We start from the raw sequence: 60948 nt of genomic DNA, 5'->3' as shown, positions 1-60948 counted from the left end.
TGCCTGCCTGCTGTGATTCAGGTCACAAGCCCCCTGTCCTCAAGAAACCTGGAGGAGGGAATTAAAGGCCTGTAGCTGGTTATGTGGCAGGTAAGGACATTCTTTTGAGTTGACCCTGGCCCTGGGTCTCTGAGCCTATACAGGACTGGACTTACTGGGTCACAGCCTGTGGAGGCCTGGCCTGACACCTGGTGTCCCCAGCATCCAGCCCCAGGAATATCCAGTGTCTCTCTGATGTATTCCTGTTTAGGTCTTATTCCAAATGCTTTCAGAACTACTCCTTTTCCACCTCAAGCAGGAACCTTTTTGACTTTTTGTTGTTTCAGGGTGCCTATGGATTACAGGCATCTGCCATTACAGATGGGAGTCATCCCGTCAAGTCCTAGACAAGTAAACATGTATTTTCTCTTTGCTGGGCCTGGCCTCCAGCATGCTGGGAAGTGCTCCCCAGAGTCACACCCCCCTGTAGAACAGCCTTGCACGAATGAATATGGATGTAGCACCAACGTGCGCCTGCCTCCCAGTCACACTACAGGTCCAGAACTGAGACCCCTGAGGGCTTGGACTTGCCCAAGGACACATTACTAACCCGAAAAAGATAGAAAGAGCTGGGCGTGGTGACGCACTCCGTGAGTTCGAGGCCAGCCTGGTCAACCTACTGAGTTCCAGTACAGTCCGAGCAACATCGTGAGACCTTGTTTCAAAAAAATCAAAGAAAGGTAGGGAAAGGAAGGAAGGCGGCCACAGCGAGCCTTGGAGTTACTGAGGGACTACTCGCAGCCTCAGGTCGCTGCTGCCAGCCTTTGCCACCCCGCCAAGACCCGGAGGTCAATGTCATACCCTGTGCGCGCCGGCGCACGCAAGGGGGCGGTGCTCGTGCCGGGGGCGGGGTCAGCGGCGGCGCACATTGCTCGCGGGAGGGAAGTGAGAGACATGGGGGGGGGGGGGGGGGCGGAAAGTCAAGAGGCCACGCCCACAACCAGCCGGGCGTCGTCGTCGCTCCGCCCCGCGGCGCGGCTGAGAATCTGCCGCTTGCGGCAGTCGCTTCCTTGCGCTGGTGCGCGAACGGGCGGCCGAGGGCTCGCGGCGGCGGTAGCGGCGCGGCGGCCAATGAGGACGGCCGGAGGGGGCGGGGCGTCGGCTGCGGTTTTGTTCCGAGGTGGCTGAGGCGCGTCGTCCCCATGCGCGGAGCGCAGCCTGCGCGGCTGGCGCCCCGCCTCACTCAGGGAGCCGGGCGCTCGCCGGCCTCGCGGAGAGTGCTCCCGGCCGTCGTCGTCCTGCGCACCGCCACAAAGTCCGGCTGCGGGGACGCCGTGTCCTTGTGCTGTCTATCAGTCCGGAGTCCCCGCACGTCGGCCGGCACCGCGCAGCCGCACGTCGAGAGCCCGGTGCATCGCCGCAGCGCGCGGAACACCACCCCCTCGGGCCGGCAGGCGGCTCAGCGCCTTAAGGTCCCCGCGCGCCCCGGGCCCAGCGCGGTCCTCGTGTCCCGCGGTCGGGACACCCCAAGGTCCCCGGGGACCCAGCTCTCCAAAGTCGTCGCTCGTCTCGGGACCCCTCCGAGCAGGCCAGGCCCCAAGCACTCCTGTTGTGCGCGCTCCTGCACGCCGGGCGGTAAGGCCTGCCCGCTGCGCCTGGGGCGCGCTGCCACTTGTTGAATCACTTCTCGTGTCGATATGGAGACCTGTTGTCGCCATGCTGAGCCTGTGGGCCCTTGGACTCAGTGATTGTTTTTCTGTACTCAGGAAGCAGGAAGTTTGACGAGATAGGATGGTCCCTTAAGGGAATCAATCCTAAGAGCCGATACTTCCCAAGGACCCGTGGAAGGTGACTTGGAAGTGTATTCCGAAGGGAGTGTAAGCCCCTTTCAGACTTCCTTTGAGTGGAGGATCGAATGTGAGGTGTAGACAGTGTATGTTGCCACTCCTTATTGGCTACTAACTTTGTAGGTTGGGTTTTATTTTTCCTTAGTTTTAAGTAGGGATCTGAAATACATCACTTCAACTTAAATTCACGGTTGAATTTTTTTGCACTTAAGAGTATTTCATTATTGGATATATCTTTAAGTATGGACTTAAACTTCCATAATTTTTTTTTTCTTTCTGGCGTTGAGACTTCTATCCCTAGGCCTGGCAAACCTATGCCTCCAGCCCATTACTTAGTGTATAATAATGTCTCGACTCTGAGAATTTTAAAGATGGATTAGTTTGACTTTAGAGGTTTTTTGTTTTGTTTTTGTTTTTTCTCCCGAGACAGGGTTTCTCTGTATCTCTGACTGTCCTGGATCTCACTCTGTAGACCAGGCTGGCCTCTAACTCAGAGATCCGCCTGCCTCTGCCTCCTGAGTGCATGCGCCAGCTTAGTTTTTGCATTAAGAAATGTGACTGATCCTTTTTCAAATACATTTTAGTAACCTTGTGTTTTTCTGATGGAAGTGGGTCTTTAAAGAGAGGTTCAGTATCTCATTCAGAAGCTAGGAGTGAGGATGGTTTTCTTTTGAAATCCTGAATATTACTCAATAGTGGAAATTGAAATTGTCTAGAAATTGGATTTTCTTTCCACGGATTTGGTTAGCAGAGACCTGTATGTGGAAGTCCTTTCAGACTCTTTCCTGGGTCTGGCACCTAGTTCACTCCTTAACTCCTCTGTGACTATTGGACATAGCAAGCCTGGTCCCTTCCCATGGCTTGATTAATGATTCTGCTAACTGTCCCTGGAACTTAGATCCTTCTGGTATAGGAGCTTGTGGCTTGAACTGAAGCCATACTAATTTACATGGCCTTTTAGTTTTTCTTCACTGAGGTTGAATTTGACAATCATTGTAGAGACAGTTTTAGTTGCTACTCTGAAACAGAAAACGTCAAACAATTTTTTTAAAATTAAAACATCGATTTCAGCTGGGCGGTGGTGGCGCACGCCTTTAATCCCAGCACTCAGGAGGCAGAGGCAGGCGGATCTCTGTGAGTTCGAGACCAGCCTGGTCTACAAGAGCTAGTTCCAGGACAGGCTCCAAAACCACAGAGAAACCCTGTCTCAAAAGCAAAAAACAAAAACATCGATTTCATTTGTATAGGTTAGCATTTTGCCTGATTGTGTGTCTGAATCACATACATCCTTGGTGCCCTTGGAGGTGAGAAGAGGGTGTTGGTCCCAAGAAACCGGAGTTACTGGTGGTTGTGGGGACACTGTGTTGTTGTTAGGGATTAACACAGGTCCTCTGCAAGAGCAGCCAGTGCTCTGAACCACTCAGTTATTATTGTCCCTCCAGCCCAAACAATCCCCTGCCCCCCTGACAGGGTTCCTCTGTGTAGCCTAGGCTGTGCTGTCCTGCCTCTGCCTTCTCCAGAATGCTGGGATTAAAGGCCTGCGCTGCCCGACTTTTTTAAGTAGGCGCACTTCTAGCTGCAGAGATTCTGTGAATACACACGTGCACTCAGGGACCAGGAATATCAAGGAGCTCCAGTCCGCGAGAAAGAACATGATGTTACTGGTAGAGACAAGACTCAAGAAATCCTTAGGTATTTTACCTTGGTGCTTTGGAAACAGTGGGGAAATTTTTCTTTTATTTAAGAAAAACTTTATTTTAGCTTTTGAGACAAGCTCTCACTGTGTGACTCAGGCTAGCGGCCAGCTTGTGATCCTCCAGCCTCCATCTTCTGTGTGCTGGAATTACAGGCATGTATCAGTATATTTAGCTCAAAAACATTTTTATGACGTAATGAACACCTTTATTTTGTATGCTTACTTGAAAAATTAGTAATAACGAAGCTCGGTGTGAGCTTAAAATTAGCAATAATGAAAGAAATTATATAAACTCCTATATAGTCTACAATGACATTTCTCAAAGGAAGATTAACTTATATAGTAGAGTTCCAGGTACTTTAACTCCTTTAGGCCTTGCTAATGGGTAGTTAATCTCCCCCCCTCCCCCAAGACAGTGTTTCTCTGTGTCCCTGGCTATCCTGGAACTCACTCTGTAGACCAGGCTGGCCTTAAACTCAGAGATCTGCCTGCCTCTGCCTCCTGAGTGCTGGGTTTAAAGGCGAGTACTGGAGTTAAAGGCCATCTGCCTGGGTGTTGGGCTGAGTAATTCATTCTTATTTTCAAGGGTTGAGGTTGAGGGCTGGAGAGGTGGCTCAGTGGTTAAGAGCATTGCCTACTCTTCCAAAGGTCCTGAGTTCAATTCCCAGCAACCACATGGTGGCTCACAACCATCTGTAATGAGGTCTGGTGCCCTCTTCTGGCCTGCAGGGATACACACAGACAGAACATTGTATACATAATAAATAAATAAATAAATATTTTTAAAAAAAAGGGGTTAGGGTTGAGCTAGTGAGTAGGCTGTCAGGAGTCTCAATCTGCACATTCCACCCAGCTGATCAGAGCTCACCTGATGCCTTTTATCTGCAAGGAAGAGCTCAGGTACTGTCTTCTTCCATGTAGTGCTCTCCAGCCTGGACTCACCAGTAGTGATCATTTCTGATGATTTCCTTTTTTAAATTTATGGTTCTTTTATTGGATTGCAAAGGTGACATTACCCATGAATGGATTCTGTGTGCTTGAAAAAGTAGGTGTGGTTGTGTCTGCCTATAATCTAATACTTGAGAGGTTGAGTCTAGCTAGGGCTATATAAAGAGAATGACTAGAATCAAAAAGTACCTTTATTTCCTGGTGGAGGTGGCACAGGCCTTTAATTCCAGTACTCTGCAGGCAGGAGCTGGTGAATCTTTGTGAGTTCAAGGACAGCCTGGTCTACAGAGTGAGTTCCAGAACAGTCAGGGCTACATCTTTGTTTTTTCAAGACAGGGTTTCTTTGTAGTTTTGGAGCCTGTCCTGGAACTAGCTCTTGTAGACCAGGATGGCCTTGAACTCACAGAGATCGGCCTGCCTCTGCCTCCCACGTCCTGGGAGTAAAGGTTTGCATCATCACTGCCTGGCTCAGCGACGCATCTTTTGATGTCTCATTTTAGAAAAAGATTTATCTATTTTATTTATTTATTTATCTTTTTTTTATCTATTTTATTTTTATATTCATGAGTGTTTTGCCTGCATGTATGTATGTGCACCACATGTGTGCTTGGTGCCTGTGGAAGACAGAAGGGGAGGCTGGGTCCTCTGGAATTGGAGTTGTGGATGGTTGTGAGCCACCATCTGGGTGCTGGAAATTGAACTTCTTTGCAAGAGCAACAGATACTCTTTAAGTGGTGAGCCATATCTCTAGCCCAGATGCCAAGCGTTTTGAGTTTTTTTTTTTTTTAAACAACAACTTTATTTCATGCACATTGGTATAACGATGTCAGATTCTCTTGAACTGGAGCTGCGAGGTGCCATGTGGGTGCTGGGAACTGAACCCGGGTCCTCTGGAGGAGCAGTCAGTGCTCTTAACCACTGAGCCATCTCACCAGCCCCGCGTTTTGAGTTTTGACTAATGTGTAGTGATAGCATTTTTCATTTTAATGCTAAGCAGAGTGTTTCAATACCCTAAGGCTCTTTGCTCCAGTTCATCCCATCCCTCCCTCTCTCAGCCACTGGTCACCGCTTACCCTTTTTACTGTCTCTATAGTTTTGCCTTTTTGTCATACGTTTGGCATTCTTTTCATATTGGCTTCTTTCACTTAGAAATGAGGTGTAAGTTTCTTCCTTGTATTTCCTGGTTTGATACCTCACTTTTAAAAGGCTTATTTTTAATTATGTGTATTGTGTGTGTTTGATTATGTACAAGTGTTGTAAGTCCAAGTGCTGGAGGAGTCCAGAAGAGGGTGTTGGATCACCTGGAGCTGGAATAGAGGTGGGTGTGAGCCATACAATGTGGGTGCTGGCAGCTGAACTTAGGTTATCTGCAAGAAGATGTATACTGCATGCTGACTAGTTCTGTGTCAGCTTGACCCAGTGAAAGCGAGACCCTCACTTGAGAAAATGCCTCTCCTAGATTGCTTATGGGCAATCCTGTTGGGCATTTTCTTGGTTGATGATTAATATGAGCAGTGCCACCCTTGGGCTGGTGGTCCTGGGTGCTATAAAAAAGCTGATTTAAGACTGGATATTGTGGCACACGCCTTTAATCCTAGCACTGGGGAGGCAGAGGCAGGTGGATCTTTGTGAGTTTGAAGCCAGCCTGGTCTACAGAATGAGTTCCAGGACAGCCAAAGATACACAGAGAAACCCTGTCTGGAAAAACCAAAAAGCAAACAAACAAACAAAAAAACCCCCAAAAAACCTCAAGCAAGTTTTGACCATATGAAGAGACAGAAAAAATGGATCTCTACACCAGAAAGGAGGCGAATGGAAGCCCTCGCAGACACCACACCTGTCATTGACATGTTCTTTGATTCCCTAGTCTTTAGAATGTGAGAAATAAGATTCTGTTTTTTTTTTTTTAATAAATACTGTTTTTTTTTATTTATTTATTTATTTAGTATACAATATTTTGTCTGTGTGTATGCCTGCAGGCCAGAAGAGGGCACCAGACCCCATTACAAATGGTTGTGAGCCACCATGTGGTTGCTGGGAATTGAACTCAGGACTAATAAATACTGTTTTATTGATCCGGCCGGTGGTGGCGCACGCCTTTAATCCCAGCACTCAAGGAGGCAGAGGCAGGAGGATCTTTGTGAGTTCGAGACCAGCCTGGTCTACAAGAGCTAGTTCCAGGACAGGCTCCAAAGCCACAGGGAAACCCTGTCTCGAAAAACAAAACAAAAAAAAAAAACAAAACAAGGGCGGTGGTGGCGCACGCCTTTAATCCCAGCACTTGGGAGGCAGAGGCAGGCGGATCTCTGTGAGTTCGAGACCAGCCTGGTCTACAAGAGCTAGTTCCAGGACAGGCTCCAAAACCACAGAGAAACCCTGTCTCGAAAAACCAAAAAAAAAAAAAAAAAAAATTGAAAAAATTGAAAAAACAAAACAAAACAAAACTGTTTTATCTGTGTGAGTATTTTGCTTATGTGTATGTCTGTGAACAACATGTATGTAGTACCCAAGGAAGCAAGAGGAGGGTGTCAGATCTCCTGAGACTAGAATTACAGATGATTGTAAACTGCCATATGGGTGCTGGAAGTCGAACCAGGTCCTCCAGCCGAACAGCCAATGCGCTTCACTGCTGAGTCATTTCCCCAGGCCCCTATGGTCGTCGTCATCTTTATTTCTTCTTTTCCTTCTTCTTAATTAATGACTTTATTTTAAAATTTTTATTAGATTTATTAATATTATTTTATGTGAGTGTTTTGCCTAATTCCATGTGTGTGCCCAGTGCCCATGGAGGTCAGATCTGGAACTGGAGTTAGGGATGGTTGTGAGCCACCATGTTGGTACTGGGAATGGAACCTGAGTCCTTTGCAAGAGCTGCAAGTGCTCCTAACCACTGAGCCATCTCTCCAGTCCCCATCCTGACCCCATGATATTCTTATGGACTAGGAAAATTAGAATTGCCTTGCCTGTATAGATTGAATTAGGACAATTTAGCATTTTGCATGGACGTGGGCTACTTCATTGTTTTGTGTTTCTCTGATTTGTTTCATCAGAGTTTCGAAGTTTTCCTCATAGATGTAAGTCATAGCCTGTTGGATATATTTGTCAGTAATTTGTGGAATGCTTGCATAAATGACATTGGGTTTTTAATTTGCTTCCACTTGTTCATTGCTAGCATATGGGAAAACAAATTTTTTCCCTCTGTTTTTGAAACTGGGTCTCACTGTGTAACCCTGGTGGTCCTGGAACTTGTTTTGTAGACCAGACTCATGTTGAACTTAGTGATCTGCTTGTCTCTGCTGGGATTAAAGATGTGTACCACCATGCTCAGCTGAGATTGCCTTTTCTGTGTTAATTCCAACAGTCTTAACTGTAATGGCTTATCTTTACAGAGTTACTTTGTTAATTCTTTCAGATTTTCTACATAGATGATTGTGTAGTTTTATTCCTCCCTCCCTTTTTTTTTTAAGACAGGCTTTCCCTTTGTAGCCCTGGCTGTCCTGGAACTCCCTCTGTGGACCAGGCTGGCCTAGAACTCACAGAAATCCACCTGCTTCTACCTTCTGAGTATTGGGATTAAAGCATGTGCCACCACCACCTGGCTTTATTTTCCTTTCTTTCTTTTTTTGTTTTTTGGATTTTTTTTTTTGTTTTTTGTTTTTTGAGACAGGGTTTCTCTGTAGCTTTGGAGCCTGTCCTGGAACTAGCCCTGTAGACCAGGCTGGTCTCGAACTCACAGAGATCTGCCTGCCTCTGCCTCCCGAGTGCTGGGATTAAAGGCGTGTGCCACCACCACCTGGCTTTCCTTTATTTCTTTTAAGGACTTGTATTATGTTATTAAGAAATGATTTTGAAGGGGCATTTGCTTTAGTCTCAGTGCTTTGAGTTTCTTGCTGTTAATTAGAAAAGTTAGCTTTTTCTTTCTATTTTTGTTTGGTTGTTTTTTTGTTAGGCAGAGTCTCATTTGTTTCAGGGTCTACTATGTATTCTTGGCTGGTCTAGAAGTCACTTTATACACCAGGATGATCTTTTTCTACCTCCCAAGTGCTGGAATTAAAGGCATGTACCACCATGTCTGTTTTTGAAAATTATTTTTAAGTATTCACGTTTGTGTGCCTGTGCCCCTGCTTGTCTATATGTGCACCATGGGCATACAGGTACTCTCAGAGGCCAGAAGAGGATATTGGATCCCCTGGAACTGAAATTACAAATTATGAGCTGTCTGATGTGAGTACTGGGAACTGAACCCAAGTCTTCTGCAAGAGCAATGTGTGTTCTTAACCACTGAGCTGTCACTTCAGAGCTGGGAGCTGTTTTTCTTTGTTGTTGCTTGTTTGTTTGTTTTCAAGACAGGGTTTCTCTGGCTGTCCTGGATCTCATTCTGTAGATTATGCTGGCCTCGAACTCACAGAGCTCCCACCTGCCTTTGCCTCCCTAGTACTGGAATTAAAGGTGCGTACTACCACTGCTTGACCAGCTCTTGCTGGCCAGCTGTTTTTTTCTTCTTCTTCTCTTTTTTTTTGGAAGATATTTATCAAGTTGAGGAATTTTTTTCTCATGGCGTATTTTGCTATTCTAAAAACATTTGACACTAGTGTTTTATTTATTTATTTATTTATTTTTTGCTTTTTTTCGAGACAGGGTTTCTCTGTGAGTTCAAGACCAGCCTGGTCTACAAGAGCTAGTTCCAGGACAGGCTCCAAAACCACAGAGAAACCCTGTCTTGAAAAACCAAAAAAAAAAAAAAAATCTTTTTAAAATTTTTCTATTCTCATACTATAGCAATTGACATGAAAGTTTTATGTGACCTTTCCACCAGCAAACAAGTCTTCAGTTCTTCAGTAGAAACCAGTTGGTTACTCCCTAATCCAATTAATTTCTGACTCTGTCTACTACGTGGAGGCTGCACCAGCCCCTTCAGGTTGAGGGATCCTTCTGCAGGACTGCCCCTACCTCTCAGACTGTTGTAGTCTGTGTCTGGAGCTTCTCACTGACTAGCTATAAACTGAGATTCTCATACCTTCCTCTTCAAACTTAATTAATCTATTAGAGGTTTTCACAACAGTTGGGACACACTGCACTTACACCCCACAGGGATGCAAAAGAACAGCTAGGTGAAGATATTCAAAGTCAGGTCTGGAAGAGTCCTGAATGCATGACCTTTCACCCCTGTGGAGGGTGTGCCCTACTCATGGCACGTGGACGAAAGAGGGGGCCATGTTTTCACATAGTGCAATGGAGAAAGGAGACTGTGTTCTCATGTGGCAGAAGGAAAAGAGAAAGTCGTGCTCTTAATATGATGGAAGGAGGGAGGGACCCATGCTTTCACATGTGAGAGAGGAGGCCATCTTCTCATATAGTGTGACTGAGGGAGAAGGTATCTTTATCTGGTGTAAGAAAGGGAAGTAGGGGGGCTGGAGAGATGGCTCAGAGGTTAAGAGCATTGTTGCTCTTCCAGAGGTCCTGAGTTTAATTCCCAGCAACCACATGGTGGCTCACAGCCATCTGTAATAAGGTCTGGTGCCCTCTTCTGGCCTGCAGGCATACACACAGACAGAATATTGTATACATAATAAATAAAAAATATTTTTAAAAAAAGAAAGGGAAGTAGGAAGGAAGGACGGAGTCATGTCATCATGTGCTAGAGGGGAAGGACAAGACTTTGTCCTGGTGGAAAGGGGGAAGACTGTTCTTACAGGTTAGGTGGGAGAGGAGGGCTGAAGGAACTGTAGAAGGAGGTTCAGTCCTCACGTGGTAGGAGGGGAAGAAAAGGCTGTGGCTGCAGGAGGTTCGGGATGGCTGTTTCCTCCGGTAGGTACCGGAAAGCTAAAGGGTGAGCTGCAAAAGGAAGCCTCTTTTATTCATCAGGATGTAGTAACATGAAAGGCCTGAGATATGTTACAAACAGTAACAACCTTTCCCTTTTTTTCCTCCTGGTTCTGGGGGGTGGAACCCAAATCCTTGTGCGTGCTAGACAGGTGCCTTGCCACTGAACTATCTCTAGCTCATCTTCTGTTCCTGGAGAGAGAGAGAGAGAGAGAGGGAGGGGGAGGGGGAGGGGGGGGAGAGAGAGAGAGAGAGAGAGAGAGAGGGGAGAGAGATTATCACAAATAGGTTATTTCTTGTATTTTATCAAATGCTTTTTGGAATCTTTTGATCCCAAAATAGAATTTTATTCTTTTTTAGCTTGTCAGTGTGATGGGGTGCATGAATTTACGTTTACATCTGTGCAGTTTTGAACTAAACATCCTACTGTCCAAATCAACTAATTTAAGGTTTTTTTTCTTTTTTTTAATATTTATTTATTTGTTATATATACAATAGTCTATCTGTGTGTATGCCTGCAGGCCAGAAGAGGGCGCCAGACCTCATTACAGATGGTTGTGAGCCACCATGTGGTTGCTGGGAATTGAACTCGGGATCTGGCCTGCAGGCACACACACAGACAGAATATTGTATACATAATAAATTATGTATACAATTTCTGTCTGTATGCCTGAAGGCCAGAGAGGGCGCCAGACCCCTTTACAGATGGTTGTGAGCCACCATGTGGTTGCTGGGAATTGAACTCGGGACCTTTGGAAGAGTAGGCAATGCTCTTAACCTCTGAGCCATCTCTCCAGCCCCTATGTGTGACTTTTTAAAAGAAGGTGATGTCTAAACAAGGCTATATTCTAGTCTCTCTGGGCATCAGTATGATATCTAGATGTAACATTTTAAAAGAGCGACTGAGCCCCAGCTGATCAGTGACTACCAAAGAAAGACAGTCTGCATTGGTAGTCGCACTGGTTTCACTTGCACGACCTCGGTGGCATGTGGGGCGTTAGCCTTTTATTTTCCCTTGTTTCCTGCAGGTGTGGTCACTGCTCCAGGAGGGGAGCAGGGCATTTTGCTCCATTCTTTGTATTAAGTGTCTTTGTTTGGGCTACTATGGCAGCATAACAAATTACCTCCACAGTTGGTGGCGGGAAATGGTAATGATAATTGTTGTCCATGGTTGCTGGGGTATGGAATTCTACATCAGCTCAGTGGGGCAGCCCATGTGTAGAGTCTCAGGCAGGTTGATCAGGTAGGTATGGCTCGCATATACACAAGGACTTCCTAGGCCACTGTCCACATGTCTCCTGACATGCTGCCTTTGATGTATGGTTTTTGGTTTTGGGTTTTTTTTTTTTTTTTTGGTTTTTTGAGATAGAGTTTCTCTGTGTAACAGCTTTGGCCATCCTGAAACTCACTTTGTAGACCAGGCTGGCCTTGAACTCACAGAGATGCCTGTCTCTGCTTCCTGAGTGCTGGGATTAAAAGGTGTGTGTCACCACCACCCTGCTTGTGGTATATTTCTAAAAAGTCTGGCAGATGGAGTACCCTTTCACTTTAGTCTGTACTGCTTAGCTTCTGCCCACTGTGTCCAAGGAGGTAACTAGACATGGCTTTCCCTGAGTGTAGGAATCTTAGGTGTGTTCTAAAGCCTCTGCTCATGACTTGACAGTTACGAATTGATGTGCATCAGATTATTATTTTCCAAGTGCTTTACATTAAAGGGGTGTGTGTGTAGGTGTAGGAGTCAATTCTCTACCATTTCAGTTCTAGGGAATCAAACTCAGGTCATCAGGCTTGGAGGCAAGCCTTTTACTCACTGAACCATCTTGCTGGACTTTTTGCATTTCAGCTTTAAAGATTTATTTTTATATGTGACAGCATTTTTTTTGTTTTGTTTTGTTTTTTTGAAATAGTTTCTCTATGATGCTTTGGAGCCAGTCCTGGAACTAGCTCTTGTAGACCAGGATGACCTCGAACTCACAGAGATGCACCTGCCTCTGCCTCCTGAGTGCTGGGATTAAAGGAGTGCGCCACCACTGCCTGACTTATGTGAAAGCATTTTGTCTGCGTATTTGTACAAGTACCGCCTGCGTGGTTAGTTCCCTGCAGAGACCAGAAGAGGGCATTGGGTCTCCTGAACTGGAGTTGCGGATAGTTATGACTTGCCATGCAGGTGGTGGGACTAGAACCCAGGTCCTTTGGAAGATCAACAATTGCTATTAACTGCTGAGCCACCTCTCCAGTCTCCCCCCTCCCCCCCCCGTGTATAATTTTTTTTGTCTGTTGCTCATACCAGTTTCAGTCATTAGACTTGATACTTTTCCTGTTTCAAACGCTTGAGTAACTAAGGTGTGTGCCATTGTACCTAGCTTTCAGCTGCTTTTTAAAGAAAAAACTAAATAAAAAGGAAACAGAAACCTGGCATTTTATGCCAGTGTCTTAGCTGCCTATTTCTTCTTGACTTTGTGATGACCTTGGTTTAGCAGAACTAACTGGTAGGTTCCTCTGTTCTTTCCAGTTAGCACTACCTTCAGGCTACAGTGCTTTTGTCTGTGTAGTGGGAGCAACGTGGGCTTGGATAATTCTCTGTTGGCCAGGTTTTGTGCTTTAGGCTCCTTTCATTGTACAGCAAGCTCTTTAAGCAGGACTTGGAAGCTTTTCTTCCTGTGAAATATGTTAGGAGCCAGAATGGAGGAGGTGGAGTAGCTTATCAAGCTTAGATTTGAATTTAGTGTCAAGGTCTGTGTTGGCCTGTTACCTACTTTGGGTCTACTGCTCAAAAGTGACTTTCTCCACCTGCCCATGCTATTTCCAGGCTCTTCTGAAGCCTGGGTGTTCACACAAATCCCACTGTGCTGCAAGTCCTTATTAAGTTGTACGTCAGGTGGCCTGGCTGTGGTGGGCACTCCTGGACTGCTTTTGTGTAGTACCTGTTCAGGGTGTGCCACTCTTGGGTTGCTGGCATGACCACAGTGTGGGATGGAGAGGAAGAAGACCTTGGGCTAAGGTGAGGATTTTGCTCTGTGTCCTGGAGCCATGGAAGGGTGACTGAGGAACCTGGAGCATTGGCATCACCTGCTGAGACTGGGTCTGGGGCTGCCACACGGGTCGGAGGACTGCCTTAAGCCTGGAAGGTGTGGCTGAATAGGGAGGAACAGCGGGGAACTAGGTGTTCATCCAAGCTACTAGCTTAATTGCAAAACAGTTCTGGTGCCTGCGTTGTAGAGAGCTGACTCTAGCCCGTCCTTTGTGGCATCTTTACTCCATGTGGGGCTGACTTTCAGGAGGGGGCGATGTGGGAAGATGTGGGAATGGCTATACTTCCCCAAGTGCTTGCTGAGCTTGCAGTCCTTTCTCAGCTCCCATCAAACTACCTGTCCCTGGTGTCCTGGGCAGGGCTGGTCAGTTCTGTCCTTTGAGCCAGGTTTCTCTGATCAGGCTGTGTCTTCCCCTGTGTCCACCTTGATATGAGTCTTGGCCTTCATCCTGCTCTCCTCTTACTTAGCTTAGCTGTTAGTCTTGTTGAGCACCAGTCATCCTTCAGAGAGGCTTCTCTGCCCCTCTGAATAGGCCTTTTGAGCTATGTCTCATTTTGTGCATTCAGGTTTCTGTAAGGGGAGATTCACTTGGCGTTGTGGGTTGAATTGCATCCCTCAAAGCTGTATTCAAGCTGTAACCACAAGATCTGTGAAGTGACCTTGTCTGGAAATTGAGTCTTTGCGGGAAAGACTTTTTTTTTTTTTTTTTAGCACCTGGCTAGTCTGTTCCCCCACTTGGAAACTTTGTTTGTTTTGTAGTGCTAGGGATGGAGCCTCAAGCATCTAGGGACAGGTGTTACCACTGAGCCACACCCTAATCCCATGAGCGGCTTTTGAGTTGCCTATCCTTGTGAATTGTACATACATGCCTCCTTCAGCCCAGTTTCCAGCAGGCTCTTTATACCATGTTCTAAACATCTGTGATTATGACAAGGGTGACAGTTCCATATTTACTTAGCCATTACCCTATTTAGCAGCAATGCAGACCCCCCCAGCATCCACACTTTTCCTCACACAGAATGCTGATAAACTTTGGAAAATAATGCCAGTAATGTGTTGTTATCTAACAGCAATTAATCAAACTTTGGATGTTGTCTCTTTGAGGCTCAGTATCGCATTTGATCCCCTTTTGCTTGGATGGGGACTTGCTCTGCTTTTCCATACCTAGCAGTTATTTTTAAAAAATTTAGATGGGGGCTGGAGAGATGCCTCAGAGGTTGGGAGCAATGGCTGCTCTTCCAGAGGTTCTGAGTTCAATTCCCAGCAACCACATGGTGCCTCACAACCATCTGTAATGAGATCAGGTGCCCTCTTCTGGTGTGCAGGCACACATGCAGGCAAAACTGTATACATAATAAATAGATAGGTCTTGAAAAATTAAATAAAAAGTCACAAGGTGTGTGAGACCCCTGTGGTGGCACATGGGCCAGGAATGACCTCTTGTCATCACGGTCCTTGGTGGAAGACCCTGCAAAGCTCAGGTTGGGGGGAGGCTTTCAGTTTAGATGAGCAGTGAGACCAGGCTGTCTATGGCTCTGTGTCCCTGCTGGCACTGCCAGGTAGGCTGGCCCTACTCTAGCTACTACCCTTCCCTGGTATAAGTTGGAGATGGTGGTCACCCTGCTAGGGCTGAGTATATCAAGTGCTGTGCCTTTAGGCGTGTGGATGGGATTTCAGGCCAGACAAACTAAACAGGGATGGTATGTGAGTGGTGTGGTATATCCATGGCTGAGAACAGCACCCATGTGTTGATGGCACCTTTAGTGAAGTGACCTCACAGATATTCATCCACTAGTGGAAACTCATGCCAGGCTCTAGGCTAGCCAGTGTGTGCTCAGTGTGGAGTTGGTGACGTTGCCGTGTTCCCCATACTGGCTACGTGCTGACCTTTCCCTGTTCAGTTCCATGTTGGCTTTTGAGCCTCGTGTTTCAAAGTCACAGAGGAAGTGTTTGTTGCTTTTGTTGACAGCCTATGTATATATTTTCAAGAATGAAAAGTGGGTGTTTGATCTTATTTGAGGTCTTTCTAGTATCTGTAGAAATGTTGATATGATTTCTCTTTCTTTCTGTCACTTGACAGAGTCCTCTGCTTGGGTGCGTATTGTTTGCTAGCGTGAGCCCTACCTTCCTTGTGGCTCATACCCTCTGCTCTTGAGACAAACACTCTCAAGGGTTGCTCTCCTTTGGAGTGCCTTACTGGGTGGCCTGTGTTGCAGGGTGTTTTGTTGGTTGTGGATACATACTGCAGAGACCCTGATTCAGCTTCTAGCAGCTCTGCTCTGTTTTTCCTTCATTCTTCTTTCGAGTACCATGCTTGACCCCTTCTGTTGCTGGACAGTGTCTTGTCAAGGGCACTGCATGCAAAGCTGATTATCTAGGTGTTTCACCTTCATCTTTTTTTGTTTGTTTGTTTTTTTTTACTCTTTTGAGGGGTAGCTACAACATAGCTCTCAAATAAATACATATAGAGGCTTATTCTTTCTTGTGAATACCTAGCCTTAGCTTGGCTTATTTCTAACCAGCTTTTCTTTCATTTTCTTTTTCTTTTCTTTCTTTTTTTTTTTTTTTTTTGAGACAGGGTTTCTCTGTGGTTTTGGAGCCTGTCCTGGAACTAGCTCTTGTAGACCAGGCTGGTCTCAAACTCACAGAGATCCACCTGCCTCTGCCTCCCAAGTGCTGGGATTAAAGGCGTGCGCCACCACCGCCCGGCTAACCAGCTTTTCTTAAATTATTCCCTCTACCTTTTACCTCTGTTTTTTCACCTTTCTCTATTTCTGTATTTCTTTCTTTCTTGCTCTGTTGCTGATTGTGTAACTGGGTGGCTTGCCCCTCGAGTCCTCCTCCTTTTCTCATTCCTCAATCCCCTTCTAGATTTCTCCTCCTATTTATTCTCCGCTGCCAGCCCTGCCTATTCTTTCTCCTGCCTTGCTATTGGATGTCAGCTTTTTACTACACCAGTGAGATGTTTTAGACAGGCAAAGTAATGCAACTTCACAATGTTAAACAAATACACCATGAAAGAATGCAGCACATCTTTGCATCATTAAACAGGTGTTCCACAGCACAAACAAATGTAACATATCTTAATAGTCCACAACAGTGCTGAGAACCCCAGCTTCAAAGGCTGGAGTTGGGGGCGGTGTGGCTAGCAGGCCCGGGGCTGGAGAGATGGCTCAGAGGTTAAGAGCATTGCCTACTCTTCCAAAGGTCCTGAGTTCAATTCCCAGAAACCACATGGTGGCTCACAGCCATCTGTAATGGGGTCTGGTGCCCTCTTCTGGCCTGCAGGCATACACACAGACAGAATATTGTATACATAATAAATAAATAAATACTAAAAAAAAGAGTTAGCAGGCCTCTGGTATGGGCCCCAGTAGCTTGCTGCTGGTGTTCTCACTGGGTGTGGCTGCCATTGTCTCTTCTCATGCATTAATTGCACTTTGGGGACATAGGCTTTCTTGCTGCTTCAGGAGAAGCCTTGGTCTTCATCTAGATCAATGGTTTTCAACCTTCCTAATGCTGCGACTTTTTAATACAGTTCCTCATGCTGTGGTGAATTATTTTCATTGCTACTTCATAACTGTAGTTTTACTGTTATAAATCATAATGTAAATATCTTTGTTTCCTGATATTCTTAAGCAACCCTGTGAAATGATTGCTCCACCACCCCCTCCAAGTGGTTGTGACCCATAGGTTGAGAACTGCTAGATGATGTTCTAGATGTTACAAGAAAGTTACTGGAGATTAAAGGATGTTACTAGAGGTTCTAGGAAGGAACATGCTTGGTTGTTTTGGAATTAGGAAGGTATTTTCCAGAGGGATATTAGGAACATTTTGTGTACACAGGATGTCGTATGTAACAGAAATATGGATGGAAGCATTCTACATATGGTCATGTGGCAATTTCTCTTTACAGAGACACAGCCCTGATGAGTCCATGGAAATGGGTCAGCAAAGTTAAGTCAGAGCTATAACCCTGAGTTTTAGCTCAGACCTGATGACTTGAGCCTGCTGATGTCCAGTGTTCTGGAAATTCAGTGCCCATAGTGTGGACCAAGGAAGAGCCCCGGCCATGGTCACTCTTATCACAGAGAAGCTGCAGAACCAGAGTTTGGATGACCTTACCCGAAGGGCCCGTGAGGCTGGCCCGGTGAGTCAGCTTGGGGGTTAGAGTGGGCACAGCCCACTGTGTGGAGACATAGACACGGAGATAGTACACTTAGGGTGGAGACAGAGCTGAGTGGGGGCGTTGGACAGAAGCCAGTGTCTGTCTAATTATCACCACAAACAAATCAACTTCCAATGCAAAGCTGACCAACACAGATTTCTGTGGCCTGCTTACCAGATCTGCCAGGGTAAGTGATCCTGTGGTCCTGCTGCCCCTTACCAGGGATGTCTCAGATTTATCAACTCAGATTCGTTCATCTGCTTTAGTTTAGTGGGTGGGTCTCTTTTTATTTTTTTAACCATGAAATCATTTATTTTATTAATTCATAATTAATTTATTGAGGGTTTTTTTTTTTTTTTTCAGAGACAGGTTTTCACTGTGTACCCATAGCTGGCCTGGAACTAGCTGTGTAGACCAGGCTGGCCTCAACTCAGTCCACCTGCCTCTGCCTCCTGAGTGCTGGGACCAGTGGTTACTTATTTTTAATGTTTTATGTTTGTAACTACTTATTGCATGACTCCACATGCACTTTAATGTTTTGTCTTTGGTTTTCAGTGCCATGAAACTTGACACTAACACAGATACATTTTGAATACAGCTAGGGATTCCAGAAACATAAAACAAAGAAAGTACGCAAACAACTCTTGGCGCTCTTTCCTTCAGCTCTCGTATGATGATGATGTCCGTGTTGGGCCATGTTCATGCCCAGACTGTAGGCACGAGTCTTTCTAAACTTGGATGCCTAAAAGATGTTTTTTCTTCCTAGTGAACTTTTCATAAAATTTACACTTGGAAAAGCAGATTCACCGAGTCGAGGCATTCTAAACATAATCAACAATTTTCTTTCCTTTTTTTTTGTTTTTTCAAAACAGGGTAACTTTGTGTAGCCTTGACTTTCCTAGAACTAGCTGTGTAGACCAGGCTGGTCTTGAACTCACAGAGATCCACCTGCCTCTGCCTCTTAAGTGCTGGGATTAAAGGCGTGCGCCATCACCCATTGGCAATTTTCTAATAACAAAACTGAATATCAGTTTTAAAAGTAAAATTTTAAATAATTAAATGTTAATAAAACTCAAAGTCGTTAAGCATTCAGTGCCTCCATTGCTATAATTGTGGTACTAGTCTGGGTTGTTTGTGCTGCTTGCTTGACCCTCCATGTGCTGGGTGGGGACAACTTGTGGTGGCCACAGTTCTGGCTCTTGGGCCACAAGACTGATGTAGCTTTTTGAGCTCAAGGTCAGCAGAACTAGAGGAGAATGCAAGGAACCTCCCCTAGTCTTAGGGCTCTGTTGTTGGGACAGATGCTGATGTTTGCCACTATGGACTCTGTCATTATGGGCTCACAGTGTGTGCCTGATCCTGCACCTTTGGTCCTCCTCTAAAGCCAGAGTCCTTCAGTACTCCTCTGATTCAGCAGGACTGAATCCTCCCATCTCTGCTATCTCTATTCATTTTATTTGATCATATTATGTACCCTCATCCTGAGGCACACCCAGTTTTTCTTACTTTACCTCTCATGCTTGAAGGATAGTGAATAGTCTGGCTGTTGCAGAAAGACCTGGAAAAATGTGTGGTTGTATCTGAATGACTGCTACCTCAAGGGTGGAGAGGCATAGATGATTTGTGACCATAGGTGGAGGGTTGGTGAAGACAGTGGTCTAATGTATTGCTGGGTTGAGTATCTGGGATATGATTTGGGGTGTACATTGAAGATGGGAGTTTTTTGTTGGCTGTGAAAGTAGGTTTGGGGACAACAAGGACAGGGCAATTGACAAGTAGTTGGGGCCAGCTGTCACATGTATTTGGACTTAGAGTATTCTCAGACAGCAGGGGACACTGGAACCTGAATTTCATATATGCATTTCAGTTGTGCATTGAGGCTTCTGATGCAGAGCTGGGAAAGTGTTTACTTAGCTCCTGAGAGGCAGGGAGATAAGGAACCAGTGTAGCTGGAGAAAGTGGGCAATGACCTGGGCAATAAGTGCTTTCTGGGATGAGAGCTTGGTGGCAATGGAGATACTATGCTGGTTGGTTTTTGTCAACTTGGCACAAGCCTGGTCATCTTAATTGAGAAAATAAGGTTAAGCATTTTCTTGACTAATAGTTGATGGTAAGGGTACAGCTCAGTAAGGATAGTACCACCCCGGGTAGTATAAGAAAGCAGGCTGAGCAAGCTGTGCAGAGCAAGCCAGTAAGCAGCATTCCTCCATAACGTCTGCTTTAGTTTCTGCCTTCTGGTTCATATCCTGATTGAATTCTTGCCTTGGCTTCTCTCAGTGGACTGTGACTAGGGATATGTAAGCCAAATAAACCCTTTCCTCCCCAAGTTGCTTTTAGTCATGGCATTTTATCACAACAGTAGAAAACATAACTAAGACATATGCCTTGGTCCTAGGATTTGACTCTTAGGTGCCAAGGGCTTGAAGCAGAAGGGCTGTGATTCAGATCAGAGTAGCAGTCCCCTCTAGCTATGGGAAGAGGGTAATGGGGTCAATGGAAGCAGAGAAGGCCAGCCAAGACCACCAACATTAGCTTGGTCCAGGATAGATGCAGTAGAGCTAGAGTAAAAGGCTAGGAGCTGGCTGTCGGGAAGAGGAGAGAGGAAAGTGTGATGCGACTGAGCTGGAAGCAAGAAGCATGGAAGGTTTATCGTGTCACTGGTTTAGATGGTATAACATGGGCGGTTGGTGCCCCTAGCCATGTCCATCTGGGCAGGGCCAGGCTTGAATTGGCCCAGTGGGAGCCTGCTATTTCAGCAAATCTACCTTCTTGAGTATCTCTCAAGGAGGCCCAGAAGCTGCCATGTCTCAAGGTCCTGGGATGTGGGATGATACAGAGACTGATCTCTACAAATGGGTGTGATCAGTGTTAGATCCACTGTCTTGAGTGTCTGCACTCATGTCATTGGGTTCTTCACCTTCTCCTCCCATCTCTCATAGATCCCCGTAGATGCCTTCTGTGAAGAGTCTGGCTATTCTGCACCAGTCCTTGAATGTTCACTGAAAAAACATTTGGTTAGGTACAGGCCCACAGCTCCTCAATTATCCCAGGAACCATTTCTGTTGCTGAGAAAGGCCTGTCCTTCCTGGAGTGTATTAGGTTATTCTTGTGGGTGCATTCCTGTGCATCCTGGGGATGCAGGCCCAGGGAAGGTGGGCTATGAAAACATATCAGGTACTTGCTCTTAGCAAGTGGTTGGACTGGCTGGCTAGTGGAGTGGCTATCAGCCACCTGGAAGGAAACCATTATGCTGGCCCAAGACTGTGGTCTTTTGCAGCTATTCAAATGTTGTGGGCAGCCCACTAATTATGCACAGTGGCATGAGAGCTTTCATCATTTGCAGTATCCATAAAGCAGCCTTCTCTGTCCATCTTAGTTTGAGGTTGTCCAGTGCCCACAGAGTCCAGGTTGGTCATGTGTTCACCACCCCCATTCAGCTATGCTCGGGGAAACATACTCCACTGCAGAGGAAGACCTGTCTATCTCTAGACAGGCACCTGTTGTTAAAAGGTAACTTTTTGAGTCATAAACCCAACTTTTAACTTCTTTTATTTTTATTTGTTTTTTCCTTTCTTTTTCTTTTTTTGAGAATAGAGTTTTACTTAGCCCACCTGACCTTGAATATGTTATATACCCAAACTCCTGATCCTTCTTTTTCTATCTCTATGAAATTCCCAACTGCTGAATTACAGGCATATATCACTACACTTGTCTTGCTTATTGATTGGTTGATTGACTAGACAAGGGTCTTGCTAAGTAGCTCAAACTAATCTGAAGTTTGGAGTATTCCTCTTGCCTTGACCTTCCTGACTGCTGGGATTATTATAAGTATGTGTTAAACACCCGCTTTCTCTATATGTGAAACAACAGTAGTTCTCCAGGACTTCTGGTACAGTTGCTATGGCATTTTCTGCTTATCTTTGAGACTGTCAATGGCTTATCTGCCTTCCTGGAGGGTTTTTTTCTGCTCTCTGGACCTTTCTCAGGACTGGGACCATCAAGCTAGGACCATCAAGATACTATATTTGGACTGTCATGACCAGTAAAGGGTTCTTGGGTCTTGGCTCAGTCTTTTTTTTTCTTCATTTTTGTGTTATGGGTATTTTGCCTGCATGCATGTTTGTGCACCACTTTTGTGCAGCCGCCTGTGGGACCAGAAGAGATCATTGTATTCTTTGGAACAGGAGTTATAGACAGTTGTAAGCTGCCATGTGGGTGTGGGAATTGGAATTGAACCCAGTTCCTAGGTTCTCTGGAAGAGCAGCCAGTGCTTGTAACCAGTGAGTCATCATTCCAGACCCTCAGTCTTTTTTTTAAAAGCTTTATTTTTATTTTCCATGAATTAGTGTTTAGCCTGAATATATGTACACCATGTCTACCTGGTGCTGGAGGAGGCCTGAAGAAGGCATTAGATCCCCTGGAAATGGAGTTACAGATGGCTGTGAGCGTCTGTGTGCATGCTGGGAATTGAACTGGAGTCCTGAAAGAGTAACCAGTGCTGAGCTGTTTCTTAACTGCTGAACTGTCTTTCTAGCCCCTCAGGATCTTTCTGAAAAGTAACTGGGTGGTGAGGTTTAAAAGACCATTAATATAGACCATCCAAAAGGAAAAGGCCAAAACTTCAAGAGCAAGTATGAGGAAGCACGTAGTGGGTCTGGATGATGTCCATTTGTTCAGGTAGATTTTGTTAGGTTAAAAAAAAAAAACTTCCGATGGGCTCAGTGGGTAAAGGCATTTGTTGCCAAGCCTGGCAACCTGAGTTTGATCCTGGAACCCACATGGTTTTAAAGACATAACTGACTCCCATAAGCTGCTTCTCATTTTAACATGTGCACTATAGCTATACATAACCACCCCATATAGAAAATAAATGTTTAATAAAGTCTTCAACCTTTTTATTAAGAAAACGGTATTTTCTAGAGGTCAGTGCCTGTAATTTTAAACACCAATGGAGGTGTTCGGGAGAAATGACATTACTGTAGTGAACGCTTGAGTTTTCACATAAGTGCTGAGACTTCTCTCTTGTCACTTTCAGTATTCTGCTGAGAAACTGAACAAAAGTGGCCATTTGTTCCCTTTGGAGATTGGCGGTAAGTCTCAGAAGCACAGGTAGGGTCTTTCTAGGGCTGAAGAGGCTGATGATGGAGCAAGGTGGTGTTGGGTCTTTGGCCAGGAGGGGATTTTGGAGCTGCACTGAGCCAGATATTTAGGGCAAGGTTCAGGGAGGCCTTTGTGTGACCTACATGTGGGACAGGAAGATCATGAGCCACCACCCTCCCTGCTCATGATCTAGAAGTCAGAACTGGTCTCTAAGCAGGATGGGTCAGGGTCAAGGCTCAGCAGGGCCTCTCTTTGCTGCTGCTGCTGCTGCTGCTGCTGATGTGGGAGGGAGCTAGAGAGGGCCTTACCCTTTACATAAGACACAAGGCCCACTTTGTGGTTTCCTTTAGCTATCAGGGGAAGGATAATCAGGTGGTACATGTTCTGGCTGCCATTCTACTGTGATATACACTGGCTGAACAAATACTGAACCTACCTAGGCTTGCCCTCACTTCCTGACACATTGCTCTTTAGGAGTTACAGAGAACAGTGGTCTCTAAGAGTGGGCACACTTCTGATAAATCCAAGCAAAGACCCTGAGGTTAGAATAATCCTGTGTTGGTCTTGACAGTCGGAGCAGCATACATGGTAGAACCATGTCAGAGTCGCCTTGCCGAACACCAGATTACAAAAGTAGAGGTATTGACTAACCTTTGCATGAACAGTTGGAAGTAGGACATGAGGTCTCTGTCCCCATCTCACTTGACCTGTGTCCTCACTCCCACTTGATTTTGGCTCCTCCAGTCCCTCCTGCATATGGGACCATGTTAACTGCCTCAGGCCCTCCTCAGAGTTTCTGGGGGCCTCTTATGTACTCCTTTCTTCCCTTTTTCCCTCAGTTGGCACTCTTGCCTTCTTGCTATCTCAGGTCATCCCAGGGCCCTTGATGGAGTGATCCTGGCTGTTTCCTGTTGGTCTCTTGGCCCATACTCCAGTGTCCCTTAGTTTGACAGTGACTGGAAGAAGCAGGGAAAGGCTGAGTGACCCGTGGGATGCCTTCCCATCAAGAGTGTCTAGAGCATCCTTTGGTCAGGTCCCTGGATATTTGGGCTTCACAGCTGGGCTAACTATATGAAGACACGCACATACCTGACTTTGCACATCTGTGAGTGAGGGCTGGAGCAGATGCCTGCCCTTTGTAGCCAACAAGAGGAATAGAAGCTAGGGCCATGATAGCTCTGAGAAGCTCATGCAGGGTCTGGATGCCAGGTTGTACTGAGCGCTTAAACTGACCCGAGGAGAGTTGGACTAGTCTGGGCAGTGATATGGAGAGCTGTCATGTGGGTATATCCCCTGGGAGATATAGATTTATGTTAGATCCTGGGGTGCTGAGACTTGTGAGCTATAGTCTGGGCTCAGATGTCTTAAGGACTCCTAAGTCTTCCTCAGGGGGCTTGATAGAAGGGTCAGAAGAAGTACCCCTTTTGTTGCACTTAACCTGTGATGTCTTAGGTACATGGTATTGCAGGATGACCAGCCACCATGGGGCTATTGCCAGCAACCTGCTTTAGAACTGAAGAAGTGGAGGCTTGAGGATGTTGGGCAGGGTCACAGTCCAATGTCCAGCAGGCAGATGTCCAGGCCAAGTCTTGTTTTGTTTGAGACAGGGTTTCACTGTGTTTCTCAGACACAAAGGAAAATTCTAATTTAAACGCTTGTCAGTTCTGCCTTTGCCTCACAAATCCTGGGATAACGGGAATGAGCCACTATACCTAGCTTCAGCCACAGCCTCTATCTGTAGGATTTGAAACTCTGATTTGGTCATTAAGAAATGTGGCAGTTTCTATGAAGTAGCGTCGTCTGACTCCTGGCTGGCAAAGGTCCACCTTTAGAGGCCAGCCAGGGACAGGAGTAAAGCATTTTGATGACACAGTATATTAGTGAATGGGGGTAAGATTGGAATCAGGTTATTTTCAGGAAACACAAGTGGAGAGACAACTCCTTAAGACCAGGTGAAGCCAGGCATGGTGGCACGCACCTTGAATCCCAGAACTCAGGAAGCAGAGGCAGATGGATCTGTGATTTCAGGGCCAGCCTGGTGTTTCATAATGAGCTTCAGGACAACCAGGGTTATATAGAGAGACCCTATCTGAAAAAAGGAAAAAAAGACCAGGTGAAGCTTGGCGATTCAGGTGCCAAAGGCCATTGAAGATAGTGTAGTACCAACCATGTGAGCAGGGGTATTTTATGTTCAGATGTGTCTGTGAGCCTGGGAAGGGAGGCAGCAGTGTGACTTCCTATTGCTTACCTGTTTCTTCATATACCTTTGTGTTTCTTTAGTGGACAAAAGTCCCTGGAAGGCCTTACATGGAGGATGGCCCATTGGAAGCCAGGTGGCCTCAGGCCCTTTCCCATTAGGCCCACTTGGTGTGTCGCACACCGAAGGTCTCAAATGGCAGCTGGCATCTCCAGGGCCTATGGATGTGGGCAGCTTCTTGGACCTCCATGAGAGCACAGGGCCACCTGCAGCACCACCAACCAAGCGACACTGCCGGTCCCTGTCGGAACCAGAGGAGCTGGCTCGATGCCGCTCCCCATGGCGCCCTGGCAGCTCCAAGGTGTGGACTCCCATCTCTAAGAGGAGGTGCAACAGTGGTGGGAGTGCCACCCTGCAGTGCTGCAGCGCTCTAGGGAGCCCTGCCCTGCAGGGGTGTTCAGGCCTGCCCAGGAGTTCTGTGTCACCGCCGACGCCCCGGCCAGCTTCAGCCAGCAGTGGCTTTGTGGATGGCAGTGAGGGCAGTGCAAGCTCAGGTCCGCCTTGGCTTTCTGCAGGATCCTGCCCGTTTTCCTCCAGGCGCCGACTGTCTCTCTCACAAGAGCACCTTGTAGATGCGAACACTTGCCTGCCTTCAGCCAGCAGCACCCCCACATCCACACCTGAGCTAGGCCGACACCATGGCCTGCTCCGGTGCCGCTCACAGCCTTGTGTGTTGGATGGGAGGAGGGTCCGGCGCAAGCGGAGACGGGAGGAGGATGCCAGGTGGACACGGCCGTCCTTGGACTTTCTGAAAATGACACGGGTGAGGCTGCGTTCTGTTCTGGGTGCAGGGAGCTATGTTCTGCCTTGTAGTGGTCTTAGAGTAAGGCTGGTTATGGCTAGCAGCCCTCTAATCTTACTTGACTGCTTTCTTCTGAGCTGAGATGCTGTGTAAGGCCATCTTGTCAAGGAACATGGCATAGCTTGGTTGATGGGAGGATGGTTTGTCCCCACTAACCCCAAAACCTCAGTCATACCCCACAGGCAGAGCACCCACATAGGGAACCTGGATCCTGGGCTCTGAGGAAGCAAGGAGGGGCTGAGTGTGGAAGTTCAATGAAGCCATTGCATTTGGTGCAGCCTCATCTCTTGGGAACCCTCACTACATTTTGGGCATGGCAGTTATTTATAAAGTGAGAAGCCTTTCCTGGAAGCTGAGGCAGAGCTTGCATTGAAGGCCTAGACCCTTGGCTTGTGATGACTCTAGGAGCCAGGGCTTATGACTTGGGCTGTGCCTCATTCAGAGACCAGCAGGTACCTAGATGTGCTGTGCTATCACAATCTGGACATCCCTGACACATTCTGAGGAGTTGTTTTTTTGTTGTTGTTCTTTTTGTGGTTTCTTTTTGTGGGTTTTTGTTTTATTTTTGTTTGTTTGTTTGTTTTTGTTTGAGACAGAGTTTCTGTGTGTAGCCCTGGCTGTCCTGGAACTTGCTCTGTAGACCAAGGCTGGTTTTGAATTCAGAGATTCACCTGCCTCCCAAGTTCTGGATGAAAGGCGTGAACCACCACCACCTGGCAGAGCATTGGGTTTTAACTGGTGTAGTAGACCACTGTCTGCTCTCATGTGGATCACAGAGAGGTGCCCACTGCTGGCAATGGGAAGGAGGAGAAGAGAACAGTGAGAATGGGCCCTCACTGTATCTAGGAGGGCATGTCTACTTGGATGCATCTGGGGCTTCTGTAGGGTTTCTTAGACCCCTGTGGGAGCTGGAGTGGAGCCCAGCAGCTCTGCTCCCTCTGTGTTGGTCCTTAGCTAGGAGCAGAATAGTAGGCCCTTCTGCTTCCCTCCCACCCCCAGCTGGGGCCGCACTAAGGAACCTTGGCTGTTCTGTTATGTAGATTAGCCTGGCCTTGAAGTCCCAGAGATTTGCCTGTCTCTGCTTCCAGAATGCTGGAATTAAATGTGTGGCCCCCTTGGTACTTCTTGCAGGGTTGTGCCTCTCTTCTCTTGGTGACTGGCATTGGCAGTTCCCTGACTCCCTATCACCCATACCTGTCCCAAGGCTTCAAGCCTGATTTGCCTCCTGTAGGCACTGCTGTGAGTGCATGTCAAACTCTGGGTGTTGTGGGTGGTGCCAGGGCTGTCCTGAAAGGAACTGCTTTAGTGTGTCTGGTTAGGCCATATTGGGACAGTACAGATGGGACAGAGTGCCCTTGAGTTGGGAGAAGCCTGTCTGGCAGTTCCAGGCTTGTGGAAAGTAGCGTAGTTCCTGCTGATGTCTATTTTGCATTCTGCTGGTGTGACTGTTGATGCTGCCTGACAGTCAGGTTTTCCAGGTCTTCTTGGTCACTGTGAGAGTTGAAAGCCCAGTCTCCCTGGTGTGACTGTAGAGGTATGATAGAAGGGAAGTGGTGGTGCCTTTAGTGTGATGTCGACTGTTGGAAAGTTAACAAGTTTTGGATACCCAAGCTTCCCCTGCTAGCCAGTGCTTTGGGTGTGGCATATGGCATCATCACATATGCCAGGGGGACAGCAGCATAGGATGAGGATGCCAGCAGATGAGTCCTTGACTTGGTATCTTTTGGGGAAGGGGATAGTGTATAACAAAGACGGGGTGATAACCAAGGGATAGCCCTGCTCTGGAGATGCCATGAACACTCTGGGCTCCATAGGAGGTGAGAAAAGTAAATCTGTCCATGGGCTCATTGTGGAGGTAGGGTGTCTTATGGGCCCCACCTCATCTCTGCTCCATTGTTCAGTCCTTCTGAGCAGTGGCTGTCCCTTCTCCCTCCCTACCCCAGCTGTCTGCTTCAGGATTCGGATGCCCTCTGTTCTAGTCAGTCTCCACTTAGTCCTCATAACCCCTTGTGACTTACTCACAGGTCAGCATCACTGGATAGTTAGCTGTGGAGTCCCCATAACCCCTGTGACTTACTCACAGGTCAGCATCACTGGATAGTTAGCTGTTGCTGGGTAGCAGGTGAGCCCAGTTCAGCTGGAAGCATCTGAGCTGTGCTGTCTCACTATCCCGTGACTTCAGGTCACAGGACAGGAAGCTCAGTAGGAAGGTCCTGGTCATGCTTGCCTGCAAGACCTGCTTCCCAGCTCCCTCCTGTGGTTCCTGACCGTTGACCTTTGTGGGACACATTAATGTTCTTAATCTTTCCAGCGTGTGTGTTGTGAGGAGCTGGCAAGGAGGCACTGCAGTGTTTGCGGCAGCTAATTTCTGTGAGGTCCGTTGTAGTCCACATGCACCATGATGCATTTGCTTTATGGGACTGGCTTGCAAACCATTTGCAGTGACTGTGTACTGAGCAGGCACTGGCTCAAAACCTGGGATTGTGCAGACAGATGGTGTTGTAGGGGCAGGGGGAGTAGTATAGAAGGCCAGGTGAGAATAACATTGTGGCTTTTTGTGTATTTGCTTTTACTTTTATTTGTGTGTGTATTTATGTGTGGGCATATGTGTTCGTGTGTACAATAATCCAGAGTTTAGCCTTGGATGGTATGCTCAGGAATGTCACCCACTTTATTTTGTATTTTTTAAACTACTAATTCTTTTATTTTTGAGATTATAATTACATCATTTCCCTTTCCTTTCTTTCCCTCCAAACCTTTGCTTATACCTCTCCTTGCTTTCCTTCAAATTCATGGCCTTTTTTTCACTAATTTTTATTAATGCATATATATCTGTAGTTTTTTTTGTGCGGGGGGGTTGAGGCCTTGTGGTCTTTTCCCTGGTTCTCTTTGGCATGTCTGTTGTTATTGTTTAACTCATATTTAGACAGTCATGTTGGTGAGAAAAAAAAAGCATACAGATGCTTTCTGACATTAGTAGGAAACCCAGTCTCACAGCAAACTCCTTGGTCCTCTGACTCTTTGTTCCTTCTTCTACAGTGTTCTCTGAACCTTAGGTGGAGAGTTGTAAATGAGAGTTGTAAATTGAGGCTGGGCTCCATGACTCTGTATTTTTGATTGTTTGTAGGTCTCCGTATGTTTCAGTGAAGTTTCTTTGATGAGGGCTGAGGACTACACTTACCTGTGGTATAAGAGCAAATATGCAAATATTTATGATGCAGTAAGGGATTATGCTAGTTTAAGAACCCCCCCCCCCCTTTTTTTTTTAATTGAAGCAAGGTTTCTCTCTGGGACATGGGCTTCACCAGTTTGTCTAGGCCAAGTGACCAGAGGCCCAGGAACCTTCTTATCTCTGTGATCCCAGTGCTGGAATTAAAAGTATGTCACATACCTGTCTCAAAAAAACCTTAAAGTCCTTGTGAGGACTTTTGAAAGCATTCCTTTAAAAAAGGAATGCTTGAGGGCTGGGGAGTTCACTATCCAAGCCTGAGGACCCGAGTCTGATCTCCAGCACATGTGTAGGAAGTCTGCCGACTGGATGCCCACTTCTGGGACGATCCTTTGAGTTTCCCCAGTGTCTTTTCCTGTCTCCTTGGTGTTTCTCTGCCAGTCAGTGAATCTTCTTTTGAAAGGCTAGGCATGTCTTACCCCTCTGAACTCTGCATCTTGTTGAGAGAGGGAGAATTATTTTTTGGCTCTTGTCCTTACAGGGTGTCCCTACAGGGTGTCCCTCATGGTTATTCTGTTCTGTCTTCAGGTGAGATGTTTTCTCTAGTATTTGGTGGCACCTTCCATTTGCTCCTGTTTAAGACATGGGTCTGAGCACACCTCAGCTTTGAGTTTTCTGGAGTAGTCTGGTGTTGGGACTCCTGTGTTTCTGGCCATTTCTTTAGAGACTGAATCCCTGGGAAGACTTGTCAATCTGCCTGGAGAGTGGAGCCCTCCAGGGTCCTGGAACTCTGCATTTGGGGCACAGGGCTTTATTTAGTCCCATTATCCCCACTGTTCCTAGAACCCTTATCCACTTTTGAAATTTTCTCTTTCCTGAGCAGAGACCTCTCTTCTTGAGCAGAGCTGGGGCAGGCACTGCAGGGTGGTCAGAAGGACTGGACTCCCTGTGACGTATATGGGACATATATACGCGTGTCATATACCAAGGCATGGATGTTCTATGTTCCTCAGGCCTCTGTAATGTGGAACAGGCTGATGTTTCCCCTCCCTGACACCTGAGGGAGGCCTCCTGGTTATGTCCAAAAGTCAGTTGATGTTTCTTGGCCATACTGGGATCTTGGCCTGGCACAGACACACACACAGCTAGGCTCTAGGTGTGGCTTATTCTTCCTGACTCAGACTCTGGCTCTGCCTTGGCCTGTAGAGCAGTTTTGCTAGCAGAAAGTGGAGCTTGTGGACACACGTTAGGTGTCTTTATCTGCCAGGTGGCTTCCTCAGCATGTGGTCAGTGCTGGCGGTGGAGAGGCAAACCCTGGGATGCCCGTGGAAGCAGTGTCAGTGTAGTTGTTGGAGGTGCTGTTTTCCCAGAACCCGCCTGGCTCACCATGGCTGAGGAGGCTTGCAGTGGTGGTCACTGGACACAGCAGATCATGTCAGTGTCACTGCCCTGTAAGGATTTCTGGCATGTGTAGCTCCTGTCAGTTTGTTTACTTACATGCAGATCATCATGAGTGGCAGTAGGTGTTTGGTCCTCCTCTGGGGACATCCTTTGGGGATGTTGCCAGTTCAAGTCAGCATAAGTATGACCTGTGGCCCCTATTTTCTGGTTTGGCTTTCTCAGAGATGGTGGTTTTGTGTCAGGTTCTTTGTTGATTGGTAGTTATTTCTCTGTGAATAGAGGAGCCCATCAGAGCTGCTCCCTGTTGAGCTGACTCGGAGGGCAGTGGGCCCAGCAGTGTTTTCACACATCTGTGAGACCAGTGTGTAAGTCCTGAGGGCAGGCTTCTGACTGCAGACCCAAGTATATGTCTTGTCAGGACAGGAGATCGGGCTGCTGGTGTGTGCCCATGGTCTACTGTCCCGCACTTGGATGTTTTCATTGTCCAGTAGGGGCACAGGAGACAAACTGGCACAGGTCCTCCAGCTGATACAGTGACATGGATAGTCAAATTCATCTTGATTTGAGTAAAAAATAAATTATGCCTTTTTATTTTTGTGATCAGAATCTAGCTGCTGATATTTTTAAGGATTTGCTCGTTAAAACATTACTTCTCAAATTGGTTTACTGTTTTTGAGACAGAGTCTCTCGTTTGCCCCCCCAGTTAGCCTAGAAATTGAGATCCTCTTGCCCTCCAGCTCCCAAGGACTAGGATAATAGCTGTGTACACAGTCAAATGTCACATGCTCAGCAGGGAGTCACTCTTTATAGTTGAACAATAAAAACAAAAGATACTGCAGCTTGTCTTGTGGAGACAACTAATTCCCATAAAAGCACTGCTCTGTTCTCCCTAGGGCTTGTGTGTCTCTGTCTGTTTGTGATAGGACCATTTCTAGGGATCTTCTTGTCAAAAAATGTGCCCAGAGTGGTAGCACATGCCTGAAACCCAGCATTCAGAAGGTGGAAGAAGCAGGAGGATCAGAAATTCAAGACTCAGCTACAAAGGAAGTTTTTTTAGAATTTATTTTTATTTATGTACATTGATGCTTTGCTTGAATGTGTGGCTGTGTCAGATCCCCTGGAACTGGAGCTATAGACACTTAGAAGCTGCCATGTGGGTTCCGGAGAATTGAACTCTGATTCTCTGGAAGAGCAGCCAGTACCCTAACTGCTGAGCCATCTCTCCAGCCCCTACATAGCAAGTTTAAGCCACCCTGGGTTACTTTGTTTCTCTCTGTGTGTCTCTATTTTTGTGATTCTGTGTGTCTCAGTCTCAATTAGAAGACACTTAGAAAGGCTTTTTCTGTTGTCTTATAGCACTGGTTACCTTGTGTTCTGACGACCAGTGTGGCTTGCATGGTCTGTGTCCTGTCATCTGTGTTGCTGTCCCTGTACTCACACGCCTTTTAGACTCCTCAGCCATGGCACCTGTCAGAGGCCAGTTTATAGGAGCCTGCTGGAGATTGCGGAGAGAACATAGGGCATGTGAAAGGGACTGGGCACTCCTGGAAGGGGAACACAGGTCATACCAGGGAAGGGGCAGGGAAACAAGGCCTAGCCATGTCAAAGGCAGTTGGTCTGATGTAGCCCTACTGTATGTGCATCTTGAGGATGTAGGTGACTTCTAAGAGACGTGTGAACAGTCTAACAAGCCCTCTGAGTAGGCAAGGACTATTGGAACCGGGAGAGAACTCTGGTTTGGGGCAGAGACTGACAGTTGAATTTCCAGAGGACATGCAGACAACACAGCCTCTCAGCTGGCCCTTATGGCTCTATGCCCTGGGTTTGTCTTGGATAGGTATATACTGGAGGCATCCTAAGATGCTGGCAGGGCTCAGAGTGCAGGCCTGGAAAAGGGTAATCAGAGGCCCCTTCTGTGTATGTGTGTGTTTTTTTCTTAGATGATTTAGGATGATAAATCTTTCCACATGTTGTATTTGAGGAAGGTTAGCCTTTAGAAGATGAGAGAGGAAGGTGAGAAGCAGGGTTGAGGCTGTTAGGATTTGAGGAATGAATCATGGGTGTTTGGGGGTCTAATGAGTTCCAACTGGCTGACCTTGCCTGAGGTCTCTTGGGAACAACTGGGTGTTGTTGGAGATGGGCTGCATTGGGATCTTCCTGGATAGTCTGTCTCCTGAGAGCTAGATGGGCTAAGATGCAGCCCTTTCTGGGTGGGTCCAGTACCAAATGGTCTTCCCAGTACCAACCTAGTAGGTACTATGGGAACTCTGTGACCCTGCTTTCTGATAAGGCCAGGGATGGGATGAGCAGAGTCCAGGAAACAGCCCAAGGTAACTGGTGCTTGGTGACTGTTTGGAGTGGACTGGACACTGAGGACACAGTGTTGTGGCAGGCAGAGTGTTTCTTGCACACCTATCAGAAATGCCTTCAGCCCCTGTCTTTTCTATTGCAGACTTTAAAAAGCTCAAAGAGCCTTTGCTCCCTGGACTATGAAGATGATGAGGATGATACCCAGGCGAAGACTGTTGTGTCCTCCCCGTGTAACTCTCAGGGCCTTGTGGGCGTCATCACACCTGGCTCCAGCCCAAGGATCCCTAGACCTGGCCCAACCAGCCCCAGTGCCTGGGCTTCAGGGGAGCCAGAGGCCAGCACAGGAGAGGGTGGGAGCAGTGGGGAGCCCAGTGACTGGGACAGTGCAGGAGAGGAGGGTGTCTTCCCACTGGACCACAACGACCTGGACCTGGAGCAGATCGAGAACAACTGAATTTTGACTGAGCGTAGTTACTGTCTTGTCACCTTGGTGCCTGACCAGTGGAAATAACTTGTGTGTTATTTTGAAAATTGAGGCGTAATTTTGATTCAGTTTTTCCTAAAGAAGTATTTTGCATTTTTATGGCTTCTACAGTTTGGGAGAGCTTCTCTATTTTGAAATGGGTTTTCAGAGGGCATTGTATTAAACATGGTTCTGCCTAGATTCTGACTAGTTCTGCTTTTTTTTTGTCAGAAACCTGCTGTGAAAAGAGAGTATGATTTGCTTGACAACTTTGAGGCTGATGGTTGTAGGTTTCCTGTGGAGGGATCACAGCCTTGGGTGCTTGGGGTGATCTGCACCCTTGGCCCTTGGTGTCTGTGGTTGACTAACTATGGCTTGGTGACCACCTGGCCTTCTAGCAGCTGGTTGGGCTGATCTATGAGATCCCACTGCTGAGTCCTGAGTGTGCTTTTCTGTAGCCTCATGATGTTGAGCTTCTGGGATGTGAAGTGGCCATATCAGTCCCCAAAAGTGATGCTGCTGGCAGCATAGCTAGCACCTCTTCAGGGATTTTCCACTGAGGAACACTATTATGAGGAAGGGCTTTAGGACAGCACAGGAAATGATCATCTCTGGAGAAAATGGTTGTTTTTTGTTTCTTGGTTTTTTTGCGAGAAAATTTATGAAAGGTGATTGACGTTAGTCCTGCTTCCCTGTCAGATGATCTGGGCATACATCAAGTTTTAGTGGGGTTTGACTTTCAGGGTCTCTTATCTTTCCTGTGACTGGAAACCAGTGGTGTGTTCCCAGCCCTCTCCCCATCAGCAGACCCGTGTCAGTGAGTGTGTGTTCAGTGGTGCTTGTCTGACACAGTCACTTGCACAGCTGTGACATGGCCTTAAAGGTTTCCTTTCCATTGATGGCCCAGAGTTTTTGTTGCTGTTGGAACTTGGGCTGCATCTGCAGAGCCCTGTGAGGCAGGCAGTGACCCAGCTAGTTCACATGGCCACACCAAAGCTTTAGTGTTTAGTTCCAGGACAATCTGGTCTGGTTAGTGGCCCTCATCACAGTGTGTGTTACTCAGAGGACTCACTCAGGCCAAGGATTGCCAAATGTGATTTCATAATTCTGCAACCAGCTGTGCAATGTGGCATTTCCAGGGCTGATGAGGGTCAGCACTGCCAGGTACTCAGACCCTGCAAGGCTTGTGGCCTAGCACTGGGAACTGCCCTTCTCTGGTTTCTGATCTCAGCTCTATAACCAGTGTCCTTGCTCCCTTGCTGTGGACCACTAGAATCCTGTGTGAGCTCACCCATTCCTTGGCCTGTCACCCTGAGTACATTTCTCTAAGGCTGCTCAGTATTCCCTGTGTCAACACGGGCCTCTTAGCCACCTGGCCTACTGAAAGGGGTTAATCTCATAGAGGACTATAGGGACAGTTGGTTTGTTTTATACACCATCTGCATGCCTGAGTGGCTATCTGCTTAGTCAAGCCCAGCTGAGGCTACCTATCACCTGTCTGCTTGTGATAATGCCATGCGTCTTTAGTTCTTAGAGAACTCAGGCCTCACAAAGGCTACTGGACCTGCTTACCATTTCTTCTGTTCCCAAAGCTGCCCCTGCCTGCCTCCCCTCAGTTGCCTGTTTCCTGCTCTGGGCCTCTGAGCCCCACCCTAACTCCTCAGCCTGGGTGGAGTCCTCCTTTGAATCTTCATTGGTGCCTTGTTTCCTGCCCCTTGACTGCAGCTAGGCTGCTGCTAGCTACAAGCCTGCCAGACTTCCTCCTGCATCCTCACCTGTGCCAGCAGCATCGAGATAGGAGTACAACCCTGCCTCTGCCCTCCACATCTCTCAGTGAGGCTGATTTCCCATCATCCTCAGAGCTGTCATTTGGCAAGTGTCCTGCTTTTAGGTACACAGTTCAGCGACATCAAGATAATTGTGTGACTTCCAGCTCCAGAACTTTCCATGCGTTCTTTATTTTTTAAGCTTACCATTTACTTACGTAATGTGTATGTGTGTTTTGCCTGAATGTGTAACTATGCCTGGTGTCCTTGAAGGTCAGAAGATGATCTCCTGGGACTGGAGTTACAGAGGGTTGTGAGCCACCATGTGGGTGCTAGGAACTGAACTCAGGTCCTACTACAAGAGCAGCTAGTGCTTTTAACCTCTGAGACGTCTCTCCAGCCTAAAACTTTGAATATCTTGAAGCTGAAGCCCTTTCCCCTGTTTATCACCCTCTCTACCTTTCTAGTCCACCTCTGTCCCCGAACAATGGCATCGTGTGGGTCTTGTCTGATTTATATATCTCAGAGGCACTTACATGTTAGAATCTGTTAGACTCAACTGTTTTTCAAGGACAAACTGAGGCTTGCTTATTCTTGAATCCATTGAGATAGATGTTGACTCTTACTGCTATGAGGGGCAGAGACATACCGTGGCAGCTGCCCGTCCAGCCTGCTGTGGACCCTCAGGCGCTTAAGCAGCTCCCCTTGCTTGACTGGCTCCTGCTTCTTGAATGCCATCTTCAAAGGAGATATCCTCTCCTGGCTCAGACACTTCTGCCTGTCCTGTGGGGCTCAGATGGAGCAGGTCCTGCTGGTGTAGACACGGCAGTGGATCCTGAACATAATGTGGCCTTGTGGCCTGACACCTCACCCAGGTCTGGCCGGCACAGACACCTCTTCAGGCTCACCAGAAAACCTGGTTTCAGGCATCCGCCTTGTGACTGGTTCCTGCTCTTGTCTTGTGGGGAAGCATCTGAGGAAGTGTGTTCTGCTTAGGGAGAACAGATGGTGCAAAGGTTCTGGGGACAAGCTTGGGGTGCTGGATGCAGCAAGGGGACCTGGGCTTCAGAGAAGAGAACAGGGTCTGGGGGCACAATAGTATGGAAACACGAGTTCAGATACAGAAGTGAAAACAGACTAAAATCTGAACAGGAAGAAACCACAAATGTAGCTGTTCTCAGAAAGTTCCATGACAAAACAGTGCAGATTAAAGGAAAAAGTCACCAGTTTCCTGTCCCAGTGGGGATTCTGGTGAGCAGTAAGACAGACAGCTCACGTGTGTCCCAGATGGTGCTCCTAACAATGGAGTCACAGCCTTTCAGGCATGGGGAATCACAGTCAAAGTGTGTCCCCGATGGTGCTCCTAACAATTGAGTCACAGCCTTTCAGGCATGGGGAATCGCCGTCAAAGTGTGACCATGCATAGGTCAGGAGAACATATCAATACATGTCAAGAAATTGGTACTTATCCGTAACTATCTGATCATACCTCTATAACAACAAAGAAAACTTCATTTTAAAAAATGGATAAGAAGGGCTGGAGAGATGGCTCAGAGGTTAAGAGCACTGGCTGCTCTTCCAGAGGTCCTGAGTTCAATTCCCAGCAACCACATGATGGCTCACAACCATCTATCTATAGTGAGATCTGGTGCCCTCTTCTGGTATGAGGTAGAATATTGTACACATAATAAATAAACAAATAAATCTATAATAAAAAAATTGATAAGACTGGAGAGATGGTTTAGCCATGAAGACCACTTACTGCTCTTCCAGAGGACCTGAGTTCAGCCCCAGCACCGTATCAGGTAGCTACCAACTTCCTGTAATCCTGGCTCCTGGGCATCCAACACCCTCTTCTGGCCTCCACAGGCACCCACACAAGTGGCAAAAATGTTTTCATGCACACATATAAATCCTAAAAAAGAAAATCACAAGAAAGTCACTTATGTAACTCATAGGTCAAAGAAGAAAATTAGGAATTAGAGAAGACACTTAGAACTAGCTGGGTTCCATGACAAAGCACTTGCCTAGACTCCTCCAGTGAGGCCTGGGCATAGCTGGACAGTAGAGTACTTGCCTGGAATCCGTGAAGGGCTGGGGCATTGACAGTAAATGTCTGACTTGAACTCTACTGGTAAGAGGCAGAGGGCATGGCTTGGTAATAGGGTCCTGGCCGAGAATCTGCCAGAGAAAGACCAAAGGTGTGGCTTGGTGACTGAGCTGGGCCTGGCTCGGCAGCAGAGCACATGTGCCTGGCATGCATGAAGCTCTGGGTTCATCCATAGCACTAAAAAACAAAACAAGAAAAACTCAACAATAACCCTACCCACCCACCAAAACCACCAGAAAATCTTTAGGATTGCTGTTGGAGGAGAGGCTGCACACCAGAACTCATACGAAGTTGTATCTGAAAGAGAATGTATAATCTGAGGTGATTATACTAGGGAAAAAAAAAAGAAGAAAGAAATAAAGTGTGAATGACATAGTTTCCAGTCTGAGAACTGAAAACAGCAAGTTCTTTCTTTCCAAGCATTAGACAGTATTCCAGGCTTTACCAGCCATAGATGCCCTCCTGAGTATTCTTCCCCATCCTCAACCCTTCAGAAGTGGGAAAACCTTGTAGCATAGTTGTTCGTGATTGCAATCCAAGCTCTCGGGAGGCTGAGGCAGGCTTGCCACCAGTTCTCTGCCCAAGGAGTTCAGGTCAGCTTGAGCTATACAGTAAAAATCCATTTTAGAAAAAAATAACAAAAGATACAAACTGCTTAGCTCCTGATCTGTACCCAGGAGACGCTAAACAGTAGTCATTTGCCTAATGAGGGAGAAAAATAAATCATGACGAGAAGGACCTAGAGAGATGGCAAGGTGGTTAAGAGCCTTGGCTGCTCTGAAGTCCTGAGTTTGGTTCCCAGCACCCACATGGCAGTTTGCAACTGTCTGTAACTCCAGTTCCAAAGGACCCAGTGCCTCTTCTGGCCTCTGGGCACACAAGTGGTGCACAGATATGCGCAATACCTATATACACAAAGCTGAAATAAACCTTTAAGGGGAGAGAAGAAATAAAATGAGAGCAGAAATACAAGAGACTGACCACCATGCGGCAGGGAAACTGACCAGCAGGTTATGCCTATGGCTGAACAAGACTGTCTTGGTTCATTATCACGCCTTTAATTCCAACACTTCAGCAGAGAGGCAGACAGACCTCTGAATTTGAGGCCAGCCTGGTCTACAAAGCAAGTTCCAGAATCCAGGACAGTCAGAGCTGTTACACAGAGAAACTGTCTCAAAATTCAAACCAACCAAACCAACCAAACACAAAAAAAATACAAAAATAAAAAAAAGCCGCCGGGCGGTGGTGGCAGGCGGATCTCTGTGAGTTCGAGACCAGCCTGGTCTACAAGAGCTAGTTCCAGGACAGGCTCCAAAACCACAGAGAAACCCTGTCTCGAAAAACCAAAAAAAAAAAAAAAACAAAACAAAACAAAAAGCCCCTCAAACATAAATAACAAACAACAAAAAACATACAGAGCCATACTTATCTTTTGATTTATTTATTTACTTTATGTGTGTAAATGTTTTACTTGCATGCTGTAGCTATAATAAAATACCACCACCACCACAACAAAATGGTTTATTTTGGTCCACAGTTTCAGGTGATGGTCCATGATAGCAGGAAAGTCAAGGAATCAGAAACAACAGTCACCTTACGTCCATGTCAGGAGCAGAGAGATGTTAATATGTGCATATCTAGTGCTCAGCTCACTTTACTTTTCACACAACTCAGGACCCAAAGCCAGGGTGTGATGCCACCTACAGAGACTGGGCTTTCCTAAATCAACTAAGAAAATCAAGACAGTCCCTCACAGGCCAACCTGATCTAAATCCTCCATGAGACTATCTTCCCAGGTGATTCTAGCTTGTGTCAAATTGACATCAAAACTTAACCATCAGACTGACCAATGTTTCGAAAATGATCAACACTTATAGGAATGGAAGGAGGGGCAGTGGCAAAAAGGTAGGTCACAGGAAAAGGAGAGGACATCAGAGACCGCTCAGAGGAGATGAACTTTGTGCTGTGGGATAATGCTTTTGTACACTGTAAAGATTTGTCACTTGTATTGGTTTAATAAAGAGCTGGCTGACCATTAGCCAATCAGAAAGTATGGATGGGCAACCAGACTAAGAGAATTCTGGGAAGAGGAAAGGCAGGGATGCAGTCACCAGCCAAATGCAGAGGAAGCAAGATTAGAATTCTACACTGAGAAAAGGTACCAAGTCACATGGCTAAACATAGACAAGAATTATGGGTTAATTTAAGTTATAAGAATTAGTTAATAAGCCTGAACTAATAAGCCAAACAGTTTATAATTAATATAAGCCTTGTGTGTTTCTTTAGGACTGAGTGGCTGTGATACCAGGCAGGACAGAAACTTCCATCTACACTTTGAGAAGATACTGTCAGAAATTGACTCCAGAGGAAAAAGAACCCACAGATAGTCCTGTGGCCATAAGCTTGTATGAATGGTAGTTAGATATCTTGTTATAAAGAATGCCTGACCTGAGCTGGGTATGGTAGTGTATACCTGTTAATATCAGCATTCATCCTGAGGCAGGAGAATCATGAGTTTCAGGCTAGCCTGAGCTACAGAGTAAGACCTTGCTTTTTTATTTTAGAAAAAAGAGATACAGCGGGCTGGAGAGACAGCTCCACAGTTAGGAGTGCTTGCAGAGAACACAGGTTTGATTCCTAGCACCCCATGGTGGTTCACAACCATCTGTAACCTTAGTTCCAGGGGCTGACAGGCATGCACTTGGTGCATATGCATGCATTCAAGTAAAGCATTCACATAAATAAATAAATAAATAAAAGATAAGCGTAACTCTGGATTTTTTAAAAATATTTATTTATTTATTCATTATGTATACAATATTCTGTCTGTATGCCTGAAGGCCAGAAGAGGGTGCCAGACCTCTTTACAGATGGTTGTGAGCCACCATGTGGTTGCTGGGAATTGAACTCAGGACCTTTGGAAGAGCAGGCAATGCTCTTAACCACTGAGCCATCTCTCCAGCCCTGGATTTTTTTTATTTGTTATGTTTCTTTTTTTGAGGAGGTTTTTTTTTTTGTTTTTGTTTTTGTTTTTTTGGACTTTTGAGACAGTTTCTCTGTGTAACAGCTCTGTCTATCCTGGGTCCTAGAACTTGCTTTGTAGACCAGGCCGACCTCGAACTCAGAGATCTGCCTGCCTCTACCCCCTGAGTGCTGGCATTAAAGGCATGCACTACTACCACCTGCATGATTTAAAAAAAAAAAAACCTTAAAAATTGCATTTATGGGGTATAGAAAGGTTTAGCAGCTAAAAGCACTTGCTGTACTTTTAGTGGACCTGGCTTTGATTCCCAGCACCTACGTAGCAGCTCACAACCATCTCTAACTCCAGTGCGAGGGGATCCAACATTCTCTTCTGGCCTCTGCAGGTCCCAGACATACATATTTTTTTAAATATTGCATTTATGTGTTGTGTATGCTCACATGTGAGCATGCCCACACATGTGCATGAGTGTCTAAGAACATGTGTCCTATTGGGCATGTGGAAGTCAGAGATCGTCCAGCATCGGTTCTCTCCTTGTACCTTACAGTTTTTGAGAATTGGACTTAGTTTGTCAGGCTAGTGGGTGGCCCCTTTCCTGCTCAGTCATCTCACCCACCTGACGGTGAGTTTATGGCCGAGACTACAAAGCAAGGAAATCATGATCCTTTACAAGGGTGACCTTGAATTCTTAATCTCTTCCTCCAGAGTGCAAGGATTACAGGAATTCACCATCAAGCTCAACTAACCTTCACAGTGTCTGGGAACAGAGAAAAAGAAGACCCCTCCCAAAGCATAGCACACGGCACATATGATATCCATGTGAAACCAGACAGAATCTGTGAGCTGACTCAGAGGCTGGTCCTCTCTCTTTGTTGTGCTCCCTGGTATCTGGACAGTATGTGGGGATTATGGCCTCATACTCAAGTCCATGTGGGACGTGAATAGAGCTCAGAGGGTATCTAGAACCGCCTCAGTTGATCCTCTCCTCCTGCACACTTTGCTCTCTTCCCAACACCTGAACAAGGGGTTCTGGTTGCACAAAAAACACAGGCCCCTCCCATCATCCCCCAAATCAAGGCTACAGGCAGGTGGTGTCCACCATGGCCTCAGGTCCTCAACCTCCAGCTCAGCCATCTACATAGCCAGGAAGAAGCCCCATCCCTCACAGGAGTCACCAACCAGTGCCCCAAGAAGGGGCTCAGTCAGTTTCATCTGCCATTCACCTCCCACTGCCAGAGAGCCCCTCCCTGAGGTGTCCTAGGTCCCACAGAGGTCGTTCTGAGGGGTGGGTTCCTACCCCATCACCAGCTGGAGGCTCACGACACACCTCCTATTGCTCTGCAGTTATGGACTTGGACTTTTTTTTTTTTTTTTTTTTTTTTTTTTTTTTTTTGGTTTTTCGAGACAGGGTTTCTCTGTGGCTTTGGAGCCTTGGACTTTTTTTTTTTTTTTAAAGCATCTTTAAGTTAATTTTGGTAATTTATATTGTCCTAAAATGTTCAATTTTGTCAAGAATATCAGCTGTATTAACTTGTCACATTTAATCTCCTTTGCTGCTCTGACTCCCTCTCTGCATCCTTGTGGGCCTCTGTGTGTGTCTCTCTCTTTGCTGATTAGACTGGCCCAAGGTTTGTTTATTTTATTTATTTATTTATTTAGAGGAACCAGCTCTTGGATTTACTGACAGTCACTCCCATTTTTCTTGTTTCCAATTCATTAATCCGCCTTTATCTTTACCCCCTCCTGCCTCCTGTGGATTTACTTTATTGTTCTGTTTTTCCCTCCTTGTGTCGAATGTTTAGTTCATTTATTTTCAGTCGCTCTTGCTCAGTAATAAAAACATTTAAGGTTGTGAATTCTCCGCCAACTCCCTGAAGCTGCTCCATGAACGTGCAGTTGCTCTCTCACTATAATTATAAAATAGTCTGTCACCGTATTTTATTAACTCTCTGGCTTAGTAATAATTTAGGAGAGCATCTCCGGATTTCCAGACCATCTGGCTTAGTTTAAGATCCTCTTCTGAACTGTTAGGTTTCTTGTGTTAGTTTAAATAATGACGTCTATAGAGAACTGTGTGTACGCATGAAAGTGGGCACTCACATACTATTATATGTACATACATACAAGTATCATGTCCATCTTTGTGCCTCTGTGCTTGTGCATGTGTATACACTGCATAGCCCTACACACATAGCCACGAATATGTGCCTGATGGCTATGTGCCTACCTCTGTCTGTGAGGGGTCTATAAACTTATATGTACCTATTTGTGTGTGTGAACTCAGATATATGTGTTCATGTACCTGTGTTTGTTTGTATGTGGATCTGTGTGTGTTTCTGTGTATGTACTATGTGCATCTATGTAACTGTGTAGATGTGTATATACTCAGGTGCATTCTGCATCCATATCCAGGCACATGTGTATGCATATGTATAGAATGATCTGTGGTTTGGGGTAAACATTTCATCTGTGCAGTACTAGGATCTGTGAATATACAGACATATGTGAGAGGACTCACTCCAGTTTAGTTCTCTTGGTTCAGGGTCTCTGGTGAAATCCATGCATCATTCAGGGTGGTCTAAAGACTGGCCTTTCCAGGTTGAGCTGGAGTCTGCATCCATGCTTATAACACATGTCCTAGGCTCACTGGCACTATGGTGATCAGGGCTGAGGGTGGGACCAGAAACCCTCTAACTCTGAATGGAAGACAGACACCTTTGATATTACTGGGCTTACCCCAAGGACTGTGGGGTCTCCTGCACAGAATGTAGTGGAGGTGGGCTTGCCCTGGGGCTCAATGCTCTTTTTCCAGCCTTGTAGGGGCCTCATGTGGTTAAATCACAGAGCCCCAGGAAGGCACCTTGGGAGATTTTCAAGTAGAGCATTTTGGAGTCTCCTGAATTTGTTAATTAAAATCGTAGGTGGAGCTGGGATTTTACTCCTGTTTTATTTATCCCCTAAAGCCATGTGGCAGCTTGGTCTGTCATCACAAAATACAACAAACCAGGCTGGACTTTGGTAACTCCTTCATTGAAAGTAGTGGTAAAATTTGCTACTTTAACCATTTCTAAGTGTACAGTTCGGTGGTAATGAGTACACACAACTTGTACAACCACGACCACCATTTAATCTACGTTCTACCATGTGACTTTCACCTCTTTCCCATTCTGTGTGTTCCACTCGTCCCATGTTTCCGTGGTGTCTTCTGCATGGCTAGATTCATCTACTTTCTTTCTCTCTGTCCAGAAGTCCCGCCTGTACCTCCTGCCTAGCTATTGGCTGTTCATCTCTTTAGTAAACCAATCATAACAATACATCTTCATGGTGTACAAATATCCCACAACATTCCCTCTTCATTTTTTTTTTGTAAATAAAAAGGAAAGGTTCTAACTCTAACATAGTAAAACCATATATAGTAAGAACAATTATCAGGTAAGAATTCTGTTTACAATGTCCGGTCCATTAGTATTGGAAAATTCAACTCCATTATATATCCTATCTTGGTGAGTCCAAAGTTTTGTACCTAATTTACTTTCTATTCTAACTTGTATTACCACCCCAAAACTGTTTTTAGACCTCAAGTCATTTTCTTAGATAAACAATTTAAGCTTTTATGTCTCCCAACCCTATATACTTTACACTACTTTTGTGAGTTTCTTTTCTGAATGTGGTAACAGGGAAAACTGTAACTATAACTATCTAATATTCAAACCCATAAAAGATATGAGAAGGATAGAATATTACCTGAGTAAACAGGAAGTATAGAATAAGCAACTTCCAAAACTATAGAAATGACAAAGACATCTGACTGCCTGGGCAGTCACCCACATTTCCTCTGCAATGTTGGAGCATCCATCTTCAGCCTACAGGCGTAGACTATCTGGCAGACTTTTTTGTGAAGTAGGAATTTTGAAGGACTGTCCTGCTTTGCCTTGGCGAAGTTTAGCAGTCACTTTCTTTTGTGTCCTGCATGTCCAGTTTGGACAGCATACTATCAGCAGTCTAGGAAAGGGCAATTTCTTGCAGAAATGGCTAGCTTTGCCACATTGAAAGCAACTCCATATGGAAGTTCTTTGATGTCCTTCATCATCTTTTGAAGTAAATTGGTGCTTCCAGGAGCAGACATGTCTCACTGTCATGAAAAGACTTACGTTATTAAAACATTTTAAATGCCATATTCTGTAGGTCTTTGAAGTGTTTGAAGACCGCCTATCCATTTAAAATATACCTCTGTTTAAAAAGAAAATCTCTGTTTGACCTCCAAAACATACCTAACATGATAAGTTTGATTATTATAGGATTATATTTAGGATAATAAAGAAATACAGGTTAGTATCTAGTGGACCTAGATTCATCTCCTACTTCCTCTTGCTCTGCCCAGAAGTCCTTCCTATACCTTCTGCCCTGCTGTTGGCTGTTAGCTCTTTATTAAACTGATCACAACAATATATCTTCACACAGAGTACAAATATCCCACAACACTGACTCTGTGTCCTTCATGTATTGTCATTCTTATGACTGGCCCACTTTATTCCACACAATTTCTCAATGTTTATTCATATTGTGGATGTGTCTGGTGTTCCTTTTTAAATGGAGTAATATTCCCTCAAATGCAGCTTTCCTGTCCACTGTTGACAAGCACTTGGGTCTTGGGTCAGCCTTCTTTTCTTTAATTTTTAAAAAATATTTTTATTTATTTATTATGGATACAATATTCTGTTTGCATATATGCCTGCAGGCTAGAAGAGGACACCAGACCTCATTACAGATGGTTGTGAGCCACCATGTGGTTGCTGGGAATCAAACTCAGATCCTTTGGAAGAGCACTCAATGCTCTTAACCACTGAGCCATCTCTCCAGCCTGCCAGCCTTCTTTTGGGTTCTTGTGAACCTAAAGTAGTGGTGTTCATGTGTCTTCTTGAGACCTTTTTCCATTCTTTTCAGTCTATACCTAGGAATAAAGTCACTGGGTCATGTGTGGTGGTTATATCATTGGCATCCTGGCTGTGTGGTATGGCTCTGTCCTCTGAGCAGAACCACCATCCTAAGACCAGCTGTGTCTGCTGTGCAGGATCATCATAGCTGGGCTTATTACCTATTGACATTTCCTCAAACGGAAGGAGCATGAAGGGTCATTGTACTCTCATCTGACTATTTAGCCATTCCTTCTAGCCAGGTGTATGCACTTCTGCCCAAATTGCACCTAGCTGTTTTTTGGAGCGATAGTGTATACAGGCTGGGGAAGACTGGGAGGGGCTCCATCTACATAGCCATGGGAATGTCATCATCCATGCTGGGTAAGGAACGTTTAGTGTGGCTGCTTTTTTTTAATTAATTAATTTATTTATTATGTATATAATATCCTGTCTACATGTATGCCTACAAGCTAGAAAAGGGCACCAGACCTCATTACAGATGGTTGTGAGCCACCATGTGGTTGCTGGGAATTGAACTCAGGATCTTTGGAAGAGCATGCAATGCTCTTAACCGCTAAGCCATCTCTCCAGCCCTAGTGTGGCTGCTTTAAGGTCAACCATGCTCCTGTGTGGCCAGCCCCACTTATGCTCTGTAAGTAGCCTAATAAATTTATTGCTTCCCCAGGGGGACCATCAATTTGGAATTAAACCTTGGTTTGTCATTGAAACCACATAAGGCTCTGAGAGGAAGTGTTGTGTAGTGGCATTCATTTGTATTTTAATAAATAAAGCTTGCCTGAAGATCAGAAAGTAAAACAGCTCTGCTGGTCAGTCTACAGAGCAGGCAGTGGTAACACACACCTTTAATCCCAGTAGCCATACTAGCTGCCATAAAACCTGATGGTGCATCCTTTAATCCCAGTGGTACACACCATTAATCCCAGCCCTAGACAGGAATATAAGACAGGAGGAGACAGCTCACAGACAGTCTTATTTTGAGATTCCTGGAGGCAGGATGGCCATTTCAGACTGAGATAGAGGTAAGAGCCAATGGCTGATTGCTTTGCTTTTCAGTTCTTCAGGTTGAACCCCAATTTCTGTCTCTGAATTTTTATTAATCGTGCTTCAGTGTTGCTTAGCCACCCCACCCCAGGAGAAAATTGTTACCACAACTGGATTTGGAATAACAACGGAAACACATCTGCTGTGTCCATGAAGGAGTTTCCAGAAAGATTTACCTGAGGCAAGAAGACTTAGCCTGAATGTGGGTGCCATCATCATTAGATTGGGATCCTGGACTGAATAAAAAGAGAAAAGCAAGCCGGCTGCCAGTGTTCATGGCTCCGCTTCCTGACTGTAGACACAGTGTGACCTGCGATGTGACCAGCCACATGCACCCGATGATATACTTGCCCCTCTGGAGACTAAATAAGCCCTTCCTTCTTTTTTTTTTTTTTTTAAAGATTTATTTATTTATTATGTATACAACATTCTGCCTTGATGTATGCCCACACACCAGAAGAGGGCACCAGATCTCATTACAGATGGTTGTGAGCCACCATGTGGTTGCTGGGAATTGAACTCAGGACCTCTGGAAGAGCAGTCAGTGCTCTTAACCTCTGAGCCATCTCTCCAGCCCCAAGCCCTTCCTTCTTTAAGTCACTTCTGACAAGTCTTTTGTCCCAGCCTGGAAAAAAAAGTAACTAACACTATATTGCCAATAGCAGTTTTTAGTTTTTGAGGTACCAACTGTCTTCCATGGTGACGCTACCACAGTGTGCCACCATCGTGCGCGAGGGCTCCTGCTGGTCCGCGTCCTCGCTGCGCTAATGTGCTCTGGTTTTGTTCTGCTCTGTTTGGCATCCTAATGCTCACTCACGCCATGGGAAGATTTGCTGCTATCTTACTTTTATTACAACAGCAAGCTGTTTTCAACTTCGTGGCAATTTCTGTGGACATTCTTCATGTACTCAGCGTCCTAGTTTGCTTTCTGTGGCTGTGATAAACGTCACGACCAATGGGAACTTGGGGGATTAAGTGTTTATCTGGCTTACAGGAAGCCAAGGCAGGAACTCAAGCAGGGACCACGGAGGAACGTTGCTTACCATGCTCCCAGGCTCACACTCATACTTCCCTTGACCAGTAGGGTTCTCTCCATAAATCAGCAACCAACAAAATGTTCCACGGCAACCAAGAACATGTTCAGACAGAGGCAGCTTCCCACAGAAGCGTCCACAGCCCAGTCAGGCAGAGGCAACTCCTCACTTGGGATTCCCTCTTTCCAGATATGTCTAGGTTTGAGTCAAGTTGAGGAAATGACCTGCGCATTCGGAAAGCCTTTATTTTGAAGAGACATCCAGCTTTCTATGTACACCTGTAATAGCTAATGTTGTACAAATCTACACCCCAGCTTTCTATGTACACCTGTAATAGCTAATGTTGTACAAATCTACACCCCTACTTTCTATGTACACCTGTAATAGCTAATGTTGTACAAATCTACACCCCTGCTTTCTATGTACACCTGTAATAGCTAATGTTGTACAAATCTACACCCCTGCTTTCTATGTACACCTGTAATAGCTAATGTTGTACAAATCTACACCCCTGCTTTCTTGTAATTGTTTTGAGACAAAGTCTCTCTATAATATAGCCTTGGCGGTCCTGTAGTTCACTATACAGACCAAGCTGGCCTCAAACTCACAGAGATCCGCCCACCTCTGCATCTGGAGTGTTGGGTCTACAGGCGAGAGCCACCACACGTGGATCTTCATGATTCATATTTTTTTCCGTCAGGATCTGTCTATGTAGCTCAAGCTTTTTACTGGGCTAACAGGCACGTGCTGTCGTGTACTTCCTGATACCTTAGTCATTGGTTGCTGTGTTCGATTCTTCACTGGCTCTTTTCTCTGTTTCCCCACACAGTTTTGTTGGTACATAGAAGTTTAGAATTATACAATTCTATGGGTTGGAACTTTAAGTTGACCCTTTTTGGTCTTTTTAATAATTTTTACCCAAATTCTCTTCTGCTAGAGATAGACTTTCCTGGCCCAAGGTTACCATTTTCCTGCTTCTGATTCTTCCTGGCGGACTTGAGCGCCCTCTGCCACCGTTTCTCTTCAGCCTCAGTCACTTTCTCAGAATTCACTGTGTTTGGTCTGACAGCTCTGCTCTCACTGCTCTGACAATGACTTTATTTGCCTCATTTTGGAAGGGTGTTTGCTACATAGAGCTTGTTTCTTCATTAACTTTAAAAACTACACTTGTGGGCTGGAGAGACTGCTCAGCGGTTGAGAGCACTGACTGCTCTTCTAGAGGTCCTGAGTTCAATTCCCAGCAGTCACATGGTGGCTCACTACCGTCTGTAATGAGATCTGGTGCCCTTTTCTAGCCTACAGGCATACATGCAGACGGAACACAGCATACATAATAAATAAATAAATCTTTTTTTTTTAAAAAAAAACATTACACTGTTATTTGTTTATTGTGGGTTTGGGGCAGGCAGCACACACAGGACTTAGGAGCACAGCTTGTGGGGAGTCCGTCCTGTCCTGCCCTGTGAGTCCCGAGGATGGGCTCTAGCTGTCACCAGCCCCTTTCTGTGACTGAAAGAAGTGTCCCCATTGCCTTGCTTGCATTGTTTTGGTAACTACCAGCTAGTCCTCACCACTGCAGCTTTGTGTGTGAGGTTCTCTCGCAGGCTGAAGTTCAGCACTGGTTCCCCGGATGCTCATGCCGCATTGCTGTCCTTGGAGTCCTCTTCACCTAGTCTCTGTGGGGAGCTCCCATGGGTCGCTTTTGGAGCGACTTTGGCTGTGGATTTGGTCTGGCACAGCACCTGCGGTCTCTACCATGGGCCCTGCTAGGGAGGCTTTGCAGCTGGGAGCTCTTGCCACTAGAACTGCCCACCCCCCCCAAAGGTGTTCCTTGATCCCACAGCGAACTGGCCTTGCTGTCCTCGGTGCTCCAGCCTGGGGCGGAAGTTGCAGCACTTCAGTTAGGGCCTCCAGCTTCCTCAGCCTCAGGAATAGAAGTCTTCAGACAGAGAACTTTCTTATCCCACCCGACCAGTTTCACATTTTGCTTTTTGTCACGTCTGTAGCCTTCTTACGGACTTTCCATCTCTCCCTGTTGGTGACAAGGGGAGCTCCAGCCTTGTTTAGCCCTTTTCCTAGGAACTGCAAGGGCTTCACTTTCTCAGGGCCTGGGGCTCTGGAGTCCTCACTTTCCTTCCTGGCAGTGCCAACGACTTTGTCCGTCTGTTAGGCCAGCCACTTGCCTCTCAGCTGCCCTGTCAGGCCTGTACGCCCATGTGTGTTTTCTCAGTTGTATGAGCCATGACCGTTTTCATGGGTTCCTCACTTGGACCAGCTCCTCTTTCTCCGCCCTTTGGATTGCAGACAATTCCTCCAGGGTCAGTCAGCTTAGCTCCTGCCAGTCAGCCTCTCCAGAAGGACAGCATGGTTCACAAGCAAGTGCCAAAGGCGGAAGCCAATCTTTGTCGCCTTCTTCCCGCAGGGACCTGTCACATCTGTTGATCCTCTTCATAGAAGTGACCCTCCCATTCAGGAGCAAAGAGGTCATGAGGAACATGTTTCACAGAGCTGGAAGTCACAGGGCTGAATGACAGAGGAGATCCAGGCACTGTCCTTGGCATACATAGGTGAACATTATGTTACCTGAGCTACATGCCAGTCCGAGTCCCCTCTCAACTCCCCTTGCCCCTGCCATGAAGAGCAGAGGTTGGGGCCTGGGCAGAGGCGTTTCTTGAAGTTCCAGAGGCTCAGGTGCCATCCCACCCAACTCAACTGCTCCCCAGGTGGAGTCCATCCTGGCAGCTGGGAGGGGTGGGGCTGAGGTCAAGTGTCAAGTTTGTCTCCCCTACCATAAATGTTATCTTGAACAGTTGGGAGGTCTTACCAGGAACGCCCTTTTGCTAGCACGTATGAAGCTCCCTGATTTGGGATGTTAATTTTATATACATTACTACATATATGAACTGCCTATCTTCTTAAAACTCGAAAGCAAACTTCCCATAATATAAAGTTAACTATTTTAAAGGGCTCAGTTTAGTAGCATTTAATTGACAAGACTATTAAGACACCACTTTAGTTGATTCTCAAACGTTTTTCCCTCGAATGAAACCCCTGAAGAAAGTCCCCTGGACTACTTCAGCCCTGATGACCACTAACCCTCTCCATCGGGACACTTCCTCAAAACAGCATTGCTCAGCTTGCACCTGTGAAAATGCACACATTTGCAGGTTTTTAATCGTATTTTTTTTTAGATTTATTTATTTATTATGCATACAACATTCTGCCTCGATGTATGCCCGCACGCCAGAGGAGGGCGCCAGATCTCAGTACAGATGATTGTGAGCCACCATGTGGTTGCTGGGAATTGAACTCAGGACCTCTGGAAGCTCAGCCAGTGCTCTTAACCTCTGAGCCATCTCTCCAGCCCTTTAATCATATTTTTTTTTTTAAATAAACTTCTAGTCACAAGGAAAGCTTGCCATTTATTTATTTATTTATTTATTTTGTATACAATATTCTGTCTGTGTGCATGCCCGAAGGCCAGAAGAGGGCGCCAGACCTCTTTACAGATGGTTGTGAACCACCATGTGGTTGCTGGGAATTGAACTCAGGACCTTTGGAAGAGCAGGCAATGCTCTCAACCACTGAGCCATCTCTCCAGCCCCCTAATCGTATTTTTTATGTTTGTTTGGAGACAGAGTTTCTCTGTATAGTCCTGGCTGCCCTGGAACTCACTCTATAGACTAGGCTGGCCTCGAACTCACAGAGATCCACATGCCTCTCCCTCTGAAGCACTGGGAATAAAGGTGTGTGCCCCCACTGACTGGATAGTTTTTTTTTAATTTTTAAAAATGTTATGCTCATTGGTGTTTTGCCTGCATGTATGTGTGAGGGCGTCTGAAGCCCTAGAACTGGAGTTATAAACAGTTGCGAGCTGCCATGTGGGTGCTGGGAACTGAACCTGGGTTCTCCGCAAGAGCAGCCAATGCTCTTAACCACTGAGCCATCTCTTGATCCCCTAGTTTTTTTTTTTTAAGTTTCACTGAGTGTGTGTGCACCTCTGTCATCGTGTGGGTATGAGCGCCAGGGGACAATGTTGTGGAGCCAGTTCCCTCCTTCCACCTTCACACAGGCTCCAGGGGTTGGACTCAGGCTGTCAGGCTTCATGGTAAAGACCTTTATTTATCCTCTGAGCATCTCACTGGCTGCACATTGGTGTTTTTAATTACATCTATCTATATCTATCTATCTATCTATCTATCTGGTTTTAATTACATTTATTTATCTATCTGTTTTTATTTATACGTGTGCACGCATATGCATCCAATGCGTGTGCTCGTATCACAGGTGTGTAGAGGTCAGAGGACAACCCTTGGGAGTTGGTGCTCTCCTTTTACCATGTGGATCCCCGGTAGGAAGTGGGTTCCAGGCCCGAGATGTGCTGTGGGTCAGGTGTGTGCTGGGCCCTCACCAGAGAGCTGTGGGTCAGGTGTATGCTGGGCCCTCACCAGAGAGCTGTGGGTCAGGTGTGTGCTGGGCCCTCACCAGAGAGCTGTGGGTCAGGTGTGTGCTGGGCCCTCACCAGAGAGCTGTGGGTCAGGTGTGTGCTGGGCCCTCACCAGAGAGCTGTGGGTTAGGTGTGTGCTGGGCCCTCGCTGGAGAGCAGTTGGTTAGGTGGGGGTGGCTGTGTTGTGCTGAGTCAGGCATTGGATCAGAATGTTCCAGAAGTAGAAGAGGCTCATTGGGCAGAGAATGTATGGCCAGGGGGATTTGGGACATTTGGGGCCTTGAGTGCTAATGTGTCCTTGAACCAAAGGAATCCTGAAGAGATGCTGGCCCTTGGTGGCAATTTGAGTCTTGTGTGAGCCGTTCAATGGGACGAGGTGAAGCCTACGTGTCCAGAACCACAAAGAAACCACCCTCATCAGTGTACCTGAGGACATAGTGAGGACAGGCCTGGCCTTTCCTGAGGCAGCCCAGCCTGACACCATTTGAAGTCTGGCAGTTCAGGGACTGAGAACTTGGCCAATGCAGCCTGGCCTCATGTATGGGCCCATGTCACACTCAAATGTGAGCCGTTGTAAAGCTGAGAACTATGGTGGATGAGCATTAGGACATCTGACGCTGAGGTCAGGAAGATCTCCAGACAGATGGATGGACCATGGCCAGAAATCACCCTGACTTCCGAGGCTCCCATCTCCTTCCTGTCCAGGCCCAGGACTGACCGTGGACCATCATTGGGGTTGAGCCAGTCTTCTCCCCTCAGCAGCCACTGGGTGGCAGCAGAGATCAGCCGTGGTTGTGGCTGTGTCACTGGCGTACTGTAGCTGGCCTTGGAGACCGAGGAGCCTCAGAACTGGAGCCTGAATGGGTGCCCTGACCTTCTGGACTCTTGTGGTGGAGAGAAAACTATGTTTATCCCATCGACCTTGGTCTCCTACTTCTTAGCTTGGTCTAGGCCCTGGGATCCCCTGAGGACATCAGTGCTGCCCCCAGAAGAGAGCACTGGGCATCCTATAGAGCATGGATGAGAAGGGGACCACCGCCCATGCCCCATGGAAACCAAGGCCTCAGACACTGGGCATAAGCTTGGGGGTGGACCTATGTGTGTGGCACCGGGTGTAAACCCAGGACCTGAGGAATCCTCGTTCCTCGCTGCTGGGTGCTCAGGGCTGTGATCACAGAGACGAGGAGACTTTTGCCTGTTGCACACAAGCAGAGCTGGGGTGTTTGTGGGAGTCATTTCACGGTGGGTGGGGAGCCTCAGTTCAAGGCCAGGCCCCCTGATGTGCTGCGTATCCTAGGAGATACTCTTTCTCAGAGTGGAGACCTTAATGGCCGCCAATGGCACTACAGAGAGGAAGACGTGGTTTGGGGAGAAGGCCCGTGTATAGCCTAGGCTACCTCTTTGGCCCTGAGCTTCCTCCATGACTCCCTCACCAGGCTGACCTTGGATGTGCTCTGGGCTAATCTACCCATGTGGACCCTGCCTTTGGCTTCAAGGATTTGACCGAGGTGCTGAGAGTAGGACCAGGCTCAGCCTGGACAGAAGGCCAGGGACACCCAGGACTTAGCGGGCCATGTGCAATGGAGGGCTGTCTGGGCTGGGATACAATGGGAAGTCATGACTGGGTGGGCTTAGTGGCACTCGGTGGACTCTGGCCTAAGTCCCCCGATCCTTCCACTCTTAGGTTATTAATAAGCAACCACAGCATACGAGGTCTGGAGACTCTCCCAGACACGGGCAGTTCACAGCTGACAGCTATCTGAGGCCCTTCACTGGTCAACGGTAGAGGTGACTGCTGACTGCTGCTCTGGCCTTGGTCCAGCCAGACCAGACAGGGTGCGTGGAATCCGAGTGTAAAGGCTGCGTCCCCTCCATGTGTTGAACTGCACAGAGCCCCTGGGTGCTGCCCTGGGGACTTGAGCGTGAGGGAGGTTGTGTGAAGGCACACAGGCGGGTTGAGCAGACTCCTGGGTACAGATATGGTCAGGACTAGCGACAAAACTCAGAGTAGGGGTCCTGAGGATCAGTATAGCTTGGGACAAGCCCTTGGACCAGACTCTGGTCCCTCACAGGCACTGTTCACTGAAGGCTTTGGCCTTCCCTTTAAATATGATCTGCACCTGAGTGATGGTGGCACATGCCTTTAATTCCAGCTCTCGGGAGGCAGAAGCTGGAGGATCTCTGTGAATCTGAGATCAGCCTGGTCTACAGAGCGAGTTCCAGATCAGTTAGAGCAACACAGAAAAACCCCGTCTCAAAAACCATAAACAAAATAAAAAAAAAATCAAGACAGTCCACAGTACCCCCACTCCCATACTGTACCTAACAAGCAGACAGCTGGCTTTTCACCGCATGGGAATTGGTATATTGGTATTTTGTTTCATATAAGTGATATAGAAGTAATTGATGTGAATGAGTGAGCATGTACAATGAAGTGGTTGGTGGAAAGACTTGGTGAGTTCAGGCTCAATCATCTTTGTGGGCCTTGGAAGTCCTGTCCCCATAGTCCTGAGTCCGTCCATGCATTGCCCACCAAGATAAGGCCTTTCCTGTTCTGCTCCAGCCTGTCCTTGTTTTGTAGCAGGGTGGGTGATGGAGCTTGGTAACCAGTGGCACTAATCCCTCAGTTCCAAGTGTCTGAGTCAAACCCCTGCCGTCAGCAAACGTGAATGGCCAGGGCAGATTCCAGCATCCTTCCTGGCAAATGTGTCAGCTCATCTGTGCCCTGGGTCTCCTTACCTTTCCATCCGCATGGAGGATTCTGCCTTTGCTTTTGTGGGTGCATAATGTCTCAGTGTGTTTGGGGTGAACGTTCCACATGCAGGGGTTTCCTGGATGACTTTCTCGGATCCCCGAGGTGGTTGTGTTTGGCCACTAACCATCCTTGAAGCGCTGGATGTGTGGAAGCATCTCCCCACTGGGATGCTGCTTTGCCTGGTGCCAACAGCTGCCCTCACCTAGGGCTCTGGCCACCTTGCAACCCTGGGCCACTCTTTTGGATATTTATCTTCTCATGTGTAGAAGAATATTTACTGACTGTCCCTGAGTACCTGGTGAGACCTCAGCTAGGTCCTGGCAGGGGTTGTGGCCACCTAAATTCAGATGAAGGGACAGGGCCCAGAGAACTGGCCAGACAACTGGAGAAGGCATGAGCCAGGGGCATTTGTCCAGTCTTGCTGGGCACAGAGTTTCTGTTCTTCAGTGATGGCAGGGGACCTGGCGGGAGGCCACTAGCTATCCCTGCAAACAGCATGGCCCAGTAGTGGCATAGACTGCTCACCGCTGGCCTGGAACCACAGACAGAAAGTTTGAGTTCTGAACCCCTTCTCCAGCAGTGCTAGACCTGGACTCTTGGACATGCCTTGCGGGTCCCTTGGGATGGGTCCCTCGTCCTGCCTGGGGACTGTGCTTAGCTGGTTACAGCGCTCTGACTACCACTGGAGACAGAGCCCGGCAGTGCTGTTCTCCTCAACTTTTTTTCTCCTCCCCAATTAATTAATTTAAATTGACCATTAAGTCAGCCGAGTTTTTGATTGATATTTTCATTAGTAGCCCTGTCCGACGCCCCAGGAATGTATGGTGATGTCCAATCCAGGGGCGGCCATGCTCCTCCCCGTGCTGAGTTATGGCTGGCACCAGCGTGTGGCTCCCAGGGTAATTTGAATTCAGATGAGCTGCAGCAGCGTTCCGGAGGCTGGCGGCCGGCTGCTGACGGATGGCACTTGGGTTACTACAAGGTCACTGTGCAGCCGCCACCACACTAGAGGAGTGGGCCAGGCCTCTGGGGAAGATGGGCAGTCTCAGGGTAGGCAGCCGCTTAGACCCTGAAAACTGCCTAGCTTCTGCCCCTGTCCTGGTAATGTGCAGTTGAACTCCAGGCTTTCAAGCCTCACGGCTACTGTTCACATGGTGCAGCCTCTTCTGTGGAGGGCCAGACCAGGTCGCATCATCAGGAAAGCCAGGCTGTCGCCAGGAAAGCTGCCCACAGAGCGCCTGCCAGCGATGGCAGCTGGGATGTACTTGGAGCGTGACAATACTGTCTGTAGCCAGTGTCATGTCCTGAGGAGGATGCTCCACGTCCTGTCACACCAGGTGGGCAGCTAGACCAGCTTCATTCTTATTGTCCAGCGTGGGGACTGGTGGCAGAATGGAGGCATGGAGGCCTGTGATCCGCTGTGTAGCTGCAGGGCTGTGGGCATCACTGCGGCACCCCGTACTGTGTTACTCATCTCTACAACAGTGAGACACGGTTTAGCAAAGCACACTCAGCCCCTCCTGCTCTGAGTGCCTGGTCACCAGGAGACACAGGCCAATGGAGGTAGATTTGTCCAGTCCAGTTTAGATGTAGTTGCCCCCAGGGATGGAGCTCCTTTGTCCTTGTCCCTGCCTCCTTCCCACATGAACTCTGTCACATGGACTGATCTGCGGACCGAGCCGGGAGGGAGGCTGGGCAGGGAGGTATGAGTGTCTAGCAGGGATCTCTGTCTGTCATCCACCCTCTGGTTTTCGTTGCCTGGTCTCAGAGTGTGGTGAGAGGATGAAGTTGCAGGGTCATGTCAAGGACCCGATGCCTCAGACCCATGAGAGGGGCAAGCCTTCCTGGGTGAGTTTCAGAGGGATGCCAAGGCCTTCCTCTTGTCTGAGTGGAAATGCTGGCAGTGTATGCAGGAGCTACCAACCACAGCTACCCCCTCTGGGAAGACTGCAGTCTGAGACTGCGCCACTACAAAAACACCTACCTACACTAGCTAAACCAACCCCCTTGTTCATTTGGACACAGTAAACCTGCTTCCTCTATTCAGATGTAAAAAACAAACTCACTGAGTTTCCGAGTTGTTACTGTCGTTGATGGCATGTCTCCATCAGAGATCACACAGCTCACCCGATCCCAGTTTTTCTGCACATATGTCTGCGTGCTTGTTCATGCTTCATCCCTCCATCACTTCAGTCGGGTTTCCAGGACCAGTCCGTGCAGGATGTGGCAGTTGAGGTTGCCAAACATTCAAACATATGACAATGGAAACACCAACTCCTAACTTAAATTGTGAACCATCCCTAGCGGCCTGATGACATCTTGCACAGTCTCGTGCCCTCTCACCCTGAACGAGACTCCTCCCTCTGCCTACCGTGTCCACAGTGCATGTGCCCTCATCCTCTAGTTTCCTAGTTACCGCCTGTTATCAGGATTAGCTATCTCAGTATCTCAGTGGTGTGCACAAGGCTTGTATATTCATGGTTCAAGGCACTTGCCAGGGTTTGGAGCCCATCCCTCATATGGGGACACAGTGAGGAACAGTTTGCCTCCAGAGATGGGGTGTTGGGGTATCACAGTGGAGGGGCATCTGCAGGGTCTGTTGGTGTGCCCAGGGGCTGGTGTTTTGGGCACCGATGGCAGTGTTGGTTATGGTTTTTGTTAGTATTGTTTTGTTGTTGGCGGACTGCTGCTGTTTTATTAGTGACACTGAAGGCGATATGTTTTGATTGTTAGTGATACTAATATTGGTGGTGGTGAAGGAGTCTACCAGGCCCCAATGTGGCAAACACAGGCCTGAGCATGGCAAGCATTGCAGACAGGTTTTGGCCTTTTACCCCCTTTCCTCTTCCTTGCTAAAAACTGTTACATTCCTAGAGCTATCCCCCAAGGTCTGTTCCCTTATTTGGTCACTGACTCATTCCTGAGACAAAACACCAAGGTCCAGTAATCAAAATTCATTATTTGGCTAACATGTGCAATCAGGATTTCCCAGCTCACCCTGGCACAGACCCCCCTTCCCCTTAAAAACCCACTCCTGCAGAAACACTCACTTGCTTTCTTGCTTGTTGCTTGGTTGCTGCTTGTTATTGCTGCTGTTGCAGTTACCGCTGCTGTCCAGGGTTATAAATCTCCTTTGGGAGGAGAATTGGTGTCTGCATGTGCCCTGTACTGACTCCGAGGGGGCTGGCCTCCCTTACAGGTGGGGCAGGTGGGCTGTTAAGGGTTAGCATTGCTAGTGTTACTGGTGGTGATGGTGGTTTGTTAGTTGTGTTAGTGTCGATGAGGATATATTGTTAATTTTGCTGTTGGGTTGTTGTTAATGTATTGGTGTGCTGAGACGCTTTGTTGGTGGTGGTAGTATTACTGTTGATGCTGTTATGGGTTGTGTGTGAGCCTGTAGAATGCTCAAGGTGGTAACTAGGGAGACTCCACGCTGAGGCAAAAGCCCTGAGATCCTCCCACATCCACAAGGCGAGGGGAGAGGCCTGAGGCAGACCCTGGGGAACATCTTATAAAGGAGAGTCATTTCATTCAATACCAGCTACTGAACACACTCAGGAAAGGTTTGTTATGGGAGCAAGAGGATGACACTTAATAAAACATTAGTTTGGAACCATGTAGACAAGAGATGAGAGCCGAGATGGTCACGGACAGAGGGAGTGACAGAATTTGTGTGGAGATTTTGTCCCTCTTTGCCTGGCTGCTCAGTCTGCCCAGCCCTATTATCTATTTGCATTTGTTCTGGTTAGGACCTGGATCCATGCTCCAGCCTCCTTCCCAGGGTTTCTGGCTGGACAAGGAAGGGAAGGGGTTAGGCCATTGGTGTGGGCTGGTCCCTTGGAGCCCTGCGTCCTGGCCCACCTTCCCTGAGCATCATTACAGGGCTCTTCCCCCAATCCTGAACCACACAGGGTGGAAAGGTGAACTCTTGTCTGTAATGCAGTTGCAGGCAATGGTTGATGTCACTGAGCTCCTTGGTGTAGAAGCTGCTGGAGCGGGAAGTGAGCATGTGAGTGTGTCTAGCCCCAGTGCCCTGCTGCCTCGTGGGACCCTGCTCTGTTTGGGTGCCTCCATAGTGCTTAGTCCCCTTCTTGTTTCCAGCTCTAGTCTGAATGTCTGGTGTTTCACAGATGTCACCATGACTTTATTGTAGCTATCTGAGGCAGTGGTTCGCAACCTGTGGGTCATGACCCCTGGGTTGACTGACCCTTTCATGGGAGTCACCTAAGACCATCAGAAAACACAGATACTACAATTCTTAGCAGTAGCAAAATTAACAGTTATGAAGCAGCAATGAAAATAATTTCATGGTTGGGGGTCACCATAACATGAGGAACTGTGTTAAAGGGATGCAACATTAGGAAGGTTGAGAACTGCTGATTTAAGGGTTGTCACTATTGCTCAGGGGTTGCTGGCCAGGGACCAGAAGGCAGTCTTTTCATCCTATAGCTCTGTAGCCAAGGTCGGGCCAGGTTCACAGCATGATCATACTCCAGCCTACATCTGCTGCTCAGAGGCTGACATCTGCCCACCTCTGGATGGCCAGGGGCCTTCCCTCCGGTCTTCCTTTCTGAGGGAATGGCTCCGAGTACCACCTTTACTGTCTAGTCCTAGCCCAGAATCCAAACAAAGCAGGGTCCCCAAGGGACCCCAAGTTCTATGACCAGGGTATCTGGGACACCAGCCTTCTCCTCTTACAGGCATATGGGGTACAGAATTTCTCTAGGCTGCTTCCCCTTGAAGCTTGACTGTTCTTTGCCCACCAGTCCATGTTAGGGTGAACATCTTCCATGTCTGCCCACTTAATGGCAGCACTAGAGGCCCTGGCTCAGTAAAAGTAACTCCCTGATAGGGTCCCGGCTACCCTGTCTGCCACTCAAAGGTGGTGGTTGCTCCACTTCTGTCCCCTACATCCAGGACTTTGCTTGCCCTCATCTTCTTTCCAAGGAACTCACAGGGCATTTTGCTTTTCTTTTAATTGCTGTTTATTTCGTTTCTGCTGAGGGTGTGCCCTTCCCATGGCACTGTGACACGGGCTGCATGCAGAGAACTTTCCTGACACAGGCTTCCCCATCCCATGGATCTGCTATTTCCATTGCCGATGGGAGGGTGTATCTGCAGGATGTGACATCCCATGATGCTATCTTTCAGTATATCAAGATGATCCCAGGTAACAGGAAGCCCAGAGGGGGTACCTGGCAGATCACTCTAGGAGAGTGGCTAATGATGTCCCTGGAAAGAGGGTGAGAGTGGGAAGAGAAAGAAGCTTGGGCTATGAAGAAAGGAGTCAGTTACTGGTGAGTGCTATGACCTCTTCATGCTTGGCAACTCTCTAGAGTAGCCATTCTCAACCTGTAGGTCTTGGCCCCCTTAGGGGTTATCTTAGTTGGTGTTTCTATTGCTGTGAAGAGACACCATGACCTCAGCAACTCTTATAAAGGAAAAACATTTAATGGGGTGGCTTACAGTCTCAGAGGTTTAGTCCATTACCATCATGGTGTGACGTGGTGGTGTGCAGGCAGACACAGTGCTGGATGGTGTGACGTGGTGGTGTGCAGGCAGACACAGTGCTGGATGGTGTGACGTGGTGGTGAGCAGGCAGACACGGTGCTGGATGGTGTGACGTGGTGGTGAGCAGGCAGACACGGTGCTGGATGGTGTGACGTGGTGGTGAGCAGGCAGACATGGTGATGTGCAGGCAGACATGGTGATGTGCAGGCAGACATGGTGATGTGCAGGCAGACATGGTGATGTGCAGGCAGACATGGTGCTGGATGGTGTGACGTGGTGGTGAGCAGGCAGACATGGTGATGTGCAGGCAGACACGGTGCTGGATGGTGTGACGTGGTGGTGTGCAGGCAGACACGGTGCTGGATGGTGTGACGTGGTGATGTGCAGGCAGACATGGTGTTGGATGGTGTGACGTGGTGGTGAGCAGGCAGACATGGTGCTGGAGAAGGAGCTGAGTCCTCCGTTTTGACCCCAGCAGGCAACACGGAAGTGATCCGAGACAATGAGTGTGAGAGCCCACCTCCACAGTGACACACTTCCTCCAACAAAGCCACACCTTCTAATAGTACTGTTCCTTTTGGAAACCATTTTCTTTCAAACTACCACAGGGGTTGAATGACCCTTTCACAGGGGTCACCTAAGACCATCGGAAAACACAGATATTTTCATTGCAATTCCTAACAGCAGCAAAATTACAGTTATAAAGTAGCAACGAAAATAATTTTCTATTTAGGGGTCACCACAACGTAACATGAGGAATTGTGTTAAAGGGCTGTGGCATTAGGAAGCTTGAGAACCTCTGGCCTGGAGCCTGCATGGGGCTTGAGGCAAAAATCAGATGTGGTTTCACACAAATCCTGGATTGAGTGGGGCAGGCCAAGGAACGCTGAGGTGGCTCCCACACTTCACTCAAATGGCACAACGCTGGCAGCAGAGGGCTGTGGACTTGGCATGAAAGCAACTACAGACAGCTGCAGCCCTAAGTGCCATAGACTCAAGACTCCAAGTCAGCAAATGGCCAGAGCTATGAAGGCATTTTGAGAATTTTCTAGAAGAATCACAGGCTTTTGCAATGAGGTCTGAGTTCATTTTCGGCTACTGTGGACAGGCACTGGTATTCAGCCTCTGCAGACCGTTAACTGACTGTCGCAGCACCGTTCTTGGGAGAGTCCTTCCTTACTCTATTAAAGAGCATTAATGTCTTGTCACAAATAATTGACTGTGTGTGAAGACCTCCGCAGCTCTCTGTGTCCTCTGTTCTCGCCCTTCTGATCTGGGGGCGTGTCTGGATTCTACTGTCTTGATTGCCTCTGTGACCCTGTAGCCCCTACAGTCTGCATGGACACAGAACCAGCATCACGGGGGTGAT

The 60948-nt window shown here is 47.1% G+C and overlaps 1 protein-coding gene across 5 annotated transcripts; it reads left to right on the top strand.

Moving 5' to 3' along the window:
* Positions 1-1188: 1188 nt before the first annotated feature.
* LOC121459206 (protein FAM53A-like) lies at positions 1189-33194 on the top strand. Of its 5 annotated transcripts, none has more exons than XM_041668716.1 (5): positions 1475-1614; positions 17242-17475; positions 22529-22583; positions 24874-25613; positions 32675-33194. In XM_041668716.1, exons 2-5 carry the CDS (start codon positions 17398-17400, stop codon positions 32984-32986), a joined length of 1185 nt encoding a protein of 394 aa, XP_041524650.1. In that variant the 5' UTR covers positions 1475-1614; positions 17242-17397; the 3' UTR covers positions 32987-33194. The 5 variants fall into 5 exon arrangements, with proteins under 5 accessions (XP_041524652.1, XP_041524650.1, XP_041524653.1 ...); XM_041668717.1 differs by lacking the exon at positions 1475-1614 and adding an exon at positions 1636-1912; XM_041668718.1 differs by lacking the exon at positions 17242-17475 and having other exon boundaries at positions 1189-1614.
* The last annotated feature ends 27754 nt before the right edge of the window (positions 33195-60948 follow it).

Source organism: Microtus oregoni, unplaced genomic scaffold (genome assembly GCF_018167655.1).
Source record: "Microtus oregoni isolate MIOR12 unplaced genomic scaffold, Mior012 000019F_ref0000042, whole genome shotgun sequence".
Lineage (NCBI taxonomy): Eukaryota > Metazoa > Chordata > Mammalia > Rodentia > Cricetidae > Microtus > Microtus oregoni.
This window is presented reverse-complemented; position numbering and strand designations above follow the sequence as displayed.

Coding starts and splice junctions, on each gene's coding strand:
- LOC121459206 (XM_041668716.1), top strand. CDS start 17,398: ATGGTCACTCTTATCACAGAGAAGCTGCAGAACCAGAGTTTGGATGAC. Junction 17,476..22,528: donor GGGCCCGTGAGGCTGGCCCG/GTGAGTCAGCTT, acceptor TGTCACTTTCAG/TATTCTGCTGAGAAACTGAA. Junction 22,584..24,873: donor GTTCCCTTTGGAGATTGGCG/GTAAGTCTCAGA, acceptor GTGTTTCTTTAG/TGGACAAAAGTCCCTGGAAG.